Source organism: Hippopotamus amphibius, chromosome 6, assembly GCF_030028045.1.
Source record: "Hippopotamus amphibius kiboko isolate mHipAmp2 chromosome 6, mHipAmp2.hap2, whole genome shotgun sequence".
Lineage (NCBI taxonomy): Eukaryota > Metazoa > Chordata > Mammalia > Artiodactyla > Hippopotamidae > Hippopotamus > Hippopotamus amphibius.
The window spans coordinates 26581273-26642188 of NC_080191.1; the positions used below are offsets into that span (position 1 = coordinate 26581273).

At 37.1% G+C, this 60916-nt stretch overlaps 2 protein-coding genes across 2 annotated transcripts in view; both read left to right on the forward strand.

Annotated features, from left to right (window-relative positions):
* Window positions 1-7740, forward strand: part of LOC130855032 (nephrocan-like) — a 22675-nt gene extending 14935 nt beyond the window's left edge. Inside the window, exon 3 of the mRNA XM_057737850.1 lies at window positions 7293-7740. Coding sequence (XP_057593833.1) covers window positions 7293-7740 — 448 coding nt within the window. The remainder of the gene's footprint in view (window positions 1-7292) is intronic.
* A 19525-nt stretch (window positions 7741-27265) lies between these two features.
* NUS1 (NUS1 dehydrodolichyl diphosphate synthase subunit) lies at window positions 27266-54329 on the forward strand. Its single transcript, XM_057739281.1, has 5 exons — window positions 27266-27862; window positions 42320-42445; window positions 43419-43568; window positions 47427-47526; window positions 51524-54329. The coding sequence occupies exons 1-5, from the start codon at window positions 27448-27450 to the stop codon at window positions 51612-51614; spliced, it is 882 nt and encodes a 293-aa protein (XP_057595264.1). The 5' UTR covers window positions 27266-27447; the 3' UTR covers window positions 51615-54329.
* The last annotated feature ends 6587 nt before the right edge of the window (window positions 54330-60916 follow it).

Sequence of the window (60916 nt, forward strand, 5' to 3'; positions counted from 1 at the left end):
TACGATAGAATTATCTGGAGAACTTTTAAAAAGCCCACTCATGCCTGGACCTCACTTCAAACCAGTTAAATCAGACACCCTAGGCTTGTGGCCCAGGCATCAGTAATTTTTAAAAGCTCCGCAGATGAATTTTTTGTGTAGCCAGGGTTGAGACCTCCTGGGGAAGGACAATAGGGCAAGTAACAAGATACCAGGGGGCTTTTCCTATGAGGCTTAAATGAAACAACACAATCGTCTGCTTTGTCAAAGAACTTGGCCTGCTACCAGAGCAATGTTCTTGAAGAGAGTGGTTTTTAAATTCTCTATCATGACCACAACTTCCCAAACCCCCACTCCCCAACTTTTCCTTAAATTGGAAGGTGGGGAGGACACAAATTTTTTTTCCTGTGGTTTTCCTCCCATAAAGAATGAAAACAAAATACTATCTATTCCTTATATTTGAATTTTGAGACTTTTATTTATGGAGTTTTAAACAGTACACTCTTCCTTTTTATTTGCATGCTTCTTATTCATACACAAAACTATACTTTAAAATTCAGTTTTCTATAAATAAATTGTAAACACAGGCAATCTATCTGTGCTAGTTGCTAACCTAGCCTAAACTAATCTAACCTGTTAGTTGCTAGTTGTGTATCCTATCACAAACTATTTTCACAAATCCCTTTCTCTGTCTACCATTCTTCAATCTACATTTCCCCAAGAAAATAACTGTATATGGTAAAACTTTTAGGTACACATAAATTCAAATATCTACCCCATTTGCCTAAATATGCTAATTGAGATAGAAAGCAATACCTAACATTTATTAAGTGCTTACCAAGCCCAGCAGTGAATGAATATACACGTTATTCTCTGTTACTCCTAACAATCCTGTGAAGGTAGGTACATTATTTTACCTGTTATCTTACAGGTTAGAAATTAAGGTTAAGAGCTATCAAGAAACTTTCTGGAAGTCACATGGTCAATAAACTCTGGAGTCAGGATTAAACACAGTAGTCTAACTCCAGAGCCAGGGAATTTTAGGCACTGCATCCTCACCAGCCTCTCGGATTTACTCTACTGCCAACAATACACTATACTACTTAGAACTTAGACTGCCCAAGACCTGGGTCTCACTTTTTGCTGCATCTCATTTCACCAATCTGTAGCTCAGGGAACAAATATAAGTTACATCACGCCTTCCTTACTCACAATTTGGATGGTTCAAATCCAGAATAGCTTTCTATAACCTGATGAAAAGCCAGTTAGCATTTTCTCTTATACTCAAGTACCATCTACCGACAAAATGGGTATGTGCCCCTTTTTATTCTAAAAAGCAACACTGCCCAAAGAACAAATAGCATTTCCAGACATATGTTTGTCTTAAAATCAGGGCTACCTTTTTTGTATAAATCAGACTTATAAAGAGAAATTATATCAAAGCAATAAATGACTACCAAAAAATCACAAAAGCAGGAAATTAGTTATTTCTCTTGCAATGCCATTTTGGTTATCCATAGAAACATGAAAGAAAAAAAGGTACTCCTAAGAACAGGTACAATTTTTGGCTACCCAGCCCAGAACTGAATAACTATTTATTTTAAAAAAAACCTTGGCTTGCTCATTTTCGTTAGCTAACATTTTTATGTGACTTCTGTGTACTAAGCACTTTCACCTGTATAGTGGAAAGTCAGAAGCTTTAATAAGCTAAATAAATAACTTACCTAAAGTCACATACTGGTAAATAGAAGAGCCAACATTAGAACTCAAGTTACTAAATAGACTTGACTCTTTGGTTTACTTCCTCAGCTGTGCTCCCTTGTGCTCTCAATACAGAGTCTTGCTGACTGTGTCACCACCTGCTAACAGTCCATTTTTCCTTTAAAAAAAAAAAGCTATACACAAGAGATTTTCTATATAACTTTTAGAGATGTACCTCATATAAGCTGGTGTGTGCACCAAATTGCGTTGTCTTAGGGATTAACTTCAATTCAATTTAAACTGCAGATACCAATTTGCAAATTGTTAGTATTAACAGTGAACCAACTGAGAGAAATGTTTTTGCAGAAGCTTTTATCAAACTGTTAAAATGTATGAAGTGATTTTCCCTAGTAAATTAATCTGCTTTGTTAGGTAAATTTAATTCCAACTGAAAAGAAGGCACTTTAAAAAAATAAAACTTTACTCAAAAGCACAAGTACTTACATATGTATATGTACGATATGGTTTAGGAGATGAATACAAATATATATAAATACAAAATATAAGTATCAAAGGAAAAACCAAGGGCAAAATTTAGGCTAAGTGCCAATAACATAAAAGATGAAGCTTTCAGAATGAAATTCTTATAAGAATAATACCATAACAAACAAAAGGTAATATTGTCATAAAATATGGTTAAATTCATTCATTTTTTTTTTCTCTTTTAAATAGCAATCATATGACTGGGACCACCACAAAAAATTTCATTAAATACTAAAAAGAATGAAATGTACATCTAATATGTTCACACTGCATTCGGATGGCATTTCAAGGGACTTTTTTTCCTAGAAAACTTCCTCATGTCTCGTACTTCATAAAGAAAATAGCACTTAATATAAAGTTGTTGACTAGCAGAAAGATTTTCAGTTCACAGCTGTGATTTTTTAAATTTTTTATCAACAGGTGTTAGCATGACATTTTTCAAATTGATATCCACAGTTAAAATTCTTTTTTCCCGATTATAAAGAAATACCTGTTCAAGGCTGAAAACTTAGTACGCTGAAAAATAAAAAAACATCCGTAACTGCTCCACCAGAACCTATGTCTAGCGATAATTTGTTTTTATGTGTTTCAGATCAGTCAATATTGTTTTATGTTTTTTCCACTTAACATTATAGTGTGGTTTTTCTCTCCCTTTTCCCTTTTCTATTTTTTCCAAGTATCAGTGTGGACCCAGGGATCTTCATTTATTCAGTGTGTTATCATTTACAGTTGCTAGTTTCTTTTGATGCTCAAATTTCCCCAAATTTGGCTAGTGGGAGCCTCTGCAAGCTGGTTCCTGTGTGAGTGAGATGTGATTCCATTACCTCTCTTTTCAAAAAATTGTGCTAAAATACACATAATATAAAATGTATGCATACAATTTATCATTTTTACGTGTACAATTCAATATTGTTAAGTATCTTCACATTGTTGTGCAACCAGTCTCTGGAAATATTCATCTTATAGAACTGAAACTCTGCACCCATTAAACAACTCCTCATTCCCCCCCTCCCCTCAGCCTCTGACAACCACCATTCTACTTTCTCTTTCTATGAATTTGACTACTCTAGATATCTTATGTAAGTGGAATCATACAATAGTTATCTTTTTGTGACAGGCTTTTTTCACTCAGCATAATATCCTTATTCATGTTGTAGCATTAGTCAGAATTTCCTTCCTCTTAAGGCTGAATAATATTCCACTGTATGTACTTGTATTTTCTATTTTGCTTTTTCATTCATCCATCAATGACACTTGGACTGCTTCCACATTTTAACTATTGTGAATTCAATATGGGAGTATAACATGGGTGTGTAAATACCTCTTTGAGACCTTGCTTTCAATTCTTTTGAGTATATGTGCAGAAGTGGAATTGCTGGATCATATGGCAATTATATTTTTAATTTTGGGGGAAACCACCATACTGTTTTCCATACCAACTGTACCATTTTACACTCTCATCAACAGTGCACAAAGTTTCCAGTCTCTCCACATTCTTGTTAATACTTGTTATTTCCTGGACTTTTGATAGCAACCATTATGATGGGTGTTCCACTAATCTTTAAATACTTCATTGTATTCCAGTTCAGACGTTCCAGCTTACCTTGCCCCAGACAGGGAATTAGCCATGTTTCCAAGAAGCCTTGTTTCTTTCTTTTTTTTTTCCTTTTTTATTGAAGTATAGTTGATTTACAACATTGTGTTTATTTCTGCTGTGCAGCAAAGTGATTCAGTTATACATATATATATATATTCTTTTTCATATTTTTTCCGTTACAGTTTATCACTGGATGTTGATTATAGTTCCCTGTGCTATACAGCAGGACCTTGTTTTTTGTTGAAGCCTTGCTTCTTTTATGCAGAGACTGGAATTCTGAAACTAAGATCTGTGTGTTCGGTCAGCTTATGCTATTTGGATAGCATTGCCACTAGTGTATAATATTGCTTTTAGGTCCTTTCAATATACAGAGCTAGAAAAAAATATATATTTTTAAATCATGAACTTACATTGGTATTTCCAATTCATATTAACATTAGAGAGGGTTTTTTCTTCTCTTATTTTATATTTGTAGCTTTTTCTCTTACAGTGAAAATCTTGGTTCCTGATAACATTAATATATTTTCTTATTTTCTTTATCTTATAGTATTCATTAAAAATTTTCAAAATTGCATTAGTAAGAGTAGTATTAACAATAAACATATTTCAAGAAGTTTCTTTGCAGATCCTTTTGTCTTTAGAGTCTAAGGCTTAGCTATCTCTACTAAGGCTATTCAGAGTACTTTTTCTTGTTTTTATATGGTTATGTTACCAACATAAACATTTGATTAGTTAATTAGATTTATTTCTTTTGTGTTCAATTTTTAGGGCTTTTTTTTTTAAGCTCTTTATTGGAATATAATTGCTTTACACTCCTGTACCAGTTTTTGAGGTACACCAAAGTCAATCAGCTGCATTTATACACATATCCCCATATTCCCTCCCTCCCGCGACTCCCCCTACCCTCCCCATCCTGGCCCTCTAAAGCATCACCCATCATCGAGTTGATCTCCCCTTGTTATACAGCAACTTCCCACTGGCTATCTGTTTTACAGTTGGTAGTATATATATGTCTGTGCTACTCTCTCACTTCGTCCCAGCTTCCCCTTCGCCCCCCGCCCCCGCAACCTCGTGTCCTCCAGTCCATTCTCTGCATCTGCATCCTTATTCTTGCCCTGTCACTGGGTTCATCAGTACCATTTTTTTTTTTTTTAGATAGGGCTCGTTTTTTTTTTGTTTGTTTGTTTTTGTTTTTTTTTATTATTTATTTTATTTTTTTTTGGGGGGTACACCAGGTTCAATCAACTGTTTTTATACACATACCCCCATATTCCCTCCCTTCCTTGACGCCCCCCCCTCGATTCCCCCCCACCCTCCCTGCCCCAGTCCTCTAAGGCATCTTCCATCCTCGAGTTGGACTCCCTTTGTTATACAACAACTTCCCACTGACTATTTTACAGTTGGTAGTATATATATGTCTGTGCTACTCTCTCACTTCGTCCCAGCTTCCCCTTCGCCCCCCGCCCCCGCAACCTCGTGTCCTCCAGTCCATTCTCTGCATCTGCATCCTTATTCTTGCCCTGTCACTGGGTTCATCAGTACCATTTTTTTTTTTTTTAGATAGGGCTCGTTTTTTGTTTTTTAATTTGTTTTATGGAAAATGTTAACATGATTCAAAAGTTAAAACCATATGGAACCAAACACTCCCTAGAAGTAACTATTGTAATTCATTTCTGATTTTTTTCCCAAAAACCAGCAAAATGTGTACATGTATGTATTCTTATTTCCCTCTTACACAAAAATTAAGATACTACATTCACTATTCCACTTCTTGTTTTTTCCCCTTTAACAATACTTTCTAGAAATCATTTTACGGTAATTCATCAAGATCAGCCTCTTTCTTTTTCAATGCGGCATAGTAGGTCTCTACTGTTGTACTGGGTTGTTTCCAGTCTTTTGCTATTATAAATAATACCATAAGAAATGCACATGAGCTGTTTTATATTTGTGGATATAAAATATCACATCTTCAGAGATTTTACCTAGAAGTGAGATTGCTAGGTTGAAGGGTAAATGCACATTTATTTTGTTAGGCTTTGCTAAATTCTCCACAGGAGCTGTGCCGTTTTCAGCTCCCACCAAGCTATGTATGAGAATTTCTGCTTTTTCACAGCTTTGCCCACAGAATGTATAGCTAAGGATTAAGCTTTTTACCAATCTTATAGGTGAGAAGTGGCATTTCTGTGTGGTTTTATTCTTCATGTCTCTATTCTGAGTATGGTTGAAGACTTAAGGGCTTTGCTTTCATGTGGATTTCCATTCATACTTTTTGCCCACTTTCAGACTTATTTTAAAATATTTTCTTCTCAACTTGCAATAGTCCTTTGCATATTAGGGAGATTAGCTCTTTGTCTGGGATATAAAGTACAGATATTTCCCCCAGTTTATCATTTGTTTTTTGACTTTGCATTTGCCTTTTGCCATACACAATTTATTTATTTTTATTATTTTTAATGTAGCTGATTTATTGATCTTTTATAACTTCTCGATTTTTGAGCCACAGCCAAAAAGCTTTTTTATAGAAATGATATTTTAAAAATTATTTGAAAATGATTTTTATGATCACATGATAGTCCATTATCTCTTAATTTCCATATTTGTGGACATTAGCCCTTTATCATTTTTTTTGCTGTTATAAATATGATCAAATACGTGACAAACATATTTTTAAATAAATCTCTATTCACTTCTCCTATCATCTCCTACGCTGAAAGGCATGACATTCTTTTCTTTTTATTTTTTTAGGCTCTTTATTGGAATATAATTGCTTTACACTCTTTTACCAGCTTTTGAGGTACACCAAAGTGAATCAGCTGCATTTATACATATATCCCCATATCCCCTCCCTCCCGTGACTCCCTTCCGCCCTCCCTGTCCTGGTGAAAGGCATGACATTATTTAAATTCAATGCATGTTACCAAATTGTTTCCAATTTATACCAAAGTGGTACCAATTTATACTCCCACTAGCAGAGTTTAAGTTCTTACCTCATTACACCCTCATCAGAAATAAATTTTAAAATTTAAATCCAAAATAATGCTCTAATTTCTAATTTCTAACATTGCATCATTTTTCATTACCTTTTATATTCATGAACAACCCTTTTCATATTTTTTATTCAATATTTTTACCTCTCCTATAAATTATTGATTCATGGCATTTGCCAACTAAAAAATTGGAAACACTATTTTTCTTATCAATTTGTTACATGATCCCGTTTGATAAGAAAAATGAAAGAGTTTTATGGCCAGGAACCAGAAAAATCAGAGGGTTGGAAAATAAGACCTATGAGAAAGGGTTAACGACTTGTAGATAAGACTGAGGTTTGCACTTTTAACTTTTCGAAATAAAGCTTGTTTTCTAGCTTCAGAGGGAACAGAATGGTACGGAAAAGGTGGATGTTGCTCAATCTGAGTTGCCTAGGAATGATGGTCACAGCCTCTTCTCACATCCTGTTTCCATGCTTTTGCAGGCTCCCAGCAACCTTAGCCAGGCTGGACCTAAAAGGCAATGCCATCCAGGATATTGCTGAGAGGGAGCTCAAGGATCTGAAGCAGCTTCAGGTTCTAAACCTTAGGAACAACAAGATCTCTGCCTTAGACCTCAAAGCCTTGGAGGTGCTGCCTCGCCTCAGGCACCTGTATCTGGATGGAAACCCATGGAATTGCACCTGCAGTCTCCTGAGAGCCAGGGAGGTCCTGAAGGCCAAGGGCACAGATGTGTGGGGAGGACAATGTGCAGCACCAGCCGAACAACAAGGGGAGAGCTGGATGTCTTCCAAGAAGATCATGAGGCAATGTGAGCATCATTTGCATCTGACCGAGAAAAGCAAAGAGACCAAAAAGAAACCAAAGCCTGAAGAGCACTCCAGCATCAGAATCAACGTGGATGATGATTATTATGATTATGAGATAGACTAAGGATGAGCTTTGTTTACAGTTTAGAAAAAGGGTTTGTTTCTTTCCTTTTTTAAAGTAGACTTCATTTTTTATAGCAGTTCTAGGCTTATAGCAGAATTGAGAGGAAGGTACAGAGATTTCCTATATACCTCCTACCCCTACACAAACAGAGCCTCCCCCATTACAACATGTCCCACCAGAGTGGAACATTTAGTACAGTTGATGAATCTTTGTTGACATATCATAGTCAACCTAAAGTCCATAGTTTATGTTAGGCTTCACTCTTAGTGTTGTACATACTATGGGTTGGACAAATGTATACTGACACGTATTTACCATTATAGTATCATACACAGTAGTTTCACTGCCCTAAAAATCCTCTGTGCTTCAGAGCAAAAGTTTTTTAATGTTCAATATCTTAAGCAAAATATATAATACATTTAGATATGCAAGGTTTTTTTTATATGTTTTTCTTTTTAAGAATGAAATGAGGGTTAAGATAAGTTGAGGTGATGGGGTGAGTAAAAAGGAATAGTCAGAAGATGTAAGATTCCGTCCATGTTAAAAGTAATATGTTTGTGTTTTATACTGAAACCTAGACAAATAGTAATGCCCAATAAAATCTCCATCTGACTAACTTTCTGCAAATAGACTAGTTCATTGTATCAAATAAAAAGTGGTGATTTTATGTATGAAGCTGGCACTTATAGACTTACACTATAGGCTTTTGTTTACAAGCAATAAAAACTGACTAACGTAAGTAAGAAAGAATTTATTGGAAAGATTAGGAATAGCTCACAGAATCCAAGGAAAAGCTGGAGAATCTGGAAAGGACGGCAATCAGACCTGCTCCAGGGCCCCAGGAGGAAGAACTTAATGGAGAGTCCCTAAGCTTCTTCAGGGTTCTCTCTGCAGAATGAAATGCGCCTGCCATTGGCAGTGTTAGCTTCCCTCTTCCCAAGAGTCGCATCCCCCGGGGGAGAGACTAATTGTTCTAGCTTGAGTCACATGTTTGCCTCTGGCTAAGGGACAGTAGCCAAGGTTACTATTTGACATTCTCATGAGGACCAAAGGGACACCAGAAAGGGAAAGGTAAACTGGCACTGTAATTACCACAGATGTCCCTACAATAGCCTTCTTGAAAAGAGCTGTGCTTTAGTTTCATTCAGTTTTCTCCGAGGACCACAATCCCTGCAGTGCCTTCCTTTTGATTAACTGCATGCTTTAGAGAGCTGCCTGATTGGGGATAGAGGTGTGACTGTAGGATAATTTTTTTTTCTCCTACCAATCTACTTGTGAAATTGATCTACTTGCAAACAAACCTAAAACCCCATCCAAATCAGTTCCTGTTCTAATTAGTAAGATTTATCAACTGCAGTATTTACAAAGCTTTTCTTCAAAATAGCCCCAATGGCAGAGAAAGAAAAAATAGAGATTGAATGGAGAGTAAGGATGCCCATCAGAAGCTAAACCTTTCTCCAGCGTTCTAACTTCAACTTCTGTGCAAATTTTGCATTACTTGCTTTATGCCCATATTTTCTTCTCCCCAAATCTTTTTTTAAAAATTTATTTATTTTATTTATTTATTGGCTGCATTGGGTCTTTGTTGCTGTGCTCAGGCTTTCTCTAGTTGAGGAGAGCAGGGGCTACTCTTAGTTGCAGTGCATGGGCTTCTCAGTGGGTGGCTTCTCTTGCGGAGCCCAGGTGCATGGGCTTCAGTGCTTGTGGCTTGAGGGCTCTAGAGTGCAGGCTTAGTAATTGTGGCACATGGGCTCAGTTGCTCCAAGGCATGTAGGATCTTCCCAGAGCAGGGATTGAACCCGTGTCCCCTGCATTGGCAGGCAGATTCTTAACCACTGCGCCACCAGGGAAGTCCCCCCAAATCTTTAAATTTATTTATTTATTTTATTTATTTATTGGCTGCATTGGGTCTTCGTTGCTGCACATGGGCTTTCTCTAGTTGCTGCAAGCAGGGCCTACTCTTCATTGTGGTGCGCAGGCTCCTCACTGTAGTGGCTTCTCTTGTTGTGGAGCACAGGCCCTAGGTGCGTGGGCTTCAACACTTGCGACACACGGGCTTAGTTGCTCCGTGGCATGTGGAATCTTCCCACAATAGGGCTCGAACCCGTGTCCCCTGCATTGGCAGGGGGATTCTTTACCACTGTGCCAGCTAGGAAGTCCACCCCCAAAATCTTTATAACATTGATATTCCTTAGAGAAAATAAGCCTGTTAATATGTGGTTTCTAATACTTCCTGGCACCTTGACAGGTATCCCAAGTACATATGCACAGATGTGCAGAAATAAGGGAACTCGTATGATTTTCCTTGCTATCGTGTGGGGCTTCAATTCTTCTAATGTCAGACCACAGTTCTTTCTAACAAAGATTACTGATGCTTGATGTGTAATAATTTATACCCACTGACATTGCCTGGACATTTATAATCAGAATTCTCAAGCTGTGTGAGCCTTGAGACAGAATCTAGTTTTTTACAGGTGAGGGAGCTCAGGCTCAGAGGAGTGAAGTGACTGTCAGGCTCACACATATAGGAAGTGGCAGAACCAGAATTGATTGCACCTGGACTTTTTGATCTCAGTCCAGTACTCTTTCTACTATAGCATTCAAAGCTCTGTAAGATTCCATTAGCACATTCTGTTTGCAAACAACGTCTAGAATGGTAATAGGTTCAATAAAGTATCTGTATTCACCTGCTTGGGCAGCCATAACAAAATACCACAGGCTGGGCGCCTTAAACAAGAAAAACTTAGTTCTGGAGGCTAGAAGCCCAAGATCAAGGTGCTGTAAGGGTTGGATTTTGGTGAGGCCTCTCTTCCTGATTTGCAGCTGACTGCCTTCTCACCGCATCCTCACGTGGCTCTTGTCTGTGTGCACACAGAAGGAAAGAGAGAGATCTCTGGTATCTCTTCTTCTTCTGGCACCAGGCCTATTAAATTAGGGCCCCGCCCTTATGACCTCACTTAACATTAATTACCTCCCTAGAGGTCTCATCTCCGAATACAATCACATTGGAGGTTGAGGCTTAACATATGAAGGAATCTTGGTGGGCACAATTCAGGCCATAAAAATTCCTCCTTCCCTCCCTCCCTCCCTCTCTCCCTCCCTCCCTTCTTCCCTTCCTTCCTTTCATCTCTCTATGTACCTACCTACTTACCTACCTACCTATTTATTTCAATTTCTGGCTCTTAAGTTTTTTGATGAATTAAAAAAAAAAGATAAAAGGTGGAAAGGACAAAGAAAAGGATAAGGAAATTTTAAGGCCCAATTATTACATATTTACACTTACGTAGAGATTTTTAAAAATCAGATACTTAGCTATTAATCATGGAAAACAGCTAGAGACCAGGGTTGAGATGTAGGGTAGGTGAAATTTGGAAGGGAAAATAAAATATGGAATATGAGATACTGCTTCACGATCCTGGAAGGTGGGTGTAGGTTTTGTCATTGGAGTTGGAAAAGCGGGAGTCATCTGGGCACAAAGGTACATTTAATGCCTGAGGAAAGGGTTACTTGGTATTTTAGATAAAGAAAAGGGTAGATAAACTGTCACAGACCAGTTTTTCTTCTGTTAACTTTCAGTGCCTCTGTTTCTTCATCTGTAAAATGGGGATTACATACTATCTCCCAGAATTAATTCTTTTGAATTAAACCTATATGGAAGAAAGACATGTTCCCAACTACCCCATAATTTGCAAACCTGCCTCTCTCTCCAAATGGAGACCTTGCTCTACACCCCAGGTGCCAATCATATGGTGGCATCTGTAAATGGTGCCCGCTAGCATTCTGCAGTGGCCAGCATATGTCCATACTGAAGACCCTTCTCCTCCCTCACTGGGTCCTCCCAACAATGCAAATCATGCCTGCTTAGTCCTGCCAAGCGTCAGAACCCAGCAACTCATTGCCTGGTCACGCCTTTGCTACTGGCTGCTCCCTTGGTAATACAAATCCTGGTTGAAGTCTTTAAATTGCACCTGGTAAGGGCTTGATTGTTCTTAGACCAGTCTTCCGCTCAGCCCTTGGGGAAGGCGGTGAAAACTTCATCCCAGTTTGGAACCCCAGAAGGAATAACTGAAGTGAATAATCCGAAAAGAAGGAAAAGAAGACACTGGTACTCCTTTCTGGCACACGCTCACATGGTCAATGGAAATATACTGCTTTTATCAGAACTGCTATTTTCATTCAGGAGCATTTTTAGTTTCTACTCAGAATTGCTTAGAATTTATAAATTTTAAAGAGTTTTTCTTCACAGACTTTATAAATTTCTGTTATGCCATGGGTGCAATAGCAGGAAAGTGTAGACTTGCCTTCTTTCCATGTGCACGCTTTCTGCTAACGCCTTGGCAAAGGGGCTCACGAGTCTTCTCAAAAATCTCGGCTCAGGTGCACCTGTGAATGCCTCCCTTACTTCAGAGGGAGGAGGTTCATGGATGTCCTGGTTTTAGATGGGAACTATGTCTTCATAGCTGATGCTGAGAATATCCTCTATCGTCTGAAGGCGTCCTTTTTTTTCTCTATATAATTTTGTTTTGTTTTACTAGATCCCATCATCAAAAAATGCTCTGGTATTGAGGCTGTAGCCAAAAAATTTTCCTCCTTATAAAACAGCCATTCGTGTGTGTATATAGATTATATAGAATTCACCATCTCTGAGAAACTGAATAATAATAATTTTTGTTAAGTTCTGCTTTGCCAGGGGTTATGGTTCAGTTTTGTCATTCATCACTTGGTTAATTAGATATTTCACTCAGCTAAATTTGCTTAAGCAAATATGTACCCCAATGAAATAACTACTATCTTTACAAGTCAGCCAGAAACTCAGTGTTTTCCCATCATATAATTGTGTAGTGAATGCTAAAAATTGGATTTTTGCCAGATTATCAGTCTGAAAGCTCAGGGAATGGTAAAACTGTCCAAAAGCATAGTTTTATGAGAATAAACTTTGTGGAACTGGTGTCATTCCAGTAATAAAAATGGCTTATCTTAACATTTAGCTTGAGGGGCCTTACTAGCACTGCCTCTGAGCCCTAGGACTGCCTGTATTCTGGAGAGTATCTGGTTTTGACAGGGAAGAGCTGGTATGATGGATTTCCCTATCTTTTGTTTCTCTCTAAGGCAAAACATTGTTTCTAATATTCTCTGTTAGCTTTCACAAAACACTCTTTTTAGGAATATCATATAAAGGATCTGATTTAATAGCTGTTATTCAATGTTCAAAACAGTAAGTGACGATTGCGTTTAGAGTGTTCTTATCCCAATCTATCTTAGTTTCCGAAAAATACTTAATATAGTCTTCCTTCTCCCTCTTCTCGCCCCACAACACAAACCCCTGTCAGCTCCCTGACCCAGTGCTGGATCATCATTATTCAGGCTTACTGTACTCATTTCTGCCTTAGGACTTACCAACCACTTTTTTTTTTTTTTAAGAAATCACAAATGCCACTGAATATAATACTGTCTGAATAAACAAAATATAGTCCATGTAGTATATGAAAGTAGCTCATGATAATTATTCACTTGGAAATGTAATGGGATTCCAAAATAAGATCCCTGTGTTACAGGCTATGTGTATTTTTTAAAATTAAAAAAAAAATTAAAGGTTACCTTCCATTTACAGCTATTACAAAATATTGGCTATATTTCCCAAGTTGTACAACACATCCTTGAGCCTATCTTACTTCTCAGCCATAAAAGAGTACAAAATTTTGCCATTTGCAGCAACATGGGTGGACCTGGAGGGCATTATAGTGAAATAAGTCAGAGAAAGATAAATACTATATGATATCATTTACATGTGGAATCTAAAAAATACAACAAATGAGTGGATATTAAAAAAAGATGCAGAGTCACAGATATAAAGAACAAACTAGTGGTTACCAGTGGGCAGAGGGAAGGGGCGATATAGGGTTGGGGCCGGTGGGAGGCACAAACTTTGGAGTGTGAGATAGGCTATGTGTATTTTTAATTATAATCGATACCAACAGATTATTTTACACAGATTACTTCCTTTGAATGTTGTATAAGCAATGTTTACAGATACTTGTTTCTAAACAAGCATCAGCATTTCTCTTCAGTCTTTACATTTTGTCAGTCTGATTGGTGGAAAAACTGTATCTCGTTTTGATTTTCACTTTCCTGACTACTAGGAGGGTGAGTACTTTTTTTTACATATTTGTTTGCCTTTGCAGTTCCTCTTCTGTTTATGACCTATTCATATACTTTGCTCATTTTTAAAAATTCAGTTCTTTGTTTTCTCTAAAAATCAATGTGTTGGGTTTCTTTGTATAGTAGGGATATTATCTCTATTTTGTCAGCTATATTACCAATATTTTCTCCCAGACCATCATTTTTTCTTTCAGCTTGGTTTATGATGTCTTTTGCCTTACAGAAAATTTTACCCTTTGGATAGTCAAATCAGTCAATCTTTTATATATAAAGTATACATATATATGTATATATACATACACTAAGATATATTTTAGTGCATATATGTGTGTGTGTTTATGTAATATATTGTATATATGCATATATAGTGTGTTTATATATGACGTATCTATATCTATGGTATAGATATATCTATCACTATGAAACATAGTGATCTATGTTTCAGTATTCTATGTTACTTAGAAGTTATGTATGGAACTCATATCAATTAATCAATTAACCTGATTTAATACTATTTCCAGCTGTTAAAGATAACTAAGGGTCTTGGAAATTCTATTTAAAATGACACAGTACAGATCATAATTAATGTTGACATAAAAAGTTCATCAGAATTTATATACAATTGACCTGTGAACAACATGGGCTTGAGCTGTGGGGGTCCACATATGCAGATTTTTTTCAGTAAATACATACAGTACTACATGATTGGTAGCTGGCTGAATCCACAGGTGTGGAACCATGGAAACGGAATGCCAACTATGTGACTTGAGCATTGAAGGATTTTGGTTTCCTAGGTGGGTCCTGGAAAAAATCCCCCTTGGATAGTGAGGGATGTCTATAGTTCTAAATTGTTGAACATATAATTTCACATTTTTCCTAATTTTAACATTATGTGGGAGTAAACTTATCTGATCAATAACCTAGTATAAGAAGTTCAGGAAGTTCAGATTAACTAGTCTCTTTATGAGAAGACAAGTCCAGAGAATACATTTACAGATTAAAAAAAAAAAAATCCAAACTGTCAAACAAGGATAATTCTCCGAAGGATTTTGGATTCTTGTATAAAAATGATTATGACCTAGGAGTTTCTGTGAGAAGGTTATTTTTTTTTTCCTTCAAAAGCTAGTACATACTTCAGTTTCTTTATTTTCTGGGAATTCTAGTAATATCAGATTTATGGAAGTACTTTTTAGCCTCTATAAACCAATCAAATAAAGTTCCTTTTACTTAAGAGATTTTGTAATTTAAGTCAGGTGTTGGCCAACTTTTTATGTAAATGACCGGAGAGTGTATATTTTAGACTTTGTGGGCCTTGTGGTCTCTGTTGCAACTACTCAACTCTGCCAGAGACAATTCATAAATGAACGGATGTGGCTCTCTTCCAATAAAACTTTAGAAAATGGTGGCAGACTTCGAGTTTATCATCCAGCACGTAAGGAGCTTGGAAGTTGTTCATCTGTTGTAACAACAAGTGAAAAGCTAAACAAACTGAAAAATCAGCAACTCTTCTTAGATGCAAAAGAGAAGTGGGGTCACAGAGCAAACTGCTGCCCCCCAGATTGGAGAGACAGACAGAATACAGAGAATACAATTTACTGGAGCAGAAACCTCCACAGGAACCAGTGCTGTGGTAGGAAAACCTGAACTATAATTGATGAATTGCTGGAGGCTCAGAGTGGACAAGTCTGAGAATTAAAAACTCTGGGGGGCCCAGACATAGGGAGCCCCACCCCCCCGACCTTTTGTGAGTGTTACCTCCAGAAACTCAACCAGGTTCTTGACTGAATATTGGAGAAAAATTCCCTCATGCTTCTTCTGGCGATAGGATGGGGAAGGAACCATTTCGAAATACGCCAGAGCGCTCTGTTCTTAACAAGACCTGATCTCAAGAGAAACTGTTTTACCAGAGCCTAAACTGTTGGGGGTTTTATCAGAATCTAACAGACTTAGGGGACATACCCAACTCCATCCCACTTTAGCCTTTCACATGGGGGAAAGGAAATACAGGAGGCACTCAGAATTTACCAGGTCCACATCCATAGATCCAACCAATTGTGGATTGAAAATATTCGGAAAAAAAAAATTCACAAAGTTCCAAGAAGCAAATCTTGATGCTTTGCTAAACTCTACCAACTATTTACATTGCATTTACATTGTATGTACAACTATTTACATAACATTTACATTGTATTAGGTATTATAAATAATCTAGAGATAAGGGTGAGTCAAATTATCCGCACTCTGGCTGTAGAATTTAATTTAATTAACTTTTAGGAAACACAAATACATCATTTTTCAACATAATCTCCTTGCTTTTCAATATGCTTTGTCCATCTGTCAACAAGCTTTTGTATTCCTGCATTAAAAACTGTTTTAGGCTGAGCTGTGAGCCACGAATGCACCGCTGTCTTCACTTCATCAGAAGTGAATCTTCATCCTCAAAGGGCTGATTTCAGGGGACCCAGCAGGTGAAAGTCCAATGGAGCACAATCAGGACTATAGGGAGGATGCTTTAATACCTCAAAACAAAGTTTTTGCAGTGTCGACAGTGTGGGCAGAAGTGTGTGGACGTGCACACCCTCAGATCACAATGCCCTTGGATAGCAGTCCTCTGCATTTAGTCCAAAGTTTAGGCTTCATCACAAACTTTTCAAAACCTAAGTCTGTCATGGATTATTTCAAAGGCAGAGCCATGGCTGATTTACAGATGATTTGCCATGTAATCCACTGTCACTCGTCTGTTTGACAGAATCATTTCATGTGCACACTCAATGTTGTCATCAGCCATGGACGTGGACTAGCATCCGGCTCCTTCTTGATGGCTAACACCTGTGTGACCTTCCTTGAAGTTCTCTATCTATTCAAACACACTTCTTTGCAACAAAACACTTTCTCCATACTTCACACTCATTAAGTCTTTGATAAATAACGGCACCAGGTACACCCTCAGATCACAAATCACTGCACGCTGCTCTCCTTTCATGCAAATCACAAGTGGGGGGCATCCACTTTTGCTTGCACCACATTTACAAATGAACGCATGTAACATGTTCACACATGCACAGCAGTGAGTGGAGAGACAGCAGCCTTGAACGGAAAGCGCTAAGACAGTGGGGCCACCAGAAGTTTTAATATAACTGGAGTGCCAACAATTTTTGACTCACCCTCCTATATGGGAGAATGTGCTTAGGTTATATACAAATACTACACCATATTATATAGGGATTGGGCATTTGAGGATTTTGCTATCTACAGATATATAAGATCTCTATGATGAAAACTACAAAACACTGATGAAAGAAATTAAAGAGGAACTAAATAAAAGGAGAGCTATATTCCATGTTCATGTATAGGAAGACAACATTGTTAAGATCTTCTTCACAACTTGACCTATAGATTCGACGCAATCCCAGTCAAAATCCCAGCAAATCAATTTTTGGATATCAAAAAATATACATATCTAAATATATATATGATAATTCTAAGGTTTATAAGGAGAGGCAAAAGACCCAGAATAACCACCTAAATATTAAAGGAGAAGAACAAATTGAAGGACTATACTACCCAACTTTACAGCTTACCTTAAAGGCAAAGTAATCATGACAGTGTAGTAGTCATGAAAGAACAGACAGATCAATGGAACATAGCAGAGAACCCAAGAAAGAAATCCATATAGTAAACCAATCTTTGAAAAAGGACGAAAGGCAATACAATGGAGAAAAGACAGCCTATTTAACAAATGGTGCTGAAACAACAGGACAACAACATGCAAAATTTCAATGCAGAAACAGACTTCACACTGTTCACAAAATTAATTCAAAATATCTCATAAACCTAAATGTGAAACATAAAGCTATGAAACTCCTAGAATATCACATAGGAGAAAATATAGTTGACCTTGGGTGTGGCAATGACTTTTTAAATACAACACCAACACAGGATTCATAAAAGAAATAATTGATAAGCTGGACTTCATAATATTAAAAACTTCTGCTCTGCAAAAGATAATTTCAAGAGAATGAGGAGACAAGCCACAGATTGGAGGAAAATATTTCCAAAGACTCATCTGCTAAAGGACTGTTATCCAAAACATACAGTGAACTCTCAACACTCAACAACAAAAAAACGAGCAACCTGATTTTAAAATGGGCCAAAGGTGCAGTGGTTAGGACTCTGCCCTTCCACAGGTTCAATCCCTAGTCGGGAAATAAGATCCAGAAGCTTTGAGGCGTGGCCAAGAAAATAAAAAAATAAAAATCAAATAAATAAATAAATAAAATAAAATGGGCCAAAGACCTTACAGGTACCTCACTAAGTAAGATATATAGATGACCAATAAACATGAAAATATGCTTCATATCGTGTAGCATCAGGGAAATGCAAACTAAAACAACGAGATGCCACTCACTAGACACCTATTAGAATGGCCAGAACCTGGAACACTGACAACACCAAATGCTAGCAAAAATGTGGAGCAGCAGGACTTTGAAAACAACTTAAATGTTCATTGACAGATAATGGATAAAGAAGATGTGGTATATATTGCACAATGGAATACTACTCGGTTATAAAAAGGAATGAAATAATAATGCCATTTGCAGCAACATGGATGGACCCAGAGTTTATCATACTAAGTGAAGTAAGTCAGAAAGAGAAAGACAAATACCATATGATATCACTTACATGTGGAAACTAAAATATGACACAAATGAACTTATTTATGAAACAGAAACAGACTCACAGACATAGAAAACAAACTAATGCTTACCAAAGGGGAAAGAGGGTGTGGGAGGGATAAATTAGGAGTTTGGGATTAACAGGTACAAACTACTATATATAAAATAGATAAACAGCAAGGTCCTACTGTATAGCACAGAAAACTATATTCAATACCCTGTAATAAACCAAAGGAAAAGAATATGAAAAAAAAAATATGTCTAATTGAATCATGCTGCTGTACACCAGAAACTAACACAACATTGTGAATCCACTATACTTCAATTGAAAAAAAAAAAAAAAGAATGTGGAGCAACAGAAACTTTCAGTCTTCTTGGTGGGAATGCAGCATGGTACAGCCATTTTGAAAGATAATTTGGTAGTTTCTTACAAAGCTAAATATACTCTTACCACATGATTCAGCAGTTGTGCTCCTTGGTATTTACCCAAAGGAACTGAAAACTATGTCCACACGAAAACCTACACACAGATTTCTATAGTAGCTGTGTTCATAATTGCCAAAACTTGAAGCAAATAAGATGTCTTTCACTAGGTGAATGGATAAATTGTGGTATATCTAGACAAGGAAATATTAGTCTTCACTAAAAAGAAATGAGCTATCAAGCCATGAAAAACTTGGAAGAAACTTAAATGCATATTGCATTTAAGTGAAATAAGCCAATTTGAAAAAGCTACATACTGTATGATTCCAACTATATGACAATTCTGGAAAAAGCAACGCTATAGAGACAGTAAAAAGATTAGCCATTGTGAGGAGCTGGGGTGGGGCTGGAAAGGATACATAGGTGAAGTACGGAGGATTTTTAAGGCAGTGAAAATATTCTGTATGATACCATAATGATGGGTACAGGTCATTATTCATTTGCCCAAACTCATAGACCATATAACATTGAGTGAACTCTAATATAAACTATAAACTTTGGGTGATAATGTGTGTTCACCAATTGCAACAAATGTACCAGTCTGGTGGGAGATGTTGCAACGGAGGTGGCTATGCATGTGTGGATGCAAGAGGTATATGGGAAATCTCTGTACCTTCCTCTCAATTTTGCTGTGAACCTAAAAACTGCTCTAAAAATAAGTCTTAATAATAAAGCAAAATATAAGGTTTTGTGGGATTTAAAACATACGTGCAAGTAAATACATTGCAACAATTGCACAAAAGGCAGGAGAGGGTAAATGGGTTTGGGTAAATGTGTTAGTCCAGGTCCTCTAAAGCAGATGCCCAGACTGGAGTAGCCATGCAGGAGATGTGTTAGGTCAAGGCCTATGAGGGGACGTATGGAGGGAGCTGGGGAAGGACAAGAGAGCTGTCAGGTCAAACTGTACATTCCATGTGCTTCTCACATGCAGGTGGCACATTTACCAAGACTGACTACATGGTAGGTTAAAAACCATGTCAAGTAATGGAAAGCATTTATGATATGTTTCCTGAACACTGTAACTAAGCTAGAAATCGACAACAAAGAAAAAGATCCCGAATGCTTGGAAATTAAGCAATACCTTTCTGAAAATGCATGTTCAAAAACATCATATTGGAAATAACATATTTGTAATGGAAGGATAATGACATATTACATATCTGGAATGCTAGAAGGAATGGAGTTAGTTGGGGTTTTTTTACCTTTTATGTAAACAATTTCAAACATTAAATTATAATGGGACCCCTTGGTACACTGCTCTATTTTGCTGTGAACCTAAAACTGCTCTAAAAAATAAAGTCTATTTTTTAAAAATAAATAAAATAAACATGGAATGGGACAGAACTGGTCCGTGGCCATGGTCTGCTGATCCTTGGTCTAAATTTTTAATATCTTACAGAGGGTGGAGGAACACACAAAACTACACCGAAATACTGACAGTGGGAAACTCCACAAGACAAGCTGGTTTCTTCAAATATAAATTGGAAAGGAAAACAAAGAGAAGGAAGTGGGATGAATAGATTCAAAGAGACCTAAGAGGCATCTCAATCAGTTGCGAAGGGCAGGTCTCATGTGGATTCTGATTCAAACTGCAAAATATAATAATTTTTTTAAAAATTTGAGGATTATATAAATGATTGAAAATTTGAATACTGATGATGTTTAATGACATTCAGGAAATATTGTTAACTTTTTAAATATGATAATGTATTGTGGTTATATATTAAAAAAAGAGTTCTTATTATTTGAGGTAGGATGAAATTGTATGATGTGTAGGATTTGTTTAAAAATATTGTGAGGCAGCAAACATCATTCTCAATGGTGAAAAACTGCAAGCATTCCCTCTAAGATCAGGAACAAGACAAGAATGTCCACTCTCATCACTACTATTCAACATAGTTTTGGAAGTCCTTGCCACAGCAATCAGAGAAGAAAAAGAAATCAAAGGAATCCAAATTGGAAAAGAAGAAGTAAAACTGTCACTGTTTGCACATGACATGACACTATACATAGAAAATCCTAGAGATGCCACCAGAAAACTACTTGAGCTAATCAATGAATTTGGTAAAGTTGCAGGATACAAAATTAACACACAGAAATCTCTTGCATTTCTATACACTAACAATGAAAGATCAGAAAGAGAAATTAAGGAAACAATCCCATTCACCAGTGTAACAAAAAGAATAAAATACCTAGGAATAAAGCCAACCAAGGAGGTAAAAGACCTGTACTCAGAAAACTATAAGACACTAATGAAAGAAATCAAAGACGACACAAACAGATGGAGGGACATACCATGTTCTTGGATTGGAAGAATCAACATTGTGAAAATGACTATATCACCGAAAGCAATTTACAGATTCAATGCAATCCCTATCAAATTACCAATGGCATTTTTCACAGAACTAGAACAAGAAATCTTATGATTTGTATGGAAACACAAAAGACCCCAAATAGCCAAAGCAATCTTGAGAAGGAAAGCCTGGAGTTGGTGGAATCAGGCTTCCTGACTTCAGGCTATACTACAAGGCTACAGTGATCAAGACAGTAGGGTACTGGCACAAAAACAGAAATATGGATCAATGGAACAGGATAGAAAGCCCAGAGATAAACTATGGTCAACTAATCTGTGACAAAGGAGGCAAGGATATACATTGGAGAAAAGGCAGCCTCTTCAGTAAGTGGTACTGGGAAAACTGGACAGCTACATGTAAAAGAATGAAATTAGAATACTTCCTAACACCATACACAAAAATAAACTCAAAATGGATAAAAGACCTAAATGTAAGGCCAGACACTATAAAACTCCTAGAGGAAAACATAGGAAGAACGCTCTTCGACGTAAATAACAGCAAGATCTTTTTTGATCCACTCCCTAGAGTAGTGGAAATAAAAACAAAAATAAATATGTGGGACCTAATGACACTTCAAAGCTTCTGCACAGCAAAGGAAACTCTAAGCAAGACGAAAAGACAACTCTCAGAATGGGAGAAAATATTTGCAAACGAATCAATAGACAAAGGATTAATCTCCAAAATATATAAACAGTTTATTCCGCTCAATATCAAAAAAAAAACAACCCAATCAAAAAATGAGCAGAAGACCTAAATAGGCATTTCTCCAAAGAAGACATACGGATGGCCAAGAGACACATGAAAAGCTGCTCAACATCACTAATTATTAGAGAAATGCCAATCAAAACGACAATGAGGTATCACCTCACATCAGTTAGAACGGGCATCATCAGAAAATCGACAAACAGTAAATGCTGAAGAGGGTGTGGAGAAAAGGGAATGCTCTTGCACTGTTGGTGGGAATGTAAATTGATACAGCCACTATGGAGAATGGTATGGAGGTTCCTTGCAAAACTGAAAATAGAACTACCGTATGACCCAGCAATCCCACTACTGGGCATATACCCAGAGAACACCATCATTCAAAAAGACACATGCACTCCAATGTTCATTGCAGCACTATTTACAACAGCCAGGACATGGAAGCAACCTAAATGTCCATCAACAGATGAATGGATAAAGAAGATCTGTTACATATACACAATGGAATATTACTCAGCTGTAAAAAGCAATGAAACTGGGACATTTGTAGAGACATGGATGGACCTAGAGGCTGTCATACAGAGTGAAGTGAGTCAGAAAAAAAAAATATCGTATATTAACACATATATGTGGACTATAGGAAAATGGTACAGATCAATCGGTTTGCAAGGCAGAAATAGAGACCCAGATGTAGAGAACAAACATGTGGACACCAAGTGGGGAAAGCGGGGAGGGTTGTGGGGGAATGAATTGGGAGATTGGGATACCAAATTGTACACTCTAAATATATGCAGTTTATTGTAAACAATAAACAATAAAAAATTTTTAAAAATATATGAAAAAAATAAAAAAATAAAGAAATAAAAAATAAAAATATTGTGAGGGATTTAGCTCTCTATTTGGGGGGAAGTGAATGGGGACATAGGTTTGTCCTTGAATCAGTAACTGTTTAAGCTGGGTGATGACACATGGAAGTTCATCATGCTTTAACGTACTTGAAATTATTCACATAAAAGTTAAAACAATCAAACAGCACTATATTTCCCAGCTATATTTGTTTCTTCATCACCTGTAATTTCCGTACATTTTTTTCAGTTTAACGTATACTAAAGTGCACTTTTTTCAAACTAAATACATATACCTAACCTAGTTGGCTGTGAGATTAAATTCAGACAACACAGACCATCTTATACAAAACGCCTTGCCACATTTTTATATCTGACATAAACTGCAATGTTGTACAGCTTGCAAAATCCATCCTATCCTGTTGGTTTGCACTCTCCACAATAGGTTTTAGCTGAATATTCAGCACTGCTGCTATTGGGTTGGCCAAGAAGTTTGTTTGGGTCTTTCCGTAACATCCTATGGAAAAACCTGAACGAACTTTTTGGCCAATCCAATAAATGTTTGGCAATTGGACAAGTTTAATTTTTAATTTATCATATAAATCCTATGTACTAAATACATAACTGCTTGAAGAATAACTTTCTAGTAGATGTATAGATCATTTTCTCTTTTGCTCTATAAATGACATGCCACCAAATGTGGTGATACTAAATTTTTCTTTTGAATGATTAAGAAATTGTTCCTATAACTGTATGTCTTTTTCTTTTCTTTGTTTAATTTTAAGAACCTTATTGACAAATTCAGCATGCTGTGTTTCCAAGTATTTTTTGAAGGTTTTAAACTTTCATTTGCAAAGATATCATTACAAATATTTTTTAAAAGTTCAGGTTCTCATTTTGGGGGCTCACATATTTGACAAAAATTTTTTTAAATAATTTTCATTTTGAATTCTTCTATCTAGTTCTATTTTTGGAATGTGGTTTGACGGGAATCAAAGTTTACCCTTTTGAGTCAACACTCTTTTCTAAATATTGTCATTCTTTATGCTTCAAGATCCAGCAGTTGAATTTGGACCAGTATTTTTACTTAAAGAGGCTTTTACCTTTCAATGAGAACCTGATCCATTTTAAGGGCTATCCGTATTAGCTCAACCACAGGTTTATGACTGTCAATAATGAAAACTATAGTAAATGGTAATGTCCTACCTAAAACAAAAAAATACTGAAATTTTGTCTCATTTTTTCTCGGCAGTAGATTAAACTACCAAGCACTCACTACTGACCAGACATTATTCTAAACACTTCACATACACTACTGCCCTAATCCTTACAACAATCAAATGAGGACTGGAATAGCATCACCTCCACGGCACCATCACCACACTACAGATAAGGATACAGGGAAGGGAATAAGAGGGTGAGCTAGCCAAAAGGATCTTCCTCAGAGCCCAGCCTCTTACACATTATCCTGAATTGTTCATCTCTAACAGTTTTCTGTAAAATTGAGATGGTTCTTTCTGGCCTACACAGGTCACATGTTTGGTTGCGAAGATTAAGCTAAAATATTTTTGTAAACCGAAAAGAAATCATATACTGTTCTCATAATGTTTGGGATTTAACATATTCTTTCTGAGGCTGTGGAACTCTTTCTGCATTTTTCTGTCTGTGGTAGAATTTGAGTTTAGATACGCTTAAGAAGCCCAAAATTTGTATTCTGAACGCTTAAATTCCTAAAAGTGCCACATTCACTCCTTTTAGCGGGACAGAAATGACAAAACAAGAAATCATTTAGAAAAGAAAGAAGTTCATAAACTCCCTTTCAGTGAATGTTTCTATATACTAGGACATGAAGTGCAGATTTCCTGTTGTTTCAGAATTGTGGCTGAAAACAAAAGGCAATGAATCTACCTCCTTCTAAGTGCAGAGATGCAGCCAGAAATAGGAGTAACTACAGGGCACCCTCATTCTTAGCCCACTACAAGGTGTCAAAGGAGAGAAATGGGCCCCCATCTCTTCCCACTTCCTCTTAGGAGGCTGAACATCCCTTAAGGCAGGAGACCTGCTAACCTACCTCTGACTTCTCTAGGAGGAAACAAACAAACAAACAAACAGAAGAGATGCCACGATCTGCATACTGCGTGTGGTGGTGGGGACTGTCAGATTGAGATAGTTTGTTTAAGTTTTCAAATCAAAGAAGCACAAGAGTTTCAGCCTGCATGTGCCTTCTCACCTGAGTTGGCCATGGGGAGATGAGATTGAAGCCTCTGATTTTGGCAGAAGAGGCAAACAGTTGTATAAAAAGATGGGGACAACAGAGAAATGTGGCAGGGTGTCAGCTGCAGGTGTTCAGGTGCCCTCTGGAATATGCAGCCAAATTTCAAAGGGACACTGGTGCCCGGGGAGCTTCCTCAGCAGGGCATCCTGGAGTCCCACAAACAACAGCAATGGTCAGTGAGGAAGAAGACTGCAGGCCTTCCTGGTCATGGCCTTTCCCTGCTCCCTCTTCTCTGGCCATCAACAGAGGAGCAGGTACAGAGGAGACCGAGAGAGGTCAAGGTGTGTGAAGGGTGTGCCTGCTGCCCACCTCTCACTTCCTCGGGCTGTGCTGCTAAAGGGAGGAAACTTTTGAGATGAACATGAGATTTAAGTTTTAAAATAAAGTGAGGTGAATCTTAGAAATGAAAATGAGAATAGTTGAAAAAGTGACAATGATTGAAACATTAAGGCATGAAGCCAAGATGTTAACAGATGTTTCCCAGTGGAAAAGGGGGGCCTGAAAAAACAAAGATTAGTTGGGTATCACAAAATATGCAACTGTTTGATTTCATTTATAGGTTATGTATATGTATGTATAATAAAATATATAATGTAATTATGTAACATATAACATGTCATAATATTATACAGACCCACATATATAGAAGTGCTACAACAGAGCCATGAACTTTATGAGGAGCCGTCAGATTTACAAGGAGGGAGAGAGAACTTCAGGTTAGGGAACAGGGAAGTTTCACAGAGGAGGTGGCATGTAGGATGAGCCTTGAGAAATGGGTCGGGATTTGGGCACTACCTAGTTGGGAAATAGGAATTCAGGAGAAGGCAAGAGCTTGTGCAAAAGGGGCAAAAATGGTACAGAACTGCTGCAGGGAAGTACAGAACTGGCCTGAAGGACCACTTTGTAGTCCAGATTGGCTGTGTGAAGGAAATAATACCACTGTATGGGCAGTTTACATCAAATAGAGGTGGTGACTGAGGTCAGTCGTGTCGGCAGTTAATAATTGCTGAATGAATGAATAAAAGAATGAAGTGACTGGAGTGCCAGGCGATGGTGTCTCTCTTTTATGTACTAAACAAGGATTAGCCTGTAGGGATACCGACTAGAGGGGAATGATGTGGGCAGAAAGCATTGTGTTTCAGGAACATTACTAAACATCCTCATTGCACTCTGGGAAGAATTAACCTCAGCTAGAAGGTGTGACCAAAGTACAGTAGCCAGACCTCTCTACCGGGCACATTTCCGCCTCCGCCTCCGCAGGCCCTTCCTTCCGGGCGTCCCTGTTGCCCTCCAGCATCAACACCGGCTGAGGGCTACTATTCTACCCCTAGGTTCTTTTTTTTTTTTTCTAATAAATTTATTTATTTATTTTTTTAATTGGCTGTGTTGGGTCTTTTTTGCTGTGCGCAGGCTCTCTTTTAGTTGCGGTGAGTGGGGGCTACTCTTCCTTGTGGTGCGTGGGCTCCTCATTGCCTTGGCTTCTCGCTAAGGAGCACCGGCTCTAGGCGCATAGGCTTCAGTAGTTGCAGCGCATGGGCTCAATAGTTGTGGTGCACGGGTTTAGTTGCTCCCCGGCATGTGGGATCTTCCTGGAGCAGGGATCAAACCCGTGCCCCCTGCATTGGCAGGCGGATTCTTAACCATTGCACCACCTAGGAAGCCCTACTCCTAGGTTATGGCATTTGTAATTTCCAATCCACTTGGGACATTTTTACTCTTTGGAAGCCGTTTCTGGCGGGGCTGTGAGAAGAGACTGTATAAGACGCCCAAGATCAGAGGGACGCGGGGTTCCCCGAATCGCCCATTTCAATGAAGACCCGCGCCTGGCTTGCGTCCTATTCCGAGTGTTGCCGGCGTCTGCTCCTCGCCCTCCACGCGACCAGGGGGCGCGCTCGGTCTTTGGCCCAGCTCGTTCGCAGGCGTCGGCCCTCCCTCCCCGCTCCAGGTTAAGCCACATCCTCGGACCCAGAGGCCGCGTCAGAGTTCCACGTCGACCAATCAGAAATGTCCATGTACTAGCGGGGGCGGGGCTGCCGAGGCAGGAGGAAGATGGCGGCGGGGGCGAGGTGAGGTGTTGGCAGTAGAAAGGGGTTCGGGTGCGGGGGGCGGGGGAACGCGGAGCGATGGCCCGCGCCGGCCACAGGGCCGGATAAGAAGCGGTCGCACCGCGGGTGTGGGAGGGAGACAGGAGGGCGCCCGGGCGCCACGAGAGTATGACGGGGCTGTACGAGCTGGTGTGGCGGGTGCTGCACGCGCTGCTCTGCCTGCACCGCACGCTCACCTCCTGGCTCCGCGTTCGGTTCGGCACCTGGACCTGGATCTGGCGGCGCTGTTGTCGCGCCGCCTCCGCCGCGGTCCTAGCGCCGCTCGGCTTCACGCTCCGCGAGCCCCCGGCTGCCGGCAGGAACCGCCGTCACCACCGGCATCCGCCCGGGGGGCCGACCCCGGCCTCCGCCCACCGGCGGCTACGCTGGCGCGCGGACGGCCGTTCCCTGGAGAAGCTGCCTGCGCATATGGGCCTGGTGATCACCGAGGAGGAGCAGGAACCCAGCTTCTCGGACATCGCAAGCCTCGTGGTGTGGTGTATGGCTGTGGGCATTTCGTACATTAGCGTCTACGACCATCAAGGTGAGACCGGGAGCGGGTAGGGGGACCGGGGCGTCTCCGGCCGCGGAGACCGCACATCCGGCAGGTGGACCCGGAGCGCGTCGCTCGGCACAGCCCTCCCGGCCGCGCGAGTTTCCCTGTCCGGAGGCCCTAGAGTGCGAATTGTGGTGCTAGCGCTTTCGAGGAAGGGGGATAGGCTTAATTGAACACCTGCTGAGTCCTTTAATTCGATTCAGTCGCCTTCTACATATTTTAAAATATTTCTTATTCGTTAATAATGCTCCAGTAAGGCAGATGATGTTTGTATACCCTTGTTTCACAAATGAGGGAGCTGAGATCAACCACATTCATTGATTTGTCCAAACTTAGAAAGGTGGTAATAGGATTGAAATTTTAGCTAGTCTGTGCTTTTCCACATTTTTACTTTTCTGTTACACCTCAGTGAATCTTCAGAGAGACTCAAGACACTGTTCTTAAGTCACAGTAGGCTGTGGAGGATTTATGGATAAGCCGAGTGGCTGGGGACAGGTGGCATTTGAAGTGGGCTTATTAAAAGTACATGGTAGACTGGGGAGGCAGAAAGGAAAGTGGTCGCCTTGTGTGTTCCGAGGTCTGGGATGTTATGCGATCCTTTATCCTCAGGGGCCAACACAGTACTTGTCCTCTCATAAGTTTTGATTGAGGAAATTTTCACTGTAGGGAATTTTCGTGGGTATAAAACTTCAACATTTATCGGGTAACTACAAACCTAAAGCGCAGGCCTAGGCGTATTCCTTGGATTCTTACATTGAATTCCATGGACTCTGAGGCTTGTGTGTGTGTTGCGGGGTGGGAGGGGGGTAGACACACTCCCATGAGTGGCACGGCTAGCAACAAATGTGGGGAGTTAGTAACTGCTATGAGAAGGGGGAAGAGAAACTTTCACTGGAGGAACTTGAGAAGTTCTGCAGAAGAGATCGCATTTAAGCTGGACGTTGAAGAATGAATAGCAGATAAGGTTGGGGAAGGCTCTGAATGTTATGTGTGGGTTTCAGTCAAATCCTGAAAGTAATGGCGTTTCCTTAGAGGTAAGAATGATTTAGGAGTATTGGTATGAAGGCAAGAAAACTAACGTTTTAATCTCGGTTCAATACCTTAAATTACTGGGGTGCTCACTGAAGCTACGACTTGATTTTAAATCTTTAAATCTTTGTCAGATAGGCAGGTTTACGTGTGACCTTTTGTCAAAAAGGGCAGGTTGAGGTCAGACAGCAACTCTTGCAGGGTATTAGAGTAATCATTGGTTGATCACCTTCCTTGCAGCCAGCAAGGAATATGGTGACTCATAGACTGTCATCACCAAATGATAATTTGCCCTGTAAGGTAAAGTTTAATATACTCAGGGGCTGACATTTTATGGGACTTGTGGAAGAACTTGGCAGACCAGTAGAAATCACAAGACTGTTGGAAGGGGACACAATCTTTGCTTAAGCAACGCAACAGAAATGTTGTCTGCAGAAAAAAGTGAAGCAGAAACAGAAATTAATTAAAGCTGTTGAGCAATGTGGTGAATTGACTTTAAGTGAATCACCTCTATCCAGGTAATTCTTTTAAAGCAACTACCTTTACCTTCTAGTAGAGAAGGAAAATGAATAGCTAAATAGTTTAACTTAGTGAGTTGGTGACTGCCTACGAACAGATTATAATATTGCCGCACTTCCTGGTTCTGGCAATTCCTATTCTTGAATTGCTGATGTGATTCAGAAATATCCTATGTCATGGTCACTAAAAGAAAAATGATTGGTAACGAAAAAGGAAGAAGTCAGTCTAACCAGGTATTGACTGATAACCAAAAGGAGTTTTATGAGCATTTTCAGTGCAAGGGCTCAGAGCATTTTTGTCCTATAGTAAAAGCAATTTTAATTACTTTTTAAGCAGTAAGGGTTAATTTCATTGTTTGAAATAAGAGACTTTTCAGTTTACTCATCCTTGGTCTTCGCTAATTCATTCAACAGGTGACAAATTGGGTGTCTGTTAAGTACCAGATACTGTTCCAGGCATGAGAGACAAAACAGACAAAAAAAAAAGACAAAAATTCCTATGCGCATGAAATTTACATTTTAGTGGAAGTCTGACAAATATTATTATAAATGAGTAAAATTTATTAGATCATAAATGCAATGCGGAAAAATAAGCAGGGGAGGAGGAGAGGAATGTTGAAAGTCAATGATGGAGTAGGAGGTGCAGTTTTAAATAGAGTGGGCAAAGAAAGCCTCAGTGACTTTTTTTTAAATTTTTATTTTTTTAAATTAATTTATTTATTTTATTGGCTATGTTGGGTCTTTTTGCTGTGCGCGGGCTTTCTTTTTTTAATTGCGATGAGTGGGGTCTACTCTTTGTTGTGATGCGCGGGCTCATTGCCGTGGCTTCTCTTGTTGCGGAGCACGGGCTCTAGGCGCCTGGGCTTAAATAGTTGCAGCACATGGGCTCAATAGTTGTGGGTCACAGGCTCTAAAGCGCAGGCTCAGTAGTTGTGGCGCATGGGCTTAGTTGCTCCGTGGCATGTGGGATCTTCCTGGAGCAGGGATCTAACCCGTGTCCCCTGCATTGGCAGGCGGATTCTTAACCATTGTGCCACCTAGGAAGCCCCAAGCCTCAGTAACTTTTGAGTAGATCTGAAAGAGGTGAGCGAGCAAGCCATGTGGATATGTGAGAAGAATTATCCTTTTTCAGGGAAATCATAGATACTTAAGTTGTATTCAGTCTTTCCAAACTTTCACTTAAGCCTATTTCTATGTAAATCCTTAACTTACTTTAAAAATCCTATTGACATACCCTTATATGTTGTATTTATTGAGTACCTACTGTGATACAAAGCACTGGGATACAAAGAAGTGTGTCTCTTAAGGAGTTTATACTCAAATCAGGGATAGTTACTAAAAATTAATATAAGCTAATATATAAATACTAGTGAGTGGCAGAGACTTTAAGGCGAGAAAATGAGAAAAATCCCTGAGGAGCAGGGTTACCTCCATATGTCCATAGTAAGGAAGGAGGTGACATCTGAGATGGGCCTTGCAAAAACAGGTAGAATTTAGATTAGCATAATCAGTACAGTGTTCTCTGTGTGCATGTGTGTGACAGAGAGAGAGAGAGAGAGAGAGAGAGAGAGAGAGAGAGAGAGGGGATGGGGAATTCCCCATTGGCAGCATTCTTGTTCGAGTAGCTTGAACAACAGCATTGAGTAGTGTGTTGGGATCAGTAAGTATAATAGGTAAGTTTATGTAATAAAAAGTTGAGAAATGAGGTAGGGTAAGAGTTGAGTGACTCTTCTGGTTATCTCTGGCTTTGTAGTCTACCCCAAAGAATAGCGTTTTAAAACAGTATATGAGTTACTTGGTTCAGGTGAGCAGTTCTTCCTTGATGTCAGTTCTACTCATAAGTTACAGTTAGGTAGTAACTGGAACATAAAGCTTTCTTATCATACATTTAGTGCCTGGTTTGTGATGGCTGAGACAGATGAGGACAGGTTGGTCATCTGTCTTCACATGGCTAGTTTAAGTTTCCCCTTTTAATAATCGGCTTGGGGTAGTCATTCTTTGGGAATGCCCATACTTCTTTTTATGGGCGTTCCCAAAGAATTAGCTGTAAGACTTCTTGTGACCTAGCTTAGGAAATCATGCCGTGTTTCTTCTGCTGTATTCTCTTAGTCTGAGAAGTCACAGGTCTGCCCCAAATCAAGAAAATGGAGAGGGGGGCGGGGGGTGAAGGGGAAGTTGGGGTGAAGTGAGAGAGTAGCATAGACATAGATACACTACCAACTGTGGAATAGCTAGCTAGTGGGAAGTTGCTGTATGGCAAAGGGAGATCAGCTCCATGATGGGTGATGCCTTGGAGGGCCAGGATGGGGAGGATGGGAGGGAGTCGCACGAGGGAGGGGATATGGGGATATATGTATAAATGCAGCTGATTCACTTTGATGTACCTCAAAAGCTGACACAAGAGTGTAAAGCAATTACATTCCAATAAAGAGCTTAAAAAAAAGGAAAAAAAAAAAGAAAATGGAGAAATAGACTTTACCTCTCAATGAGAAAATGGCTTATGCAAAAGGAGTGGGGCTGGGATGGGGTTGATGGCAGCCATCTTGGAGATGAGTTACTGTACCACCTTACATTTTTCCCCGTCTTGTACCCCTTCACCCCCCCAAATTTATATGTAAATCAGTATTCATTCTAATTATAGTTAGATCTAGATTATATTTAATCCTTAGACTAAAAAAATCTATTGCTATTTACTTTGGTTTGACTGTGCCGACAGACTGATCTTTTCATTTTCATTTACATGCACTATTTCTTAATTATAATCAAGAATGTCTGCAAGTAATTCTTTCATCTATCAGAAATAGGAGTTGTTTTGTCAGGAGTTTCTTGAGTTCAGAATTCTAGGAGGGAGATTTGGCTATTTTGTCTACGTTATTATAATTTAAGAAATGACCGTAGTTGGGCTGGTACAAAAATTGGCATTTGGGGCTTAGGGGTGCTATGCATGCCTGGGTCTCACTGGAAGTATGCCTAGATCCAAGTTACCTAGAGATGTTTTATTATCTTCAGTGATGGCACTTGTTCATGTTGCTCAGCTGTATTGGTGCCATGCTGAGAACCTTGCTGTAGGGCAGTAGTTTTTAAAACATGGTCTGTGGACCATCTGTGAATGAGTCATTGGGGGTGTTTATAAAAAATACAGATTCAACACAGTTATTGATTGGACCAAATTAGGAAAGTGGGACCTGAGCATCTCTATTTTTATTGAGCTACTTGTGTGATACATTTGCACGTTGAAGTTTGACGCTAACACTAATGAAAGGATACTCTACTGCATGTGTTACATCAAATTATTCATTCATCCTTCATGTTGCTTTTCATAAGTGAGGATAATCTTGGGTGGGTCTTAATATTAATTGTTACTTAATATTACCTTTTTCTTTTTTCTTTTTTATTAACTTTTATTGGAGTATAATTGATTTATAATGTTAGTTTCTTCTGTACAGCAAAGTGAATCTGTTATACGTGTGCATAAATTCACTTTTAGATTTTTTTCATATGTCATTACAAGTTTTGAGTAGAGTTCCCTGTGCTGTACAGTATGTCTTTATTAGTTATTTATTTTATGTATAATAGTGTGTATATGTCAATCCCAATCTCCCAGTTTATCCCTCCCCCCCCGCCCCGTAACCATAAGTTTGTTTTCTACATCTGTGACTCTATTTTTGTTTTGTAAATAAGTTCATTTGTATCATTTTTTTTTAGATTCCACATATAAGTGATATCATATGATATTTGTCTTTGTCTGACTGACTTCACTAAGTATGACAATCTCTAGGTCCATCCATGTTGCTGCAAATGGCATTATTTAATTCTTGTTTAGTAGCTGAGTAATATTCCATTGTATATATGTACCACATCTTCTTTATTCATCCCTCTGCTGATGGACATTCAGGTTGCTTCCATTTTTGGCTATTGTAAATAGTGCTGCAGTTAATTATTACTTAATATTATTGTAAATCAGAGTGATCCAGAATAAGGCATTGCCTTCTGTGTGAGAATTCAGCAACAAAACACATCTTCTGTGTTACTCTCTTTAGTGTTATTTCCATAGTTGTGAATCCATGCTAGGTATCTTACAAAATGGTTTTCGGATTCAGGTTTCTCACACTTGCATTAAGAAGAGCTGCCCTGTGTACTCCCAGCCTTCTCAACGTATTTCATATAAAATAATATGCCTTTTGCTGCATCCATAATTAGGTTACTTGATGTTCCCACCTTCTGGAATGTCCTTGCTCCTTTTCTTGGCAAATGGCTATCTAGCTGTCAAAAGGTTATCATTATTCAAGTCCATCCTGACTGTCACCTCTTGGGTAGTCTCTCAACTGTTCCATTCCTAATCTTGCTCTGTCCTTGAATCTCCTTAAATGTTGTGCATTTCTAAAGGTACTTCTGTTCTCCATTTTGTGAAGTAGTAGTTGTGTGTATATGTGCCGAACTTTCTTGCTAGAAATAAGCTCCGCAGATGCTGTCTATCCTTCTCATTGTTGCTTCTCCTACAGATTGTAGCTTGGTGTTTGCATGTGATGAATGGGTCAGTATGTGTTCCTTGAATTGGAAGAAGGGGCTACATCTCTTATAGATAAGAATGATGAACTAAGTTGTAATTTGTTTCCCAACACCAATACCCAGAAGCCTTAATTAAAATAGTGGGGGGAAATGAACATAGTTTGCCCTGGTTTACTTATTTGGCACACTGACACAGGTGCTGTTGGGAAATATAATTGTATCAAGTATTGTATTGTTCTCCTTATGCTGAAATACAGAGTTGCCAGAAGTGTTGAAAGTCCAAATATAAATGTGATTAGATTTTGATACACAGACAATACAAACTAGAGTACTTGTCTTCCCTCATGTGGAAACTCATGTAAGGGCACATTCTACTTCTAATCTTCACCTTTGTATAGTACATTTCAAAAACTGTACAGAATTACACATTTATCTTAACATCCTGGCATGTCCTCTTCCCTTTTTCTGCCAAAGGGTAGAAAAAACTACCTGTCAAAAGCTGTCAAAGGATCCTTGTACATCGTTCTCACTATTACCTGCTAAGTAGCCTCTCTTGACTGTTCCATCCCCAGTTTTGCTTTGTCTTTCAAAAGCTCTATCCTGCTTTTGAAATGACCTCTGTGTCTGAGTACCCTTCTTTGTAACCACAACACTGGATTTATGTATGAAAACAAATCTTTCTTTAATAGTAATAATTAACTCTTTGTGACGCTCTTGCTAATGCACCAGATGCTATGCAAAGAAGTACATTAAATCCTTATTACTTTTACCAGTCAAGAAACTGAGACTTAGAAAACCAAAAACCCATATATAGGAAGGGGGAGATCTAGAATTTGAATCAGATATTATTCCAAAGCTTTTATATTTAACCATTATGCTGTACTGACTTCCCCTGAGAAGAGAATGTAACCATAGTACAGTCACGTGAGTACTACTCCTGATTATGTTGGTTCATCTTAAAGCCTTGGTAAAGTGGTACTTATGTAGAGGTAATTGAAATAATTTGTGAAAGATATTTAAAGGTAAATAGAAATTTCTTCATACCACTAATATAAACATTCATCCTGTGAGTCATAGGCCACACTTGACTTTTTTAATCAACTAAATTTAATTTTATGAAGCTCCTGCTCTGTATTGAATTATTTCCTTGTCAGCTGAGCAGAGTCTGTGAAGATATTCTCATTTTAAAATGTGCAGCCGGAGGCTGAGAAAGGCACGTGGCTAGTTTATTTTACACATCTCTCCTGCTAAAGAAGTGGGACTGAAAACCCAGCACTTGTTTCATTGTGCTGTTGCTGCTGTCACACATCTCTCTCCCCTTGCTACAGTGTGCTCATTCCAGCATAATTGTTGTTCCATGAGGTGTCCTGGGGCTTTCTCTCGAAATAAAGTTGATTAATGGCTTATAAGATTTATTTTGTTATGACTACTTCAGTCATGTAAAATTTTATTGGTAGATTTACAAAAAAATAATTGTTCCATAAGCGTATGTTTTCTTCTCTACAGATTGCCTCTAATAGTGTTATAATTGGATTGTTAGAGAATTAAGTGAGGGTAACCACCAAATAACTTACTTAGGTGTCTTGTTTAAAAAGAAAAAAAGTAGACTATTTCAAAGGATGGGCATTTATTTATAAAAAAGTATTACCCTAGTTCCTTAGCTGGTGAGATGCTTTGTAACAAGAGAGGTTGGTTCAGTGTTTATCTTGCTTTTCTTCCCTTCCTTTCCCTTGTCCTTATAAACCTTTGCCGTTAAATATTTCTTTAAAAATCTGTTTCTGTAGAAGGGAAGGAATAATCACAGTAAAAGTTCAAATTTCAGATTTAAAAGAAATATTAAGCGTGTATTTTGAAAGTCTCATTTTCTGGAATTCAGTTTACATACATTTTGGAAGAAGCAGTATTTAAGGGATACAGATAAGATTTGCTGATTGAATACTTGTCTAATAAAACTCTTTGTTACTTGTTCCCTTAATTTGAATAAAGGATTGTATCATGGTGTTATTACCCAGCTAATGTGTACATAGTTGAGTGTTAGGGTAGACTGAATATTGAAACCTACAAATAATTCTAAAATCTCATTTTAACTAATAAAGACTCCAGTGAGGTCTTTATATCCCGAACAGTATATAATCTCATTGGTGGAAAGGGCATAGTTGATTCCACTCTATTTGAAATATTTTCTCTCCTGGCTTCCCTGACATCATGTGTGGTTGAATTTCTTCCTGTCTCACTAACTGTTCCTTCTGAGCCTTACGTCTGGCTTGTTTGCTCCACTTCTAGAAGTTGGATGTCCTAGAATTTTGTGCTGTGTGTGTCCCCTTGTCTTCCTAGATCAGGGGTCAGAAAACTTTTTCTTAATGGGCCAGCTGGTAAATATTTTACACTTGGTACCTGTCACAAATACTCAGCTCTGCCAGTATAGTCAGAAAGTGGCCATAAACGAATGGTGTGACTGTGTTCCAGTAGCAGTAGTTTGCTGACTCCTGTCCCAGATGGCTTTTCCAATCCTTTGGCTTTAAATATCATCTGTATGCTCACACTCAGGTTTGACTCTCCAGTCCTTATGTCCCCTATAATTCCAGCCTTCTGTATCTCACTCCTTACCTAACATCTCCATTTTTATTTTATTAGGCATCTCAAATGCTTAACATGTCCAAAACCGTACTCTTGAATTCCCTCCCCCGCAACCTGCCTTGCACAGTATTTTCCCCATCTCACAAATACTACTACCTTCCAACCAACTGCTCAGGCTAAAAATTTAGGTATGAGTCTTCTGCATCATGCTCTACCTCTAATCTGTCATCAGGCCTCCTTGATCTTCTAGAATATATCCCAAATTTGCCACTTGTTTTGGTTCTTCATTGCAGTCACCCAAGTTTGAGTTTTCATTATTTTTCACCTGGATTACTAGTAGTAGCCTCTTAATTTATCTTTAATTCTGTTCTGGCCCCTGTATAATCTGTTCTTCACTCACCAGCAAAGTGATCTTTTTTGGTAATACTATTCAAACTCTGAATAAAACCTTCCAACAGCTTCCCATTGTACTTGGGATGTTTTCTGAATTCAGAAACCTTTTTTGTTAAATAATGCAATTGTTAAAATAATCATGAGAGGAGCACCAAAGAAAGATACATGTTATACATATGAAAAAAGCTAAATGCAAAATTGCATGATCACGTATGCCAGGATTACACATGCATGTGGACAAAGACTAGGAATTATTAAAAACCAGAAATAGTTGTATTATGAGGGTGAGATTAAGGGACATTCATTTTGTTAGGATGGATGTTTAGGGGACATTACCTTACTGTCTAAACTTTGAACATCTTATACAGTTTTTAATACTAGAATTTAAAAAGGGTATTTCTTAGAATATAAAAAGAATTATACATCTGGTGTAGTTAGTGTTTATCAAAAATACCAAAAAACGTTGTCTTTCTGAGGTCCAGCTTTCCTAGCGTAATATTTTATTCTTTCATGGATATTGTAGGTTTTCTTATGTATGCATGTGTATGTTTTAAAAAATTTTGAGGGTTGGGGGGGAGGGGGGAAAATTTTTGACTCTTTCATATATCTTTTCTACATATATTTCCAGATAGTTTACATATGGGAAATTGAGAATGCATGAGATATAGTTGTAGAGCAACAAGCATAATGTAAAATTCTTTAAATCATTATTGCAAAAACTTATTTTAGATTCCCAAGTCATTCTTAAAGAATTTAAATATCTGTTACCCTGTGACTTCTTAAAAGGCTTTTTAAAAAGAGCTCTCGTCTTAGTTTTTGTTTTTGTTTTTTCAAAAGAGTCTGCTTATTTGTAAAAAGGTCAGCTTTATTTATTTTATAAAGTTTAACTTTTGGGGGAGGGAAATTCAAAATTTAATAGTAAGATGGATTTAACATTGTTTATCAGCATTAGAAATGGTTTTGGAACTGAATAATTAGAAGCCAGGAGACCTGGATTTCAGCCCACAGTCTTAGACTCTTGACCAAGGACAATTGCTTGGCCTTTCTGAGTCTGTTTCCTCATCTGTAAAGGATGGGATAAAATAATTCTTGCAGTTCATTATTACATAATTTTGTAAAATACAGGTTTCTCAAAAATTTGAGTACTTGCTAATGTTATCCTTTAGTTATTTCTAAATGAATGCAATCTCAACTTTCTTTTGCATAAAATGACTTTTGTTATAGTTTCTTTACTTTCATTGCATCATTTTGGCTTTAGATTCTGTGAAGGCAAACAAGATGAATTATGGTATGAGAAAAAGACTCTCCACATACATTATGATATTGCCAGAGGAATTGCCTGTGTCAGTCAAAGGCATTCATATATCTTGTTGCGTTTCTTGTTCTGTGAAGTGTGTATGTGTAGACTTTGAATCCTGAAGAATAGTATAAGCTGAGAATACTGCTTATGGGAAATAAGATAAGTATAGAGTATAATCAGATTTCTGGATAGGGGTCAAGCTGTGAGGTATCAGGGATTATTTTGCTGATCTGTAACCTATCTTATCTATGCATTTAGCACTTCTCAGAAACCACACTTTTTTTTTTAATCTTTATTGGAGTATAATTGCTTTAAGTATTGTGTCAGTTTCTGCTGTACAACAAAGTGAATGGAAAACAAATACTGTATGCTAACACATATATATGGAATCTAGAAAAATGGTACTAATGAACCTAGCGGCAGGGTAGGAATAGAGATACAGACATAGAGAATGGACTTGAGGACACCAGGGGGAGGGGAAGCTGGGACGTAGTGAGATAGTAGCATTGACAAAGAAACCATACTTTTTAATTTCATCTCTTCATTCAAATCAGCCAAGACAGAGGTTCAATTTTAAATAACTTTATGGTGGTCTTCTTTATAGAAGGTACTTTGTGCCTCTGTGTAATATTTTTCCTTTTTAACAGAATTTCTGTCTGTGTGCAATAAGGAAGTGTCTACTTTTCTTGTGAGAGGTTCCTGGAAACTTCTTAAAAATTCCGTTCAGTGACATGTCCATTTAGGTTTTGTTGTTTTAGGTGGCACTTTGTGCACTGATAATGTTTATTAAGTAAACATTGAACTCCTGCTATGTGGAAGGTGCCTTAGGGGGAAAGAGATGAGTAAGACCCAAGTTAACAAGTAAGACTACAGTTCAGTGGGGTTGGGGAAAGAGATGAGTAAGACCCAAGTTAACAAGTAAGACTACAGTTCAGTGGGGTTGGGGAGGGAGTTAAGCCATAGCTAATAAAAAGTAGAATATTGGTTTGTTAAGGAGCTTGAACAAAATGTGTGTATTTGGAGGGAGTGAGGTAAGTCAGAGGAGGAACTGGGCATATCTGGCTGGGAATTCAGAAAGGCTTCTTGAGGGTAAATGACATTTCAGCTGGCCTGTGAAGAATTAGGAGAATTTTACAGGTGTGGGGCTGGGGAGGATAAAGGTTGGAGTCATGCCAGGTGTTTGGGGGGCGATATACGGCAGTCTAATTTGCTCGGGATAAAGTACTGTAGAGAAATTGGAAGATTTGATTATTTCATAAACATAAATTATTTCTACCTACCACGTGTGGAAGCATAGGATGGAATGTTAGTGCTGATCTGAGCAGTTTGTTCCTGATACATTAAGCATTTTGGGTTGCCGTTGAAGATATTAAAGTTAGAATGTGCCAGGACTACAGATGTACCCTGGGAAGATCAATCTGGTAGTTAATCTAGTGATACATGCCGGAAGGGGCAGGAAGACCTATTAGAAGGTGGTTGTAATATTATAAAGAAGAAGACTGTTGAGACAATCGGGACAGTGGACAAAGGGAAGTGAGTACAGGGAAACCTTGCTGTAGAAGAGTAAAGGGTTTAGCATCTTAGTAGGGCATTGGGGGTGGTGATAATGCTAGAGAGTAGAAAGGATGTCTGAGTGACTGGGCAGGTAGTGATGTCTTTATTAGAAATCAAACAACAAGAAGAAGGGCCATATTTTGTTTTGATATTTGATTGCCTCGTATGTGAACAGCTTTACGGCAGTTACGATTTTAAATCACCTATTGTCCCATCAACCTTACATATTTACTGTTCTCATATTGCCTGTTCTCTTTTAGGCCTTATACGTTTTATATTTATAGTGTAAGTGTGTATACGTTTTACACTTATAGTACTTTTTTTTTTTTAACTTGATGTAATATAAGTGTTTGAGAGCTAGCTTTAAAAGATAAGCTTGCCAAGTTTTAGATTTGTTCATTTTCAGATGCTTACAGAACTTCAAGGTAAGATTAAATGTTTGAATGAACTCAAAATGTTAGGAACCAAATGCTGATCCTGTTTTTACTTAAAATTTTAATGTTTTGTTCATCCTGGATGTTTTGTATTAATTTTAAGTTTTAAAAGCTATTACATCAAGTTATTATCAATCTTAATTACTGGTTTTTTTGTAAACCTCCCCCCACCCCCCAAATTTTGCCTCGTTCGTCTTACCCTGGTCCTGACGCTGAGTGGTTTTTAAAGTCCCGTGAGTGACTAGAATCAGAGAAGGAGGAGCACATGGACAGAAAGAGGACTGAAGTAGAAACTCTGAGGAGTAATGTCCATTTAGAGGTGGGAAGAGGAAAAGGATTCAGTGCAGAATGAGAAGGGGCCATTCAAGGAGCAGATTGGGAGTTGATCCAGGAGAAGATATTCAGACCAGCTGGGATGAGGATAGGATTTTGAGAAAGAGGCAGGTCTCTGACCTGTCATGGTCTTTCTGCTGACATTTATTTGTTGAGTGTTTGTTCTGTGTTTGGCCCTGTGGTAGCCTTTGGTAAGCAAAACAGTAAGAGGCCTACCCATGTGGTGCTTATATGACGTCTTTTGAACACCCTTTCCTCATGTCTCTTAATTGCTTTTGCAGTAATCCCACCTAAATATTCTGTCATCACCTGTCTAAAACTAAACTTGTCTTTCCCTTCAAACTAGTTCTCTTTGTAGAATTTCCCAACTTTTTAAAAATGTTATCATTTTCTGTTATCCAGGATTAAAGCCATGGAATTTTCTGTGTTTACCGCTAATCAAGTCATATTCTTTGTTTTCTCAACTCTTCTTTTGTAGTGAGTCCTTTTCCACAGCTTGATCGAATTATGTGTGGACTATTGCAGTAGTCTGCTGCCAGGCTTTCTCTGTACTGTCGCCAGGTTGGTTTTCCTAAAGATAAAAACTTCCACATATTTCCACATTGCTCAGAAATGGCTGATTACCCATTAGGTAGGCGAAATGAAATAAAAATTAGGCTTATTCCCTTGCCCCTTTTCTCAAATCATTTGCACCGGTAGCATTTGTCTGCCTTTTGAAAATTCAGTGCTTTTTTTCTTAAGCATCTTCCCCATCTAACTATCCTCTCCGTTTTCTTCTCTTTAACTTTCAGAGGTCAGCTCAGCTTAAGTCTTGCTTGTTTTATAAAGCCTTTCCCTACCGAAGGAGACTGCTTTCATCGTTGAACTGCTGGTACACCTATTCAACCAAGTTGACACTATACAGCATATTGAGCAGATTCTGTGCTATTTTATATATGTATTTATTATGTTCTCTCTCCCAGTTAATCTTTGAACTGTTTTAGACAGAGTTGACTGAGAGTACAAAGAAGGAACACTTGATAAAGGTCAAAAAGACAGTGGCCATTAGAAAGCTGGCCTCTCTGAAAATAGCCAAGTTGGTTTTAATTAGAGCTCTCTATATTAGTTTTATACTAAATGTATGTCAGATAGTTCTTCAGCTTTCTCAGTGATATGATAGTAATTATAGTTTTAATTTTTCTGTGCATGGTTGGAGGATTAGAAACTGTTTTATGTAGATATTTTCATGCTTTTTTTGAATTTACTAAATTTTGGTTTCCATACTTTTGTCTATTCTCCACTTTTTACATAATTCATATTTCTTCTTACTGTAAAAACAGGCCAGTCAAATTGAGGTAATGGTACTGTGTGCACGGAGTAAATCTGTAGGGAAATTACATTAGGCTGGGAGAGAGGAAGATAGAAGTTTTGGACTACTGCTGCAGTTTATAAATTCTCTGTCAAGTCTCTTAAGGGTCTTATTGAGACTTGGGTCTCAGTTTCTTAATCTGTAAATAAAGGTGTCACGTGAATGGTCTCTTAAAATTTCTTTATAGGTCTAAATTTCTCTCATATTCATATTGACACAAAATTGTTACCCCTGTCCTTTTTTTGACCTTAGTCCGAAACCAGACTCTTGTAATAACAGAGTTTCGTCGTCATGTTTTCCTTTTTGATTCTAGTTTAGGGTTAGTCATCACTGCTTCATTTGGAATTTGTTCAATTCTGGATTCAGTGTTGTTTTCACAACAAGCACCCCTTTATTATTGAAGAGGATAAATTAAGCTAGTTGAGGTTCACTTTTTTTTCTCTTTTTAAGGTATTTTCAAAAGAAATAATTCCAGATTGATGGATGAAATTTTAAAACAACAGCAGGAACTTCTGGGCTTAGATTGTTCCAAATACTCACCAGAGTTTGCAAATAGTAATGACAAAGATGATCAAGGTAAGCGTGAGTGTAAAATTGAATATCTGACATATGCAGATATGTTTTGTGTTTCAAGGCAGATTCTGTTACCCATTCATTTATTTATTAATTTCGCCCTGTTAGTCTTTATTATCACCACCTTTAATCATCAGAGTTAGACTTCTCTTTCATCTTGTTAAAGATAATATTCAGAAAAAAAAATCATGGCTCTCATGGATATTGAAAAATAAATACATATTAAAGATTTTATTTAACTCAACCAGGAACCAGGTAGATTTTACAACCAGTTAAAGAGAATCCAAAGAATGGACACATTTATAGATCAGAAATATTGAAATAAATATGTGAATAGAGGCAAAGCTTGTTTTTCAGTGGGATTAGAATAAACATAATTGAACCTTTACCAGGCAAAGAATTGCATGTCTATAAACAAGAATTGGGCACTGCTATCAGTTACCTAGAATCCTATCAATTGTAACACAGCTTCACAGAATCAGAATTTGATAAGGTAGGTGTATGTGCTATAGACAATTCATATTCCATAGAAGCACATTTTTTTCTTACGGTCTTCATTTTTGTCTTCTATCTGTGTTACTGCTAACTGTACTATAATTGTTGGTGGCATTTTAGATGAGTGGAAATTGTAAGTTACCCTGTAATTAAAATTTCTGTTTTCTAGAGGATTTATTCACAGATACAAGGTCATTTTGAGCACTTTGAAATGAAGGCTGTATGTAAATATATACACAAATGTTATATATTGGTTCTTTTCAGAGGAGAGTAGCTAGGTATGTTTTGATATTGCAATTGAAGGGCTTAAAAGATTCTCGTTTACTATAAAAACTACACTATGATTTTAGTCTGAGCTTAGTATTTCTTAATATCATGGGTCTACAACCAAATGAAATGTACATAGCCCTTAAGTTATTTTGAAATATATCTGGAAGGGGGAATTTTTAAAAAATATCTTGTTTTTTTGTTTTTTCTCCAGTTTTAAATTGCCAATCGGCAGTGAAGGTGCTGTCCCCAGAAGATGGAAAAGCAGATATTGTGAGAGCTGCTCAAGACTTTTGCCAGTTAGTAGCCCAGCAGCAAAAGAAATCCACAGATTTGGATGTAGATATGTTAGACAGTTTACTTAGTAAGTCATATATGTTTGTTCTTAGTTTTGTCCCACAAAGATACAGTATGAAGAATACCATTTACACCATAGGAGTTCCATTTACACCATAAAGCCTGATTTTGTTGTTGTTGTCGTTGTATTTGCTATGTTTCTGAAGTTTAGAGACCCACGTGTGAAAATAGTTCTGAGATAACGAAATTTGTAGTTAACTCACTTGCATGAGACATTATTGGTAAAGGAGAGGACCTAAAAGGATTTTGGGGGGAGTGATGAATATTCTTTAAAATAGGTCTTCTGCTTCTGCCTCCCTCTTTTAAAATTTATTTTGCTTTATTTCACTTTTTTCCAGTTTGATTGAGATATAATTGGCATACCAGTGTTCCTCTTTGTTTTTAGTTTGAACTCCATTAAGTTGGAATATTAAGTTTGAATTTAATAGCTATTTAGGAAACAATCCCAAGAATATAATACTACTATCATTCTGTGACTCCTTTTTGAGTATTCCTTCTATTATGTTATACCAACTTTACCACGGTATTTGTCATGTTATACCAAACGTAACATTATATTTTGTCTGTTTTTCTTCAGTTGTTTATAAAAGCCTTTAGTTTGCCCATTCTCTCTAGAGTTCCCTAGGAACTTTTTGCCTTCACCTGATGGTCCTGCTTACTAGCATTATCCTTGATCCTTTTGAAGAAAGGCAGTATTTCTAACAAATTCCATTGATAGCTTCTATAGCCCTACAGTTTTAGACATATTTTTCATTCAATCACATAGATTCCCCACTTACCTTACTTATTAATCATCCGTTTTCTAACTCTCAGTCATTTATTTAACTCTCGGTTCTTTGTTTCTTCCGCTTTGACATTTTCATTACAGGGCACAATCCCTCTCTGGCCTCTTGGTCTCACTAACTCCCTGCTTTCATTGACTACTCAATTCTTACTCTACTTTCCTATTCTCTATTCTGTCATTGCCTAACTATTCAGGCTGAATGAATAGGCTTAAAGTAGACCATTGCAGGAGTTCTCTAGGCAGAGGTTACTGGGGTGTTGACTGTTTCTTGGAGCCTGTAAGGCCCCAACTGGAGAATAATGTTGAGGATTTCCTAAACGTGATGCAGGGACCAAAGGTAGTCCTTCAGATAGTCTATGGAGACCAGGTATTGACTGCAGGGGTTGTAGACCCATGATAAACAAAAATGTATAAAGTCCTTAAGTTAACTCATTACTCTGACAGAAGCAAACCCTCTGAATATTGTCACCCCCAATAGTTCCCTTGTGACTGCAGTTAATCTCCACTTCTACTGCCAATATGAGGCAACTACTGTGTTTTCTTCTAGGATTTTTATAGCTTTAGCTGTTACAATTAAGTCTGTAATCCATTTTAACTTAATTTTTGTGAATAGTGTGAGGTAAAGGATACCAGTTATTCTTCCACCACCACTTGTTGAAAACACTGTGTTTTCCCTCTTTAATTGCTGTAGCTCCTTTATTAAAAATAAGTTTATCATGAATCTGTGGGTTTATTTCTAGACTATTCTATTCCATCAGTCTATGTGTCTGTCCTTATAATGCTGCACTGTCTTGATTACTATAGCCTACCATAATAAACTTTGAAATTCAAGTAGTGTAAATCTTTCAACTTTGATTTTCTTTTTCACAGTTTTAGCTACTCAGGGTCTTTTACATTTTCATATATATTTTAAGATGAGTCTGTCAATTAAAAAAAACAAACTCTGTTTTAATAGGGATTGAGTTGAACCTGTAGCTCAGTTTGGGGAGACTTGCCATCTTCACAATATTGAATCTCCTGATCCATGAACATAGTATATCTCTCTATTTATTGGGGTCCCAATTTTTTTCATAACAGTGTTTTATAATTTCAGGGTATAGAGTTTCTACCTTTTTTTCATATTGTTTGTTGATAATATATGGAAATACAGTTTTTTTTTTAATATTGATTTTGTATCCTGCAGCTTTGCTGAAATTCTTAGTAGTTAAAGTAATTGTTTTTGTAGAGTCTTAGAATTTTCTAAATACAGTCATACTGTCTATAAATAAAGATGACTACTGCTGTCTCTGCTCAGTTTTTCTATTTTTAATTTTATTCTTTAGTCTGGCATTCTGTGTCTGCAAAATTTAATATGTCAGTCAGTGGTTTGAACACTGGCTGTGCTTAAAAACCTTAAGTTTGTAAGGCTTTCAAGATCTCTGTGTGATGTTAGAGAGTGTATTCAAGTAAGTTCTCAGGTCTCCTTGGCTATTACCTTTCCATGTACTTTCTTGCCACCCTGTCCCCTCTGCACTCCTGCCTCCTTGCATGTGGTATTTTCCTAGTCAGCCTGGATATATGGAGAGCTTATATGAACCAGTGTTGCCAGCATCTCCCTGTTAAATTTCTGGCCATTGTACTGCTTGCCCTAATGTGGGGCTACAGCCTCTGGGTAACAAAGCTGTGGAATTTCCTCATTTGTTTCCTTTTGAGTTTGCTACTTTATCTGGCAAAACTACAGGTTTGCACCATTACTGCCTCCCTCCTGCCCACAGCCTCCAAATTGAGTTTATATATTTTGGCTACAAGCAGTAAATCTGCTATCTTTCGTATCAGTCCCCTGCTGGTAAAACCACTGTTTCCTTCAATTGATGAGGGTAGAGACATGGGGGTTGGGGACATTCCCAGGCAGGAAGGCCAAAAGACTTAAACAGTTCTTACCTGAAACTCTAGCTGGTGTTTTGTTTTTTTAAAGAATAATTATCTGCTATGGTTAATATCCATTGCTCTTAAGTGATTGTTTTTTTCCAGTTTAATACACATTATTTTTGGAGAGGATTGTCACCCTCTTCACACTACTATTAGCCAGAAGTCCCTTCCTTCTTGTCTTTTGTTTGTTTGTTTTTTTGTACTAAAGAGGATTTGGTTTTTAGCAGGCAGAAAAATATGTGTTCTTCTACTTAGTCCATTCACCCTGCCAACACAGACTTTTAAAGAGTCTTTGTTATGGAAATAATTCTTTATTACTGCTGGAAGGACCTGTCTAATCCAGCTTCCTTATTTAACAAATGAGGAACTAAGCCTTGGAGAGACCTTGTGACCAAAAAGTTAGTGACTGAACTGAGATTATTAGAAACTGTTAAACCTGGGACTCTTGGATTATAGCATCTTTTCTGTTATACCAGTGATTCTTTAAGATTTATTTTACTTTATTTTTAAGCAGTTGAAATATTTTTATCCTGTTTTTCTCTCAAGCCAGATCTCATATGGAAACCAGTTTGTAAAGCAAAAAATGGGCAGACCTTGGTTGAGGCAGGTGTGCAGTTTCCTTTTCCCCTCCTAGGGAGCTTGGGCTCTGTGGAATACTGAGGATATTTGTACTATATAGTTAGGAGTTGGTCTTTCTGGAGTTGGTCTTGCTCCGTAAAATCAGAGCATGGGGAAGGAAGGAGAGTATCTTAAAAAGTTAACTTTTTAAGTTGCTTTTCATTTCTAAAGTTGTTCAGTTCTGTGGCCAGAATAAGTATTTGAGTCCTTAAAGCAGTGAAGGTCCCAGGATGCCACGAGAACACTTATGTTGAGTCTTGAAAGATAAATGGGATTTGGGGACTACCTGTAGGGTTTAGGGTGGGCATTGGGTTACCCCCTTTATCAGGTAGTCAGTCCAGTTAAATGGCCTTTAGAGAAAACTTCCACATTTGGAAATAACAGATATAAAAGTATATGTTGGGCTGTGGAATAGGCATATGGAAACATACAAATAAAGCTTCTGAAGAAAACAGATACATAAAGTGTAAGAAACCAATTCGATGAACAGATTTTGCCATTGGTTTTTTGGTAAGCAATGTGTGTGAAGTTCATGTGTCTTTTTTTCTTTCCAAGGTTCAAATGGTTTCCCTGATCCTGATTTAGTATTGAAGTTTGGTCCTGTGGACAGCACACTAGGCTTTCTTCCCTGGCACATCAGGTTGACTGAGATTGTGTAAGTAATTAAAAGTGTATGGACTTTGGTTCGATCCAGCAAGTGTTTCTTGAACCCAGCACCCTACTAGATGTGGTGGGAATTCCCAAAGTTTTATAATATTGGATTCTTTCCTTCAAGTATTTTACAGTATTGGTGGTAAAATAAAAACTATATATAAATGACTCAGATACAAGAGAGCGTGTGGTTGTGCAAATGTTTAGTATTGAAACTAATCATCATAGCAGATCAGGAGTGACAGAGAACTCTATGGGCCAGAGTTATTGATTCTGAAAGAAAAAAAAAATGTGACTTGATCCAGGGTATGTAGAATGGGTAGAATTTTTGTAATTAGAGAAAAGGTGGGAAGTGTAGGGGCTGAGCAAGGAAAAACAAAAGCTAGTGGGGGAGTGGGGCGGAGCAGGACATGAACATCACGTTCCAAAGAAATAGGGAACCGGCCACAGCAGTGTAGAGTCAGTGTGAGATAGTAGTATAAGGTGAAATCAGATAGCTGGGGGTGTCAACATTGGGAATGCTTTAAATATCAGCATAAGGAATGTGTATAATTGTTTAGAGAGGCAGTAGGAACTTGTTGAGCCTGTGGGTAATGTGGGAATGGTGATTTTGGAAGATTTGTTGGGCAACTCTACACTAGACTAGATTGAGTTTGGGCAAGGATTAGATAAAAAGACAAGTGAAGAGGCCATACCTATAATTTGTGGGAGAAAACATTGATGAGGATGAAACTGCTTGTTTGGAACCAAGTTTGGCAAACTTTTTATATAAAGGGCCAGAGGGTAAATATTTAGGCTTTGGGGGCTGTATAGTCTCTTGGAACTGCTCTTCTCTGTTGCAGCTAAACACTTGCTAGTATAGCTAAACAAGCATGGACAGTATGTCAGCAAATATGTGTGACCATGTTCTAATAAAACCTTGTTTACAAAAACAGGTGGCAGGCTCCTGGGCATAATTGCAGACCCCTGATTTAAAATAAAGGAGAGACTTAGGAGCCTTAGAATTCTGGGCCTTAGGAGGAACATACTACAAATTTTCTCTCACAGGAGCTAATTACCAAGTATACTTGCAGGCCTTGCACTTTACTACCAATAATTACAGTAAAAACTAGAGTAGAAACGAAATGACTCCTAAGTTTTTAAGCCTCAGTGATTGGGTGAATTATGGTGTTATTGAGACAAATGGGAAAGTCAAGGGACCATTGATTTTGAAGGGATGATGTTGAATTCAGGAATAAGAAGATTTTGAGGCTGCAGTCTGTTTAGATAGAAATACTTAAGAGGGCAGATGAAGATGTAGAATTGGTGCTTGGATGAGATGTCAAGGCTAAGGATGGCTCTTTGGGAGTTGTCGGTACCTAGGAAGTAGAAGTAGTTGAACCTGTGAGAATAGACTTCCCTAACGTGTTCATAGAAGAGAACAGTACCAAAGGGTCCTTTATGAAATGCTTCAAGCTAGGGGTAGGAGGATAAAGAAAAGAGAACACGTAGCATGTTAGAGTCAGAAAGGGCTGTAGGTCCTCCGTTACTGCTTCCTCATTTCATAGGCCAGGAAAATGGGAAAGAGACATTATTCAAACTTGTAATAAAGTGGAATTAGAACCCAAATCTCCAAACTCTGGATTTCCTCATGGTGGTGTATGTTTCTCTTATTTTTTTTTTTTTTTTGCCCCAAGGGGTTTTCCAAGTCATTTCAGATGCCTTTCAGGTGCGCTCCAAGAAAGGTAACAGTGATATTTTGTGAGGTTGAGAGTGGTTTGGTAGGAAGAGTACGTCTTAGAACATAGATCTTGGTTTGAATCTTAGCTATGCAGCTCAGTATGACTTTGGTAAGTTCTTTAAACTTCTCTCTGTTTGTAAAATGGGCATTTTAATTCAGTTGAAGATTTATATCTGATCATGGACATCAGATCCTGGCACGTAACAGGCTTTCACGGATCTTTGTACATATGTCTATTGTAGCTGTGTAATGTTATATTGAGCTTTCCTCTATATTTGTCTACTGTCCACCAGACTGTAAGCACTGTGATAACAGGAAAGATGTCTTAATCACAATATAGAGAAGAAGACTGGAGCCCTGACAGGACAGACCAGGAAATAGCAAGACTGCTTCTGAGTCACTGAGGGGTAGTGACACTAAGTGCTTCTTGAGGAGTGACAGGAGATGAGGCTATTGATAAAGGGGGTAAGATGAAGACAACTTAGGAAAGTGGGTAATTTGAAGAAGACATTGGAAGCAAGCTTTTAGCAAAAAGAATGTCCTTACATTTGTCCTTGAGAATATCATTTCTGTAGAGTGAATAAGATAAAAGGTTGATAGCAGAGATTATTAAGAGATAAGGAAATGGAGGGAAACAGGTGACTTATTTCAGAATTCTTAGCAGTAAGAGGATTATATGTCAGTTATATTTCAGTAAACCTGGTGAGGGAAGAAAAGGAAGGCTAAGGAAAGCATAGCTGAAGAGAACCACAGGGTAGGCAGGAGTTCATTGTGGTAGGTTTGTTCAGTCCTTTTCTATGTGCATGTGACTGTAGAATTCTGAATGTGACTCCTATAATCTGACTGAGTTTTGTCAGGTTTAATCAGTGTCTCTGCTACTGTTTGAGATGTCCAAAACGTTAAACTGTATAAATGAGAGGGGTTTTTTTAACGTTAATTACTGAAAATTATTTGAAGTCTTTAAAATACTTAGGGGAAAACCCTCTGGCTATATATTCACTTTGTCTTAAAAGTATTTGTCTTCACATTGTAATTGCCCCCTTGAGCAATTGAAAATGGTGGAGATAAATATTGTTCATTTATTGGTTGCTTACCACATGGCTTCAGTGTATCGTCATGTGGGGATGCTGGGCTGCTCTGCTAACGTTCAGCCTGACTTCTGCAAACTGTTCAGGTAGCACTGGCTTTACTCTGACAGAGCAGAGTTCTTGAAGTAAGTTGGAGTAAGATCCTTTGTAAATAGCTGTCCAGTTTTGCATTAATCTAGACTTATGCTTTAATAGGTGCTCAGTCTCTCTAGCATGACATTGTGCTTTCATCTTGAGGGATAAAAGAATATTCCACAATATAAAAATGTCAGAATTGAAAGTGGTCTAACATTCCAATGAATTTATTGTAAGTTATGTCTCTTAGTAATTTTAACTTTATCCTTAGAATTAGAAATATAATGTAAACCAACAAGGACCTACTGTATAGCACAGGGAACTCTACCCAATATTCTCTGATAACCTATATGAGAAAAGAATCTAAAAAAGGATGAATATATGTCTATGTTAATCTGAATCATGTTGCTGTACACCTGAAACTAACACAACATTGTAAATCAACTATACTGCAATAAAATTAAAATATTTTTTAAAAAACCCTTTAAAATCTCAAAAAAAGAAAGAAATATGATGTGTAACTTTTTTGTTTGAATGATCCATAGATCTGTGTGAGCAAAGGGTAAGTTTTATCATCCTAAGTAGGTTATCTTCAGATGGGCTGAAGTCCAATGCCACATTTGTGGTACTTTGCCACTTTTGTGCTTGCTTTAGTGTTTTGTAGACTCACCGTCCAATTTTAATAAATTTCATCAGCAGAATCTTGCCTTGTGATCTTTGAAAATAGTATAGAAATTCATGGTTTAGACACAACTTTTTCCAGAGGAGAGAGATGAGGTCAATCAGATGACATTTGTGTCTTGTATGCCTGGTGATGCAAGATTGTTAAGGAACCTCAAAAATAAAAATTAGAAACTTGAAAATAAAAAAATGTTCTGAATCTGCATTCACTACAATTTGCTTTTTTCTTCTTGTGAAAGGAGGAATTATTTTTTATTCGAACTGTTTCACAGTGAGTTTAACAATTATTTAGTAGAAATAGTTTGATGTACTCTATGCTTGTAATTTACTTTCTTCTGTCTAAATCTTTTTTGGTCATTACCCTTCTGGTTCCCCCCTTCAAATTGCAGCATATCATCTAATTGCTTTTTTTTCTCCTTTGATTTTTTTTTTTCCAGCTCTTTGCCTTCCCACCTAAACATCAGTTATGAGGACTTTTTCTCTGCCCTTCGTCAATATGCAGCCTGTGAACAGCGTCTGGGAAAGTAATCATCCTTGGTTGTGTAATTTGATTTCAGGCTTTTGGAGAAAAGGACTCAAGTGACTCTGATGTTTACAAAGCACCTATGAAACCCTGTACACCTAGTTCATAATTGTCATAATTTATCAGCAAACACGAAAAAGTGTCTTACTTGAGAGTAAGAGTACGTGTGAGTATGTGTGCGTGTGTGTGTGTGCACGTGCGTGCGTGTGCCGTGTGTGAGTGGGAATAAACTTATAAATGGGGGACGTATTGGAGAAGGAAATATGTGGACTTGCACCTTTGAGCAAATAGCAGCAATGTTTTAGGAGCTGAAATTTCAGATTTACAGGCTTCAGCCCCAACTGCTTCCCTGTTTTTGTGGGGAGAGAAAGGGGTGATTAAAGCTGTTTTGTTGTTGTTTGGGGGGGGGGGGAATTAATTTTTGTTCAGTCGGTTTCCAAGTGACCAAACTTTAATTTTTAAGAATAATATATTGACTTATTAAATGGAAGCATTCTGAGTTTGAGGGATCTCCAGAGGAATGGAGTACTGTGTTGTTCACGTGTTAAAAGTTTGCTCACCTTTGGAGCGGAGGGAATACCTATTTTCAGACATCCGTCCATTTTCATCTTTTCATTATTGTCAAACAGTGTGACTTGAAAATGTTGCTCTGTTGTCTGTGTTCTGAAGATCATTTGAAAAATAACTCTTACAACATTGAAATGCAGGATTTAAAAAATTTTAAATATTGTATGAGGCAGTCAGAAAAAGGTGAAAAGGTTGTAATCTTAAAAGTAAAGGTGAAAAGTTTCCTAGATAAGGAAAGAAAGTTTTGATTTCCTTTTCTGTTTTGTGGGCAGTGTGCTAGATAGTACCCAAAGTTGGTTTAAAAAATTTCCATTAACTGTGTTTATTTAAAATAAGCATCTGAGGGAAGTTACCAAGGCAGCTCTTTTCCTCGAAAGTAATCTGTTCCTCTTTGGAATAGCACATTTAGGGCCATATTAGTACCCAGGATTTTTACTCAGTGAATCCTGATGGTGACTTTGCATAAAAAATCTTTAAGTAAGATTGAGGCCTGTGTAGGTAATAAAATACTACCAAAGTCTACAAAAGTAATTTAATTTTGCATGTTCTCTTTCATGACAGAGAACAGCACTGGTTCTGTTATTTTTTAAATGAATAAATGATTTTTTGGTAGGTGTTTAGTTTTTCTTCCCTTACTGCTGATACTTGGACAGAAACCATTCTTTATATTTGATGGAGTGTTTTCAGAAGAATCTTAACAAGTGCACAACAGTTATCCAAAATTGAACATTTAGAATGGAGTAAATACTAGGTCTCAGAGTCTGAAAAATAGCAAAGAAGACTGGATTTGGAAAGCAAGGTCTGGAATTGCTTGTCCGATTCTGAGGCTATGAAGAATAAATGTTTTGACTTTGGATTCCAAAACCCCTTTTATGATTTTAAAAATACACTTGAAATAAAACTATTGTAAACTAATTTTTGGTTCAGTGACATTACTTTGCACATTATATAGTACTTTGTACATTGTGAGACTTTTTTTTAAGTCTTAATTTATTGCTGAAAGCTTTGTGTGTTGTTACAGCATATCTGTAAACTTTACCAGAGAATTTTTTATTTCTGTTCCCCTGTGCTGTCATCCATGTTCTATTGAGGCTTTTTGGCCTTAGTTGAAGACTGAATTTATGCCTTTTATAAACATGTGTCTTTTTTAAGCATTCTGGAATATATATGGTTATAATGAATTAGATTTAATGGGCCCGATTGAAGTGAAGGGATTTAATAATATTTGTTAAAATGAAGTTAGTCAAATAAATTACCCAACTGGAATATAGCCAAAGCCACTAAAGGTTTAATAGTCGAGTGTTTATATTTTTATTTTCTCCTTATATTTCATAGCAATGTAGTGTTACACATGAGAATAAATGTATAACCTGTGACCTGAGTCTGTTATAGTCCTAGGTAGGAAGAGACCCTTAAAACAAGTTGCTAAGGATTCTGATTTCAGATACAGTCATTCCAGATCCTCCCATGAGTTTAGCTGCTCATATAGTCTCCACAATTGGAATGGCATCGGGTCATTCTATAATTCCTGCCCAAATCATCTACTAGTTATGCATTATCAGGGCTCCCTTTGCACTCCCAAGAAGAACTGATAACTTTAAAGAAAAGTGTTGTTTGTCTTGATGTGCTTTGAAGAATATTTAAATTGTTTCTTCTTGACACTCTGCACAATGGAAAAATTATCAAATTAAACCTACCTTATGGATGGCAGCTTGGAGCCTAGCAAGAGGTTGGAGGGTTTGTATTCCATTCCCAATTCTGGTTATGTTTTGTTTCTTAACACTGTTAGAAAGTTTGAAAGTTGGTTTTGATGTGAATAGCAAATTCTGGTATATTGTGACTAAGGCTTAATAATGCCTGTCTTAAGAGAGGAATGTGTTATGTTAATGAACAGTGCCAAATACACTGTGCACATCTACAATTTAACCTCTGAATGTATGTTACTTGATTAGCTCCCTCCTTCTGTGTGATGGTACCATGCATAGAGTCAAATCCTTGTGATATTTTGTATGGCTGTAGACTTTGGCAACATGTAAATAATGTGTAAAGCAAGTTTTTATGATTAAGGAATCAAATTTATTGAATTTTATTATTGAAATTTGAAACAACATGTATGAACAAAAACAATAAAAGAATATACTCTTTTCATGGAATATAGTATTATGTGAATGCTACATTTATTCTAAACATGTAGGGACTGCAGAAATGTAGTGAGAAACTCATATGACAAGATAGCAATACTATATTTTTTGATGGTAAGTTCTTGATTGAAGTGTATTCTCATTTTTACCAGATTAAACATTTGGAATCTTAAAATGTTATTTGCTTTTTGCTAGGTAACAGTGAGGTAAAATTCAGCTTCTCCATTGCTAAAGTTGTCAAAATTCCACAGTAATTATAATCCAAATAGTTTCTTACTGAATATGGAATGCCAAGTTGAAAATGTAGATGTGTACTCTTTCAAAAAGGAACTTGCCAGTTCTCCTCAAATCAGGAAATAGAAGGGCAAGAACTACGGTTTGTCATACGTTGCATAGAGTATTCACTTTCTAACTTTTTACAAGGATCTAATTGCAAGATAGTTGGCTTTTTATGCATAGTTTTCATCTGAAATTAAGTTTCTCAAAGGTCACCTTTTAACTTTAGTTAATAGGAAATGCCTTTAACAAAAGTTAGTGTAGTAAAAGTTCAAGATAGTTTGAAGTAAAACCCAGGAAGCAGAAATACTGTCGGCAGTTGTCCAAGAATCCTAGTCGATAGGCCAGAAACTGTGATAAAATTGGTGGAAAAGGGAAATGCAAGAAGAATTTGCTCACAGCTTAAATAAAAAATACACATTCATTGTAAAAAAGAAAAAATTCAGAGAAGCAAATGTAAAGGAAAATAACTTCTGATACCATCGCTCATTGATTACATTCTTGGTGACAATCCTAGAATTCTTTTATATTTATATTTTAAAAGATGGATCCTACTGTAACAGGTTTAATAAAGAGATTCTTTTTAAACTACAAACCATAAATTGAGTCTTACATTCTCTTTTGTATATGGTTATTGTGTCTGAATATAGTTACATCACATGAAAATAAAATGTTTGGAAAAAATTACGGTCCACATTTAGTTGTCCTTAATGAGTATTTAACCTTGATCCAAATTCTCTAAGTAATTTTATACTCATCTCTCTTCCCTCCATCTTCTAGAGATTCAGGTACTATAAATTAATTTTAGCATCTGGATTCAGATCCAGATGATTGCAAAAAAAATAAAAACTATGTGAACTATGTGAAGCCTATTTGGATTATCTGCTATTGACCATGTTTACACTTTGCTTCATTAGCATTAATAATTTAACTTGCTTTTATGAGGACACAAAAAAACTGTCTCAGGGAAGGAAAGCCTGATCAAAATGATAAAATTAGATTTAGGTAAGTGCTAACAGCATAGTTTTACTTGTATAAAGTATTTAATATTTCCTTTCTGATGATTGATTTTGGCTGCTAAATCTTTTTATGAATTTGGTTCTATGGACTATTTATTTTGATAAGTGTATTTTGCCATGTTATTCCCCAGTAACAGCTGTACTGGGGAATAACAAGTTTCTTATTTGTACAAAATTTAGTGGAGACGTACATGGGTAATGGTTAATAGTAACCAACTGTTTTCCCCAGAGAGGAACCTATATTTTAATTAGGTTTCAGATGATTAGAAAATGAGACATAAAAATGTGGAAGTTACTTAACTGGAGATGTTTGGCAGCATTTATCCAATGTAGTTGTACTCGATTGGAGTGATTATGCCCGCCAGTGGACATTTGCCAATGTCTGGAGACATTTTTATTTGTCACAACTGGGGGAGGAGAGACCAAGGATGCTGCTGAAGGTGCTACCATGCAGCCTTTGAAACAGTTATCTAGCCTCAAATGTCAGTAATGCTGATGTTCAGAATCTTTGGTCTAGTGTAATTTATTTGAGATGGGGTGATGAGGATGCTGCCTAAAATACGCTATATGGTAATTGTAAAAAAAAAAGTTTGCTTAGATTTGAATCTATAGATCATAGCTTAGAGATGAAATATTTATTACATATGCATATTTTAATTATATGAAATGATATATTAACTTTTTTCCACCCATGAGTTATATTATTTTTACATTTATCTTTGACATTTTGAGATATCTACCAATTTTCCAAAGTTTGTCAGCTTGTCTAAATTTATTTGAAAGTAATGTTTTTTGAAAGATAGTTATGTTTTACACAGATATGATATAAGAAATCTTATGCTTCAAATTACTCATTGTATAAACATCAAGTTAGCAATTTATTTTATTCATCCTGTAGATAATTGATTTCCACATTGTATAACCATTTATATTGTTCTTAAAAATGACCTTTAAAATGCATGTTGTATATACGTCTCATGCTTATTTTTGAGATCATATCGCCAAGAATAATAACTAAATCATTGTCATATATCTTTACCTCTTATTTTTAAATAATTTACCTTTTTTAGCCCTCTGAAAGTAACATTGATAGACGTGGCTTCAACCTAACGTGATTTCCCCATCTATTACCTGCAATTCAAATAAGTAATTGAGAGTGCTCCTTGTAAAGAGATTTTGCTTGGCCTGATCCTCAGAGGACTTTTCTAAGGGTTAGTTATAGAGATATAAACCTGTTTATGTTAAGGTGTACATGGGATATATGTATATGTGAAAATAGTCCTGATAAGTCTGTCATTAATTTTGGAGTGTGAGGTGCAACACCAAATATAAAGTCTTCAGGAGATTAACAGGAATGCATAAGAAATATCCAGGCAAATGATTTCATTACATACTAATTTGGAAATTGCTTGGAAGCTGAAGTTCATCTGTACATAAGTATGCAGAATATCAAGTTTGCAAAATCAGACCTTATCAGTTATACTCTGAAATCCTCAGCTTATCAGATGGGGTATAAGACCAGTCACAATGCTCAGTATATCAATTGATGCTTTTAATTATTTTAAAAGAAAGAAAATCATAGCTTCCCCACTGCTTACTCTTTTGGGCCCAGGAAAGGAAAAGTGAAGTTAATACAACCAGCATGTGTACATATTCTATTCACGCAGGTAGAAGTAGGATTGTGATTGATTGCCGTGTCGAAGGGTAATTATTGCCAAATTCCCCTTCATAGGATCTATACCATATTCTGTTACACTTCCACTTGCAGTATATGAGATTGCCTTTTTCTTTAGAGTCTGCTGCTGTCAACTTTTAGATTTTTGCAATTTGATGGAGGAGAAATGTTTTTTGTAGTTTTAATTTGCATTTTATGGTAGATTTGCAAAGACGACATAACAGTAGTTCCCAATCCACATGCTTTTTTTTTTTTTCCACGTGCTTTTTTGCTATGTTTCTTTGCCAATTTTTTGTAATGAAATAGAGTCTATTTCCCTACTACTTGAGTCTGGGCTGGCCCCATGACTATGATTAATAGTATGTGTCAGAAGTGACACTCAACTTACAAGTCTGCATCTTAAAGATCTTGCTTCTTCCTCCTTGTTCTCGGAGCCCTGCACCATCACATAATGAGGTCCAGTCTGTCTTGCTGGAGAGACCACATGGGGGTGGAGAGGGGAAGGTCTCAGTGGGAGGAGGAGGCAGAGGGAGAGAGACTTAAGAGAGGCTATAAATGGAAAGAGATTTAAAAGACATCAATTGCCTTGTGTAGACCTTATTTTAATCCAAACTTCTGTTTATTTTTATTTGTTCCAGGTTAAATTTATATGTTAAACTTGGAGAGAACTGACATTTTCATGATGTTGAATTGACCAAGAGCAAGAGACATCATTCTGTTCGTTTACTCTTGAATTTTTCAGTCCTTCAGGAGTGTTTTAAAATTTTATTCATGTAAGTGTTATAAATTTCTAAGTTTACACTCAAGTACTTAATCTTGGTTTCATTTTCTTTTGTATTGATTTTTGTCTTTTGATTTTATATTCTACTACCTCATTGAATTCTCATGTTGTTTATATTAGTTTTACTTTTGTTTTTTCTAAGTTTTCTAGTTATTCTATCATATCATCATCGGAGATAATTTTACTTCTTCCTTTCCAGTTCTTATGTTTTTAACTGTTTTTTCTTTTCTAGTTACTTTTGCTAATACTGCCAGTGTAGTAAGTGGTGGAGATAATGTGTAACCATGCCTTAAAGTGACTTTAGTGAGAATAACTTGACTGTTTCCTCTCTTATCAGATGTGAATTTGGAAGTTAAGCATATGTATATATTTATGTTTATATATATAAATTGTGATAAGGAAGTATTCATCATTTCCTATTTAAATTCTTGATTAAATGTTAAGAATGGATGCTAAATTTTATTTAAGACTTTCTAGGATATATGGAGATGATTGTGTGATTTTACTTCTTAGATCTTTTAATATGAATTATGCTAATGACTTCCTAATAGTGAATCTTCATTGTATTCCTGGAATAAACCACACCGAGATGTATTATTCTTTTTTTAAAAAAATAAGCTATTGGAGTCTATTTGCTGATATTTTAATTAGAATTTTGCATTGTTGTTCATAAGTGAGATATGTCTGAAGTTTTCTGTCCTTTGCAGTATAATTCAGGTTTTAGAATCAGTGTTATATTTTACAAGAATACATTGGAAGTTTTTCTTCTTCTAGAGCAGCTTAATACGGTTAGGATTATTTGATCCTTGAAGATTTGATAGAATTCCCCTCTGAAACCACCTAGACCTGGTGCTTCTTTTGGGGTTAGTTCTTTGACAAGTTTTTAATTTCAATTTATATTTTCTATCTCAGTAGAGGCCAAATTTGACCCATTCAAGTTTTCACATTTATTCACAAAGATATGTACTAAGTAATCTTTCCGTGGTTTTTTGTTTCTTTGTTTTTTTTAATGTAGTCTTTGTTTTCAAGTTATTTTTCACCTTTCATTTCTATGTTGTGTATTTGTGTTCTCTTTTTCTTTTTTTGATTAGTTATCTGGTGGCCTCATTTATTTTGTTGATTAGTTTTTAAGAACCAGCTTTTTAATTTGTTAATTCTATTTCATTTTGTTTCTAAACCATTATTTTTACCTTATCTGTACTGTTGCATTTCCTCTTTCAGTTTTCTCTGTTGCTATTTTTATAGCTTTTGAAGTGAGTATTTAATGCGGTATATTTATTCTTTATTTTATAGAAATAAATTTATTTTATAGATATTTAGAGCTTATATATATATAAGCTCTAAATTTTCTGCCAACTACTGATTTAGTTGTATTCTGTATATCGTGATATGTGGTTTTTATTATAATTTTTAAAGATATTTGGTGATTTTTGGCTTGTCTTTTTGCTCTTACCTAAGTTTGTTTAATGTCTTTTTTAAAATTTCCTGTTAAAATGACATTTTTGCTTTTAAAAATTTGTTTATTGGCTTCTGATTTTACTGTATTGTCATCAAAGAATATTGTTTGTATTTTCCTACTTTATATAACTTTTTGAAGTGTTCTTTTTGACATAATATATAGTCTGTTTCCTCAAATGTTTCATATTTCTTGAAAAGAAGATTCTTTAACATCAGGGTACAAATTTTGATATATATTCACATATATAAGTATTTACCTTATTAAGTGTGTTATTTAAGACATATATTTATTTTTACTTTGTCTTGGACTATTAATGATGTATTATTAATATGTCAATTTGTATATCTTTTGAAGTTTCTGCTTTATGAAGATGGCCACTATGTTATTTGGTATAGAGATATTCAAAAGTGCTATATTTTCATTATGAATTGTGAACTTAATGTTACAAAGTGTCCTTCTTTGTCTTTGTTTAATGCTTTGTGTCCTGAATTCACCTTGTTAAATATTATGCTCACAGCCCTGCTATACTTTTGTTTGCGATTGCCTAGTCTATTTTGTCTATTTCTCTACTTTTGGCCTTGTCTTAGAGGTGTCTGTTGAATACAGCATAAGCTTAGATTTTGCTTTATTAACCTATATGAAAAAAAATAAATGGTTAAGCCTATTTACATTCATTGGTATAACTTATTTGGTGAGTCTATGCATTGCTGTGGAGACAATACGCCTAAGACTTCCAAATTTATGCTTCCTAAGTTTTCAACAATGTGTATTATTTTTATAAATAAATACCTATATAAACTTTTGTATTAGAAAAGCCAGGGTTTTATAGTTTATGTATATGGTATATGTTTTATTTCAGTTGAGTTTATATATGTATAATATTTTTTATTTTAAAACATTCTACCTGACTTTATTTTTCTTTGATTGGCAGTGTTGACCTAAAAAAAAATGCACAGTTGTGAGTTAAGTTTTATTTGGGGCAAAATGAGGACTGCAGCCCGGAAGACAGCATTTCAGATAGCTCTGAGAAACTGCTCCGAAGAGGTAGGGAGAAGGTATATGTAATCTTGGTGAAGGAGTACATGCACTCAAACACACATTTTTGTAGAGGGGTTCTGCTAGTCAGGAGGAGCAGACATCACCATGAAGGGATTTAGTGCTTCTCTAGGTATGAGGAGATGCAAGGACTGGCTCACAAAATCAGCTCCTGAAAACGTCTAACTATCTGAAGACCTGTTCTGCCCATTTTTCCAAAACACAGTGTCTCATTCCTGGTCTCCACCCTGAATTCCCCTCAGGGGATGTTGAAGGTCAGCCGCTGCAGCAGCACGTGTGGTTTAATCCTTGTATTGTAGATGGCAAGTGCCCATGGCAAGTGCCAATGTGTAG

Excerpts from the sequence above, each read along its gene's own strand:
- NUS1 (XM_057739281.1), top strand. The coding sequence starts at position 27,448 with ATGACGGGGCTGTACGAGCTGGTGTGGCGGGTGCTGCACGCGCTGCTC. Across the intron at positions 42,446-43,418 it reads TAATGACAAAGATGATCAAG|TTTTAAATTGCCAATCGGCA; the intron begins GTAAGCGTGAGT and ends TTTTTTCTCCAG. Across the intron at positions 43,569-47,426 it reads TATGTTAGACAGTTTACTTA|GTTCAAATGGTTTCCCTGAT; the intron begins GTAAGTCATATA and ends TTTCTTTCCAAG.